We start from the raw sequence: 72,089 nt of genomic DNA, 5'->3' as shown, positions 1-72,089 counted from the left end.
AAGAGTTACTTGGTTAAAACCTAGATGATTGTTAATCCAAGGTAAAAGAAAGCACTAAAAATCTTCTTCATTGAAGGTGGAAAAGTCTCTTGCACTCTTTGAACGTTTAGGAATAAGGTAAGAAATGAATACTTGAGTTGTTGAATATTTTCTAGGTCCAGGGATCTTTTATAACCTCTAAAAAATCTTATCCAAGGCTAGAAGGTGTTTCCAACAAGGTGGAAGGCACCTCCAGCAAGGCAAGCAAAGATAAGATTTTATCTTCACTAATGGTTACATTTTGCCCAATCTAAGCCGCCTTAAAAGGGTTAAAGGTGTCTTCCATGGGTGGTTGAAGGCGCCTTCCTACATAAAGGCGCAGAGGTGGCTCTAACCACGTTGAGAGCGCCTCTAGCAACTCCGTAGCTCCCCGTTGGCTCTTCCGCTGCTCCGATCACCCGGATCCATCTTCCGGCCTTCTCCTCGAGCAAGTTTCTGTTGAATTTGGTGTTTTAATTCAAACTATTTGTTGTTTTGGCAATGCATATGTGCATGCATTTTAGTCCCACATTGCTAAGGAAAGAAGGTTGGAAGGCCTTATATATGGAGCCCTTCCATCCTTGCTAAGCAATGTGAAGGGGGCCTACACGCATGCGCGGGCCAAGCCCAAATCAAGTGGTTTCGAGGGGTTCAAACCGGAAATCCATAAACCGAGCGCGACGCACGCGATTATCGCGCACAGGGGGGGTGCAAATCCCCGGCTCGTGGGCCTCGCGCTTGCAGGCGGCCCGGTTTGTTTTTGCCAGTCTCCGGTTTGGTTTGGTTCTAGATTCTGACCCGCGCGCACTTGGGTTTGGTTTTGGTTCTGCCCGCGTGAGGAAGTGAACCGACGCGGTTCTGTCCGCGTGAGGAAGAGAAGCGACGTACGCTTTGGTGCGTGCGCTGCTTCGGGGTGTATAAATACACTTCCTCTCTTCCTTCTCAACTCACTCCGAAAAAAGCAAAGCATTCCTCTGCTTTCTCCTTCTTCTTCTTCTTCTTCTTCTTCTTCTTTTCAAGTTCTGAGGCTTGGTTCTGCGATCTAAGGTTGAGTCCGAGTGCGGCGTTCATCTTGGAGTGCACCTACGAACGGCGCGAGCGGTTGTCGGATCTTGGGAGGATTTTGCCGGAGAGCCTCTGCACCGTGGGGCGGCAATAAATTCTCTAAAGACAGTCGGCAAGCCCGACACTTCAACCGGAGATACACAAATTCTTAACCTTACTCTTATTACCGTTTATTACATGCTTGTCATTTATTGGTACAATTATAGATTACTGTGTTAGCGTAATCTTATCACAACAATTTTAGAGAATTTATTGTAGCATAAATAGACATGATGAATGATAGGGTAACGAGGTCTGATGAGGCTAGCGCCCGACCTGAAAGATTTTTCGGGCAAAACTTTAGACGTTGGCAACAACGGATGAAATTTTGGCTTACTATGCTAGGGTTATTCTCCGTTATAGAAACAGATCCTCCTTCACCTGATGAAGAGGAACCTGCCTATAGTGCTGCCTTACAGAGGTTTAAGCAAAGGGATTATCTCTGCCATGGGAGGATCCTGTCTGCCCTCTCAGACGCACTATTTGATGTGTACTGTTCAACCTCTTCAGCTAAAGAGCTGTGGAAATCTTTGGATAAAAAATACAACTCCGAAGATTCTGGTTTAGAAAAGTACACTGTGGCAAAATTCCTAAACTTCAAAATGGTTGAAGGCAAATATGTAATTGAGCAGACATATGAATTCCAAGTTCAAATTCATGGTCTTGCCAAAGGAGATATGCCATTACCCGAAAAATTTCAGGTCTTATCAATCATCGAAAAATTGCCTCCGAGTTAGGAAGATTTTGGCATGACTCTTAAACATCGGAGAGGTAAAATCTCTCTAGAAGATTTGATGATTGCCTTAAATATCGAAGAAGAACATCGGAAGCAACATAAAAATGATGATACAAGAATGCCTATGGATTTTATTCCAAAGGCAAATGTAGTAGTCTCATCTGACAAGAAGAAATTCAAAAATCAGAAAATGAAGAACAAGATGAAACCCAAACCAAAGGTTCAAAAGAAAAATGTAACCAAGCCGTGCTGGGCATGTGGACAAATTGGACATTATGTCAAATTCTGCCCTAAGCGAAAAGACAAGGAGAAAAACCAAAGCAATACGTTCAACATCAAAGCACAAGCAAATGTCGTTACTGCTAGTGACGACACCAGCAATAGGTTTGTTACCTTCAAACCTGAACTAAACTTGATCTATCAACCTAATGAATGGTTAGTTGATACAGGTGCAAATGTGCACTGTTGTGCTGATCACTTTGCCTTCATTACTTATCAGGTAATTGAAGGCACTTCCGTAACCATGGGGAACCATTCTGCAGCCAGGGTGTTTGGGATAGGACAAGTTGACCTGAGGTTCACCTCTGGAAAAGTCCTGTCACTGCATGAGGTGCATCATGTTCCAGCGGTCCGTCGGAATTTGATTAGCGGGTCAAAGTTAGTCCGTGCTGGTTATGAGTTGAACTTTAAATGTAATAAAGTTGTAATATTACATTTAGGAACCTTTATTGGAAAAGGTTACCTTAATGAAGGTTTATTTAAACTCAATATAGAAAATGCTACCTTAAATAAATCTACTGATATTGGTTGTTCATATAACATTGAGTCTTATGATATATGGCATGACATATTAGGACATGTCAATTTTAATACCGTGAAAAGGATGATGAACCTAGATATGATTCCTAAGCATGCTATAAATGATAAGAAAAAATGTGAATTTTGTGTGCAATATAAACAAACCCGAAAACCCTTCAAATCGGTTGAGAGAAATTCTGATATTTTAGAATTGATCCATACTGACTGTTGTGAGTTTAACGGTGTAATAACGAGATATCATAAAAGATATTTCATCACCTTCATTGATGATGACTTCGTTATTGTTATGTTTATTTGCTGAAAACTAAGGATGAAACTTTAGATAAATTTATGATTTTTAAATCTGAAGCTGAGAATCAAACAAATACATCTGTTAAGAGGTTAAGGTCCGATAGGGGTGGAGAGTTTACCTCAAACCTGTTTCAAAAATTTTGTCAAGATACAAGTATAATTCACGAGGTAACTGCTCCATATAGTCCTCAATCCAACGGTATAGCAGAACGAAAAAATCGAACCATTGAAGATATGATTAATTCCATGTTATGCAGTTCTGGGTTACCCAACTTCATGTGGGGGGAAGCTCTATACACTGCATGTCATGTGTTAAATAGAATCCCCATAAGGTCTAGGGATAAAAGCTCATATGAGCTTTGGAAAGACCAAAGGACAAGTTTGAAATATCTTAAAGTGTGGGGGTGCCTTGCAAAGGTACTAGTACCTGAACACAGAAGGAAAAAACTTGGTCCAAAGACCGTAGATGGTATCTTCTTGAGTTATGCTCAAAATAGTATTGCATATAGATTTCTGATTATTAAATTAGAAATTTCTGGAATAGATGCAAATACTATTGTCGAACTTCGCGATGCTACATTTTTTGAGGATATATTTCCTATGAAGACAAGAACACCTCAATCTATATCTAGTATTCCTACTAGAGATAAGTCTGCTTCCGAAGAGGCTCCATTATCCGTAGAAGGTATACCTTCCTCAAGTCACTCTAGACTAGATGAATCTAGTGAGTGTACAGAACTGAGAAGAAGCAAGAGGCAGTGTGTCTACAGATTTAGGCCAGGACTTTATCACCTATAATATAGAAGGTGACCCTGTGACATATAGAGATGCTATGGCTTCTCCTGAAGCTAAGCACTGGAAAGAGGCCATTAAAAATGAAATGGACTCTATTATCTCTAATGTCACTTGGGAGTTGGTAGATTTACCTCCTGGGTGTAACACTATAGGATGTAAATGGGTGTTTAAAAGAAAACTAAAACCTGATGGGTCAGTAGATAAATTCAAAGCCCGCCTAGTTGCTAAGGGATTTAAATAGAAAGAAGGGATTGACTATTTTGACACTTATTCTCCTATTACTAGAATTACTACAATTCGAGTGTTGATAGCATTGGCATCCATATATCATCTTGAGGTTCATCAAATGAATGTCAAAACGACATTCCTTAATGGAGATCTTGAAGAAGAAGAGATATATATGGATCAGCCTGAGGGACATGTAGTTTCTGGAAATGAGAATAAAGTTTGTAGGTTAGTTAAATCTCTTTATGGTTTGGAGCAAGCCCCAAAGCAGTGACACGAAAAATTTGATAGTGCTATGCTATCATTTGGCTTTGAAATGAATGACTCTGATAAATGTGTGTATACTAAAATGAAAGGTGATAGTTGTATTATCTTATGTTTATATGTAGATGATATTCTACTTTTTGGTTCTAACCTTTCTATTATTAATGAGACTAAGGCCCTCTTAAGTGGTAAGTTTGATATGAAGGATATGGGTTGTGCTGACATGATTTTAGGGCTAAAGTTGACTCGATCAATTGATGGAATAGCAATTTCTCAGTCACTCTATATTGAGAGAGTATTAGAGAAATATGGCTATAGCCAAGTTAAATCTGTAGTCACACCGTATGATCCTTCAAAAACTCTCCACAAGAATAAGAGTGGTGTGGGAGTGTCTCAATTAAGATACTCACAAATAATAGGTAGTCTAATGTATTTAGCAAATTGTTCTAGACCTGATATTTCTTTTGCTATATCGAAATTGAGCAGGTTTACCAGCTGTACGGACAGAACGTATTGGGATGCATTAGACAGAGTACTCAAATACCTAAAAGGCACTATATCCTTGGGCTTGTGGTATGGGAGATTCCCTGTAGTCCTGGGGGGATATAGTGATGCTAGTTGAATATCGGACACTGCTGAGTGTAAAGGCATTACTGGTTATGTCTTTACACTTGGAGGCGGTGCAGTTGCTTGGAGGTATGTTAAACAGACGATTATACCCCGTTCTACATCTGAGGCAGAATTGTGTGGTTTGGATACCACAGTAACTGAAGTTGATTGGCTGAAGGGTCTTCTTTCTGAAATTCCCTTGATGATGAAGCCAATACCTTCTATTTCAGTACACTGTGATAATCAAACAACAATAGCTCAGATTAGAAGCTCCAAGTATAACCAGAAATAGAAGAGACATGTACGAATACGATTAAAGTCTATTCGTGAGTTAGTGTCTCTTGGAGTGGTGTCATTGGACTTTGTAAGTTCAAAGGATAATATTGCTGATCCACTCACTAAAGCGCTTGATTCTGAGAAAATCAAGAGATCCAGTAAGGGAATGAGACTGAGGCCTGTCCTGGATTCATCTATAGCAGCAACCCAACCTATCTGATTGGAGATCCCAAGAAGTAGGTTCAATGTGGTATAAACAAGTTATAAGGATGAATCGTAAGCATCAAATTGATTGAGATGTAATCTCATAGTCTCTTCCCTAGATAGATGTTTGACTGCTAGTAAGGATGAGCTTAGGAGCTCTTAATGAATTCAAGGTCTTAATGACAGGATGCTTGCAGTACATCCTTGGAGAACTCACCTATGTAAGTGTAACTGTGGGGCCGCAGTGTGGGGGTTTAGGCAACTCTCCTTAGCACTTATGAAACAAGATTCGGTGGCATGACCGTAATGCACCAACCCAGAAGAATTCAACCGTCGCCCGTGATGAGTTGTTACCAATTGATTTTCACATATAAAATGTTTAAGATCAAGACTTAGTTCTCTTCAAACCTATGTGAATAAGATTGGTGTACTTAGGTGAAAATTCAAACCGGAAGGTATTTTCACTAAAAGCTCATTGCAACCAAGCCTCAGAACATATCTTTGTTTTTGACCAAAAATATTTTGAATTAGTGAGGGATTGTTGAATTTGGTGTTTTAATTCAAACTATTTGTTGTTTTGGCAATGCATATGTGCATGCATTTTAGTCCCACATTGCTAAGCAAAGAAGGTTGGAAGGCCTTATATATGGAGCCCTTCCACCCTTGCTAAACAATGTGAAGGGGGCCTACACGCATTCGCGGGCCAAGCCCAAATCAAGTGGTTTCGAGGGGTTCGAACCGGAAATCCATAAACCGGGCGCGACGCACGCGATTATCACGCGCAGGGGGGGTGCAAATCCCTGGCTCGTGGGCCTCGCGCTTGCAGGCGGCCCGATTTGTTTTTGCCAGTCTCCGGTTTGGTCTGGTTCTAGATTCTGACCCGCACGCACTTGGGTTTGGTTTTGGTTCTGCCCGCGTGAGGAAGTGAACCGACGCGATTCTGTCCGCGTGAGGAAGCAACGCGATTCGTAAGGAAGTGAACCGACGCGGTTCTGTCCGTGTGAGGAAGAGAAGCGACGTACGCTTTGGTGCGTGCACTCCTTCGGGGTGTATAAATGCACTTCCTCTGTTCCTTCTCAACTCACTCCGAAAAAAGCAAAGCATTCCTCTTCTTTCTTCTTCTTCTTCTTCTTCTTCTTTTCAAGTTCTGAGGCTTGGTTCTGCGATCTGAGGTTGAGTCCGAGTGCAGCGTTCGTCTTGGAGTGCACCTACGAACGGCGCGAACGGTTGTCAGATCTTGGGAGGATTTTGCCGGAGAGCCTCTGCACCGTGGGGCGGCAATAAATTCTCTAAAGATAGTCGGCAAGCCCGACGCTTCAACCGGAGATACACAAATTCTTAACCTTACTCTTATTACCGTTTATTGCATGCTTGTCATTTATTGGTGCAATTATAGATTACTGTGTTAGCGTAATCTTATCACAACATTTTCCTCCTCAACTTCTCGTCCCTCAAACATCGTACACGTCCTTCTCGTCCATTGGTGTACTCTTCCGCAGCATCTCGTCCCTCGGTTACACCGAGCCCGTCGGGTCTCTCCCATGCCATCCTTCTCGCTTGCTGCGTCTTCCGCTCGATTTATTGTGTTCCTAAGCTCCGCAGCTTAAACATAAGGATCAAATTCAATAGAACTTAACTGAACTTGATTGACCATATTAGAACAACCATGATCCTGTCCGAATGCTGAACCAACGGACGCTGGGCACGTGGCGCTCCCCTGCTGCTGATGTGGGTCTCCGACTAACCGCACGATGCTCCGGCGATCCTGCAACAAAACCGAGCCGGGGGGGTGTCCCGGCGACGGCCCTCCGACGCTCAAGTTAGGCGAAGGAATAAGAAAGTGGCTTAGAAAATGTAGACTTGCGTACCTCCGGTTGAAGAAGTGGAGGCCTTATATAGACCTCTCGAAGGAGTCTGGGCACACCAATCGAAGCAATCACCTGCTTTCGACCATGCCTAGGTGTGGGCATGTCAGAAGGGCATCCATAAGACCATACTGTTGATACAATCACCTGCTTTCGACCATGCCTAGGTGTGGGCCTGTCAGAAGGGCGTCCATAAGACCATACTGCTACTGTATCAACCTTTCCATGACGTGATGGTGGGGCCTTTAATAGTGCCATCTTGCGTACAGTCTAATCATCATGCCTTTGCTGACATACCATATCCCGAGCCGAGCGAATAGGCCGCTCGGCTAACCACTGTTCCCTCGCCACGATTCCGGCCGAGCGGACACCTCCGCTCGGCCATTCTATCCTCGGCCGAGCGGACACCTTCGCTCGGCCACTCGGCTTCGGTTCTCCTGCTTTGGCGTCGGAAACCCAAACCTTTGGCTGGGTAATCTCTGGTTCCGCTCGGACGGGACCCCATCTGTGGGTCCCCCATTCTTACCGCCGGATCACTTGCCTCCCCTTCAAGTCTAGTCGAAGGAGGCAGTGAGTCCGACTGACTGGACTGTGTGTCCGAGCGGGCGGTCGTCGCCTTATCGCTGCTGCTGATATCCCTTGAGCCGTTCGGCCCTCATGCCAAATTTAGCCGCTCGGCTCTTCGCTTTGTATGCCTTGGCGCCCAACGTGGATGTTTGCTTGTCTAAATCCTCTTGAAAATCGCGCAAGTCTTTTTCATTAAGCCGAAGCATGCGCGGTATGGGCGCATTAATTGCGCTCGGTGACAGAGCGCCACGTGGCTCGTCTCTAGTGGCGGTGACGCTCCGTACGATGGGACGCCCTTTGTTTTGAAATGAACGGCTAGATGACGACCTCGTCTCTTGTGCCCTGCATCCGACGGACGAGGCTGAGCGGTCTCGTTTGTATAAAGCCCTCGTTCTGGCCTTCACGCCGCACTCTCTGTTTCATCGCGCGTCCTCTGTCGAAGCTGCCTGCTGCTAGCTTACTCCGGCGACTCCCAGTGCTTGCTTTCCGGCGGTTTTCGAGTTCCTGGGGATTCTTTCCTTTGATCTTCCCTCAGTAAGCTTCTTCTCTTCTCTCGTCCCCTTGTTTCCGAGTATTGCTAGGCTTCCTTCCCTTCTTTAGTCATGGCGAGCACTTCTGCACCCGCTACCGAGGTTCACGGTCCGTGGTATATGAGTATGGAGAGTAGGTTCGATGAGGAGCGCGCCCGGCGCGTTGTTAGGACCTACGGGACCCCGAACGACCATGAAATAGTTGTAGCCGGCCCGACCGACCGGCCTCATAACCCGTCGATCGGTACTATTTATTTTTTTCTGGACCAATTCCAGGGCGGCCTTAGATTTCCTATCCATCCATTTATTTTGGAAGTTTGTAATTATTTCCGCATCACGCTCGGCCAACTTGTGCCGAATTCCTTTAGGCTACTGAGCAGGGTGGTCGTCCTCTTTAGGCTGCACAGTATCCCACTTGACCCCAAAATATTCCACTACTTCTTCTACCCCAAACAATCCGAGTTGGGTACTTTTATTTTCCAAAGTAGAATAGGCTTCAAATTTTTGAGAACATGCCCTCCAACAAGCATTGGAGGGAGTTCTTCTTCTATATCGACTTCCGTGCATTCGACAAATGGCGGACCATTGCGAGCCAGTGGAACTCGGCAAATTCGAAGCAATCCGCCTACCTTTGTGCGGCAAATTGCTTGTCCGGTCAGTGTACAAAATCGACGATTGCTTCTCAAGGGGTGTTGTACATTTTGGATTATCTCCCTTCGGGCCAATCTCCCCTACCGCATGGGTAAGGACTTTACTCCCTTCGCCTTTTTGTCTAAGCGATTTTAATTTCTTCCACTGCAGTGAAGTCATGGCGCTCTAAGGCTACCGATCATCGAAATTGAAGGACGGAAATTGAGGCGGCTACCAAAAAGAACTCGCCGAGCGGGGTCTTATCCCCGGGAGGGGGGGCGCAGTCCGCTCCTAAAACAGAATACCATCCGCTTCAGCGGAGGTTGAGGCGGATCCTATTCCTCTGCTCGGAGAGGAGTCCCAGTAGGGATTCACCATCGAAGTTCGTGAAGCGTCGAAGAGACTCCACCTTCCGCCGACCCGGAGGGCGAACCACAGGCCGATCGAGATCGCTTCCAGATCGCCGCCGTGCAGATCAGACCCCTTGGCCTCGCCCACCGCACCCTCTGGCTCTCCTCCACGGACTCGTCGTCGCTTACGACGGTTGGGCGAAACTTCAACCATAGGGAGTCCTCGGGCAGGCGATCGCGGTGAGGAATCGTCCGGCCACCCGACCATCAAGACTACCCTTCGATTCCCATCGAGAGGAATATTTATTGTGTCGATCGCCATCAAGCCCGTTCATGAAATAACCTTGGACGGGTCCGCCGCCAAACTTTTCGAGGCGCCTTGATTGGGTGGCCCTCATGGCCTAAGCACTCGGCGATAACCACATCGTGAGCCACTGTAGGTTCATTTTCTTCCCTGTGCCATGCCACTCGTTCGGTTCCTGATTTTATTATTTCCCTTACAGCATTGGGCTGAGCAAATTGCCACTAGCCATCGGCTGGCCGAGCTGGAGGGTCTCATGGAAAAACTCCAAGTCTCGGGAGGTCCATCGGCCGAGCGGGAGAAACAAGCCCGCGAGGCCGAACAGAAGAAGGCCGCCGACCTAGCTACAGAGGTGGCTCGACTTGAAGGCTTGGTGAAGAAGCACGACGAAGACGTGAAGCGCACCAGTAGCCGGAAGAAGCGAGCGATCGCTGATCTGGACAAGATGAAAGTTGAAGTCCGAGCCCTAGATCAGCGATCTAAGGAGCTGGAAGCCCAACTAACTGCCGAACGGGATGGGCGCTCAGCTGAACGCACTAAAGCGGAGGTGGACCAGAAAGTTCTCCAAGATTCACTAATTGCCTCCCGGGCGGCGCTCAGAAAGTACAAGGAAGAGGAGCCGAGTCGTCTGGCTGCTGCACATCAAGATTACCTCCGCTCGGAGAGGTTTGGCACGAAATTTGGCGGCAGCGTCTCTTCAACCTTTGCCGAGGCTGTTAAGGTCACTATGGCCTACTTGAAGAAGGGTGGCCACCTTCCTGCGGGAATGCACATTCCCGCCTCCGATCTGGCGGCCATGACAGACGACATTCCGGACGGTTTCTTCAACTTCGAAGACCCCGAGTGAAGAGTGTTCCTCGTCTCTATCTTGTTTTTGCGTTTCTTACGCCCGGCGCAACTTTTTGTACTTGCCGTCCGGCATGCTTTCCCTTTAATGCAATTATGTCTTTGCTTGCGTCTTCCTGATCATTATCCATAATATTCTTCTGTTTGCTTAACGTTTATGCTTAGAGTCAGTCATGCTCTAAGTGTTCTCCGTCACGCGGCCGATCAGCTTAACCCATTAAACAAAGTCCTCACGGGAGGGTCTACTCGCTCTGCACGTATCTAGCCTGTGTGAAGTCAACAAACGCCAAGTATCGAAGGACCAACGCCCGAGCGGGCCTAAATGTTTTAATACTTGTGGTTTCCGCGGTTTGTTATTCTCTGATATTCGTTCGTCCGCCCGGGGTATTTATAGTCGCCGGACCGACTCTCGATTTTTAACGATGGTGCTCGTCGATTTTCCGCTCGATTTTTATAGACGCCGGCTCGTCTCCCGGTTTCCCGGCCGGAGGGTTTATAGAAGCCGGATAGTCTCTCGATTTTTAACGACGGAGCTCGTCGGTCTTCCGCTCGGAGGGTTTATAGACGCCGGCTCGTCTCTCGATTTTTAACGTCGGAGCTCGACGGCGCGGATATTTATAGCCGGTCGGCGCGGCTCTCGATCTTTAACTACGGGGCTCGTCGGTCTTCCGCTCGGAGGGTTTATAGACGCCGGCTCGTCTCTTGATTTTTAACGTCAGAGCTCGACGGCGCGGATATTTATAGCCGGTCGGCGCGGCTCTCGATCTTTAACGACGGGCTCGTCTTCCGCTCGGCGGGTTTATAGACGCGGCTCGTCTCTCGATTTTTAACGTCGGGGCTCGACGGCGCGGATATTTATAGCCGGTCGGCGCGGCTCTCGATCTTTAACGACGGGGCTCGTCGGTCTTCCGCTCGGAGGGTTTATAGACGCCGGCTCGTCTCTTGATTTTTAACGTCAGAGCTCGACGGCGCGGATATTTATAGCCGGTCGGCGCGGCTCTCGATCTTTAACGACGGGGCTCGTCGGTCTTCCGCTCGGAGGGTTTATAGACGCCGGCTCGTCTCTCGATTTTTAACGTCGGAGCTCGACGGCGAGGATATATATAGCCGGTCGGCGCGGCTCTCGATCTTTAACGAAGGGGCTCGTCGGTCTTCCGCTCGGAGGGTTTATAGACGCCGGCTCGTCTCTCGATTTTTAACGTCGGAGCTCGACGGCGCGGATATTTATAGCCGGTCGGCGCGGCTCTCGATCTTTAACGACGGGGCTCGTCGGTCTTCGAGCGTTTGGCTCGACTAATTTACCACCGGTCGAACGGATCGGGGCCTTCGGTCCTCGAGCGCTTGGCTCGACCAATTTACCTCCGGTCGAACGGCTCGGGGCCTTCGTTCCTCGTTGACGATGGCTTATATTTGTTCTCTTGATTTTTCATTTCTGCATTTCAAGTATTCAGTCGAAAAAAGTACACAGGATGATTTATATTGACACACCTTTCACCCCGCCCGGTAAGGCTGGAGGTGGTTCGCGCTCCACGGCCTATCTAGCTGCCGACCGTCCTCATCCTCCAAATAATACGCGTCCGAGCGGAGCTTTTCGATGATTTTGAAGGGACCTGCCCACGGAGCTTCAAGCTTGCCGACGTCGCCGACCGGCTTGACTTTCTTCCAGACAAGATTGACTTTCTTCCAGACAAGATCGCCGACCTGGAATGATCTGGGAATGACGCGCCGGTTGTAGTTTTGCTTCATCCGTTGCCGGTACGCCATCAGCCGAACGGATGCCTTGGCTCGCTCCTCGTCAACCAAATCCAGCTCCATGTTCCTCCGCTCGGCGTTGCCTTCATCGTAACATTGGACCCGGACGGACTCGACGCCGACTTCAACCGGAATGACCGCTTCGCCACCGTACACCAGATGAAAAGGTGTGACGCCCGTTCCTTCCTTAGGAGTCGTTCGGATGGCCCATAAAACACCCGGCACTTCATCCGGCCAACTTCCTCCTAAGTGGTCGAGCCGAGCGCGCAGAATACGGAGAATTTCCCGATTGGCTACTTCGGCTTGACCGTTGCTTTGGGGGTAAGCCACGGACGTGAAGTGTTGCTCGATGCCGTAGCTTTTGCACCAATCTTCTAGCATCTTCCCTGTGAATTGCCGCCCATTGTCGGAAACCAATCGGCGAGGGATACCGAACCTACAGATGATGTGTTGCCAGATGAATTTTTTGACCATCTGTTCGGTGATCCTGGCTAGCGGCTCGGCCTCCACCCACTTGGAAAAATAATCGACCGCCACCAGCAAAAATTTCCTCTGTCCGGTCGCCATCGGAAATGGACCCACAATATCCATTCCCCATTGATCGAACGGACATGAAACGGTTGATGCCTTCATCTCCTCTGTCGGTCGGTGGGAGAAGTTGTGATACTTCTGGCACGAAAGGCACGTAGATACTGTCCGAGCGGCGTCTATTTGTAAGGTCGGCCAAAAGTATCCAGCTAGCAGGATCTTCTTAGCTAGTGATCGTCCGCCAGGATGTCCTCCGCACGATCCTTGATGTACCTCTTGGAGGATGTAAGCCGAGTCTTCCGAGCTCACGCATTTCAACAGTGGGCGAGAGAAAGCCTTCTTGTAGAGCTGATCGTCGATGAGTGTGAACCGACCGGCCCTCCTCCTGAGCAGCTGAGCTTCATCCCGATCGGCCGGTGTGGCGCCCGAGCGCAAAAACTCCGTGATGGGTGTCCTCCAGTCGTCCGGAAACATGAGGCCTTCCATCCGGTTAACGTGTGCCACCAAAGATACTTGTTCAATTGGCTTCGGGATAATGACCGGCGTTATAGAACTTGCTAGTTTGGCCAACTCATCGGCTGCCTGGTTCTCCATTCGGGGAATCTTCTGAATAAGAACCTCTCGGAAATTAGCCTTGAGTTTTTCAAAGGCCTCAGCGTAGAGTTTGAGCCGAGCGCTGTTGATTTCAAAGGTGCCAGAAAGTTGCTGAGCGGCCAACTGTGAATCCGAATAAAGTGTCACCCGACCGGCTCCCACATGCCGTGCTGCCTGCAAGCCGGCTATGAGGGCTTCATACTCTGCTTCATTGTTTGTAGCCCTATAATCCAGCCGGACGGATAAGTGCATCTTCTCTTCTTCAGGGGAGAGCAATAATATTCCAATCCCGCTTCCGAGCCGAGTGGACGATCCGTCCACAAATATCTTCCACATGGCTTCTGGCTCTGGCCTTTGCACTTCGGTGATAAAATCTGCCAAGGATTGTGCCTTGATTGCCGAACGGGGTTGGTATTGAATATCGAATTCGCTCAACTCTGTAGTCCATTTGATGAGCCGTCCGGACGCTTCTGGATTTAACAGTACTCTTCCCAGTGGACTGTTCGTCCGGACAATGATGGTATGAGCCAAGAAATATGGTCGGAGGCGCCGAGCGGCTAGAATCAGAGCAAAGGCCAACTTCTCGAGCCCGGTGTAACGAGATTCAGCATCTTTTAAAATGTGGCTCAGAAAATACACCGGCTGCTCTTCGCCGCTCGCCCTCACAAGTGCTGAGCCTACAGCATGCTCTATTGAAGACAGATAAATATAAAGTGACTCACCCCCGATCGGCTTGGCAAGTACAGGCAGAGAATTAAGATATGTCTTCAATTCTCCGAACGCTCGGTCGCATTCTTCATCCCACTGGAACTTAGTAGCCTTGCGCAGGATCTTGAAGAATGGTAGGCTCCGGTCGGCGGTTTTGGAGATGAATCTGGACAAAGCAGTTATCCGACCGGTCAACCGCTGCACTTCCCTTGTATTTCTTGGAGGCGGCATGTCTTGTAGAGCTTTCACCTTGCTGGGATTTGCTTCGATTCCCCTCTCGGTCACTATGTACCCCAAGAAACGCCCTCATTTTGCTCCGAACAGGCACTTCTGGGGATTTAGCTTGACTCCATATTTGCGTAGCGTTCGGAAGGTTTCTTCCATGTCCTTGAAGAGATCGGCCGCTCGGACGGATTTGATAAGAATGTCGTCCACATAGATTTCCAGATTCCGCTCTCTCCTCGAACACTTTGTTCATCAAGCGTTGATAGGTGGCCCCGCATTTTTCAATCCGAACGGCATCACATTATAGCAATATGTCGGGCCACGCCGTTCAGCTTACTTTTCTTGATCTTCCGGCGGCACTGATGATATCCGATGGCGTCGAGCATACATATTAATTCGCAGTAGGCCGTAGAGTCCACCAGGTGATCTATCCGGGCGGGGATAAAAATCTTTGGGCATGCTTTGTTTAAGTCCCGAAAGTCGATCGAGACTTTTCACTTGCACGGCTTGAGACTAATACTCGTTAGCCACCACATTCGGGACTGCACCTTGCGTATATGGCGGCCTCGAAGTTTCTCTACTTGGGATGATGGCATTACGCTCGCCGCAGACCGAAATCCCTTTTCTCCGCCCTTGGTAGGCGTCCGTCGGACATGTAACTCGTCTTCGCGCTATGCTAGGCGAAATTCCGGCTCGTGTGTCGACCGACGAAGACATCATGATTCCTTTGGAGGCATTGGATCAACTCTTCTTTGTTCTCCGGATCGGACGCAATAAAGGTTGTGGCCTCCGTCGGGTGGGGTGAATCTGCACTTCCTCTTTTTTCATAAATTAAAGAGGGTGGCTTTTCGATGATGGCGTTTACCTCGATCCGGCGCCTTCCGAGTGGAACAAGCTTCCGCTCGGATCATCTCTATATAGCCCCGCCGATCTCCCGTACTTCTCCCACTTTGTCCTCCACGGGAACTTGATCTTCGATGGAAGGTTGAGGCGACCGCCGGAATTGCGCCGGTCGTCCCAAAATTACGTTATAGGACGAGGAGAGTCGACCACCACGAAGTTTATTGTCCTTGTCCTCGACTCTTCTCCAAGGTAGAATAATGTCAATAAAGTTGAACTTCGTTCAGTAAACGTAGGCGGGGTCGTCATGGGCAGACTCGGCTCGATCAATTTGCAGTGATTGAGCGCCTTCTTGAATATGATGTTGACCGAGCTCCTGTGTCAACAAATACGCGGTGAATAGTGTAATTGGCTATTACCGCTTTGATGAGTAAGCATCGTGGGGTACTCGACTCCTTCCATGTCCCACAGTCGGCGATTTCGGTCCGTTCTCTTGGCCGGTATGCATGAATCGGGTTGCCGAACGCTCGCTTTCTAGCTCGGTTGGTCTCCTCGGTCGGCCCACCAAGAATAACGTTGATCTCGCCTCGGGAAGTATTGCTTCTATTTTCCTCTTCCGGCGGACGGTCGGGACCGTTCTCTGGACGCCTGGCGATTCTCCCGCTTGGAGAACGGCGCCGATCGGGAGTCTGTTGCTATCAGCTCGCGTCCGATCGGCTTCATGTGTTCTCTGTCTTTGTCGGTCGAGGGCGACCGTCGTCCGCATTCCGGGATGAGCCACGAAGGAAGACTGATAATCCTTGTGTTGTGCGTATCTGTCCGGTGGAAGGAGCAAAACATCGGGTCCATCTCTTCTTTGGCTTGGGCGAGCCTGCCTCTTGCGTGTGATCGGCGTGAGGATCGGATTGCTTGACCCCTCGGTCCTCGGGCGGTGATGAGCGGCGTCTTTATTTCCGCTCGGCATGAGTAGGTGCCCGCTGGTTGGAGTTTCCTTTTTTTGCGCTTCTTCCACGTTGATGTATTCGTTGGCCGGTGTAGCATGTGATCATAATCTCGGGCGGCTTTCGGATGAGCGAGGAAGAAGTCCCCATCCACTAGGCCTTGTGTGAAGGCATTCATCATGGTCTCCGATGGGCCGTTGGAATATCCATCGCCACTTTGTTGAATCACGGATGTAAGCTGGGCGATTCACGGGCTTCTTGCTTGATGGCGAGCAGGACTATTTGGTCTTTTGATATCGCCGATTGCAAAGTGGTGGAGGAAGGCGTTGAAATCTTTGAAGGCGGTGATAGATCCGTCCGTGACCTCAAACCACCGTTGAGCCGATCCAGAGAGTGGTAAGAAAAACTCGGCATTTTACTCCATCCGTGTATTGATGGAGTGTAGTTGTGTTATCAAACTTACCAGATGATCATGGGTCGGTTGTCCCATTATACTCGCCGATCGTCGGGGCACGTAGTGCTTCGGCAGAGGTCAGAATAGCCTCAAAGGCAATTAATCCTCTCGGGTGATGCGTCCGCTCGGGGGCTTTCCCCTTTCTATCATCTCGTCTAGGCATTTCATCAAGAAGATCCCCTATCTCTATGGTGATGCGGCTTGGGTGCGGAATAGAGCCCGATGAAATGCAACGGTGGCCTGCGGTGCTTCCGCTCGGCCACCAGACGCAGACGTTGCTTGTTGCTCCGGCCGCTCGGCTATTGCTTTCTGTTTTTGCTCCACAAGCTTGGCGGCCCTAATTTCGACCAGAGCGTCGCGTTCCTCCGTGGAAAGCGTCACCTTGTGTTGTCGTCCAGCCTCGTCCATTGTTCCCGTTCGAATGCAGGAGCGTTCCCACAGACGGCGCTAAATTGATCCTGTCCGAATGCTGAACCAACGGACGCTGGGAACGTGGCGCTCCCCTGCTGCTGATGTGGGTCTCCGACTAACCGCACGATGCTCCGGCGATCCTGCAACAAAACCGAGCCGGGGGGGTGTCCCGGCGACGGCCCTCCGACGCTCAAGTTAGGCGAAGGAATAAGAAAGTGGCTTAGAAAATGTAGACTTGCGTACCTCCGGTTGAAGAAGTGGAAGCCTTATATAGACCTCTCGAAGGAGTCTGGGCACACCAATCGAAGCAATCACCTGCTTTCGACCATGCCTAGGTGTGGGCCTGTCAGAAGGGCATCCATAAGACCATACTGTTGATACAATCACATGTTTTCGACCATGCCTAGGTGTGGGTCTGTCAGAAGGGCATCCATAAGACCATACTGCTACTGTATCAACCTTTCCATGATGTGATGGTGAGGCCTTTAATAGTACCATCTTGCGTACAGTCTAATCATCATGCATTTGCTGACATACCATATCCCGAGCCGAGCGAATAGGCCGCTCGACTAACCACTGTTCCCTCGCCACGATTCCGGCCGAGCGGACACCTCCGCTCGGCCATTCTATCCTCGGCCGAGCGGACACCTTCGCTCGGCCACTCGGCTTCGGTTCTCCTGCTTTAGCGTCGGAAACTCAAACCTTTGGCTGGGTAATCTCTGGTTCCGCTCGGACGGGACCCCATCTATGAGTCCCTCATTCTTGCCGCCGGATCAAACCATATAGTACCAACACGGCCTTCTAGACTTTAGCCCAACTTAGGATTCCACCATATTCACCGTACCATCCTTCTATTATAAACATATCTCTATTTGACAAACTTAGAGGTTGCCTGGATTCCATCAGCTTCCGACGATAACAATGGTGATGAATAAATATTTAATATTCGAAATGTTGTGCTGCTAGTCCCACCTCCAAACAAAATATCGAGCAGGTGTCAATCAAGGCTCAGAGAATCCAAACAAAGAATCAAAATTCCTACGATCCTAATCTATACTCAGTTGCTAGCGATCAAGAGGAGAGTTAAAAATTCGAGGGAGATCCGTGTCATTACGCCGATGATGGGTCCTCCACGAACTCACTGACCACGTCGTCGCCGTCGTCGGCCATGTTGAGGAGCGCTGCATCCTTTTCCTCCTCGCTGGAGAAGGCTCTCCTTCCGATCATGGACTGCGCCGTGAGAAAAGCGATCTTTTGTGCAGCCGGGGACTGCGCGTGCGTGCGCATCCACTGCATCAAAGCGGAGTTGCGTTTGAGGCCGCCGGAAGTGGCGTGCAGGAAGATGAGCCGCATGGCTACTTGCTGCAGGCATTTGAACTCGTTGAGGCAGGTTTCCCAGACGAGGAGGCGGCTCTGCGGGTTGGCGATCCTCGTCTTCCCTGTCGATGGGTCGTGGTTCTTCACCTGCACAGCCTGCGCGTAGAGCGGATCCAACCCTTCCGACCTCCACTTCATTAGCTCCATCAGCACAATGTGGACGTCCTCCGGCGACACCAGCCGCTTGATGAGCTGGTCCACGTCCTTTTCCTGCTCCGGCGACAGGCGGTTGAACTGCGGGAGGTACTTGCCGCTCGTATTCTTCACTAGAAACAGGGGATCCAACACGAACGCGGCGGACCAAGCCGCGCAGTAGTTCTTCTGGAACCTTTTCTCGATTAAGTTCTCGACCAGAGAACCGTCGAAGTTGAACTTAGCGCGCCATTCTCTGACCTTGGACCGCAGCTCGTCCCACAGAGGTAAGCATTGCCCGATCAATGGTCGCTCTGTCACGATTTCTTGAGTTATGGATTGTACCAGGATGACCAGCGAACGAACCGCCTCCAGCTCGGTCCAAAATCTGCCGTCCTGAATCAGTTCCGCCATGTCTTTGGCAATTGGCTCCTCGGCGCAGTAGATCTTGTAGTCCTCGTGGAGGACGGCCATTTGGATTGGGCGCGCAAAGTCCATGACGTCCTCCAACACGGCGAAGTAGGTTGGGAAGTCGGTGCGTTTGTTGCTGCTACCGGTGGCGGACGAGCAGCTTCGAAGGAGGCGCGTGTGACCGTGTTCTTCGTGCTGATACTTGTGGAAGATTCTTCGAACTCGAGACTGGGTGTTGAAGAAATGGCCAAGCTTCGAGCAATTGGCCGACGCTCGAGCAAAGGTTGGAAGATACCGCGTGAAGTCTACGAGCAGGCTATTGAATGCTTGGAGTTGGCAGGAGAGGTTCACCATCCTTTGGCCACGGCCCTCGAGGTTGCGAAGGGCCTTGGTGCCGAAGCGGTTGGCGACGATGCCAGCGCATCGGTCGGAGCGATCGCTACTAATTTTGGAGACAGCGTCCCAAAGGAGCTCCTCGGCGTAGTCAGAAGTGGCTCCCCCGTTGATGAGCAGCGTACGGTGGAACAATGTGGTCCCATTGGGGAGGTTCACGGTGAAGGTCACCAATGTATTCTCCGACGACGTTGCCGACGATTTCCAGCCGTCAGAGGCAAGCTGGAAGAAGGCGGCATCGCGGATTCTGGCCTCAGATTCCGACAGGACCTCGTGGTATCGAGCTTCGAGGGGAGAGAAAACGAGCTGGCGGGAGGAGATCGAGGAAAGCCCGACCTGGTTGAGAAAAGATTGGAACTTTGGATGATCAAGTGCTGAGGGGGAGACTGCACCGGCCGAATCGAAGAGCCAGTCGGAAAGCAGGGCTAGAGCAGAGTCCGCCTGGGGCTTGGGGAGGGCTGCGAGGGATGCAATCGGGCTCTTAAGCCTCTTGACGCTTTCCTCCAGCCTCTCCAGCGCGACGAGGTCCTCCTTCCCGCCGGAGAGCAACAGCCGCGGCCTGGGCTGGTGTAGCGGTCGGGTTGCGTTGCACCGCCGGGTGAGGGGGCGGTGGCGACGAAGACGGGGGGAGGCGGGGGGGAGGGATGAAATAGGGACGGGATCGACAGGGGCCGCAAGGGAAGCAGCGTGGTCAGGGGCGGCGGACGCGGAAGAGGGGGAGGAGAAGTGGGGACACGCGCGGCGCTTAAGGTGCTCGGAGGCGGTGCGCGAAGGGTTCGAGGCGGAGAACAAGGACGCGCAGAGCGTGCACCGGAGCTTCGCGGCCGAGGGGTACGCCGCCCCGGCGGCCGTGACCAGGATGGGCTCCAGGTGGACCCAATACCACGCCCCTTTCCCTTTTGTCGCTTTGCTCCGCACCGCCAGCAGCCGCTCGTACCGCTTCCTCGCCGCCCGCGCCGTCGGGTCCTCTGCCCCCACCGCCCCTTCCCCTCCCGCCGACTCCATCGCCCCCGCCTCCATCCAAATCAATCTCCCTTCCCTCCGCCAGCCACCTAAACGCATACAAAACTCAGCCTTTCTTCCCCCACCAATATTTATGAAACCCCACAATCAACTCCTCCTCCCATGCGTTGAACCAGAAACCCGATGTCACAAACTTTCCCAGTTTAAAAATGGCATGATGAGCTTTTCTGCAACTGCATCATATCTCCATTCTCCACTTCAACTTCCGCCTCTGCACATCGGAAAAAAAAAAAAAAGGGATGCATCCCAATCACTCACCCAAATAATGCATCAAGCGACTGCGAACACCTTCGCCCAAAATCAAAAAGCACCTCGTGCGGTGTCAGACAGAAGTAGATATATATCCCACATATCAGTCCGGAGGAGGAAGAAGAAGAAGAACCAGAAGAAGAAAAGGAGGGGAAGAAGAAAATAAGAAAAGTGAGGAAGGAAATTTAAGGCCATGTGGCGATCGTTTTCCGAACTGTAGAAGAGCGGAAGCCTTTGACCAGTCTGGTAAGACCAAATGCCTCAGCCAAGTGAGGGAGCGTATTGAAGACTGGTGGTGGTAGGGGTAGTAGGTGAATGAACAGCCTAGCTTCGGTACTCCATGCATCAGATGCACTGAGGCAGACGTACAATAACAAAGTTTCAAAGAGACGCAGCGAGATCAACAGCATCAAGATTTGCAGCGGACGCACACTGAATTTACACACCTGCCCCAGGCTTTTGGCACTTGGGGATAGACCCGATCACAGTTCGTAATCAACAGTTTAAAATTGTCTGTTTAATTTGATTGGTTCAAAACTAACGATACGATTCTTCAAAAGATAGTTTGACGGTTCGAAACTAACGATTTAAAATTGACAATTCAATTGAATTGATTCAAAACTAATGATTCGATAGTTTGAAGTTGATGGTTCAATGGTTTGACGGTTCAGTACTAACCGTTCGACAATTCGGAATTAACAGTTCGACGGTTTGAAATCGACGTTTCGATGATATTTTGAATTGCCAATTCGACTGACATTCGAAACAGATGGTTTGACGATTCGAAACTGATGATTCAAAATTGATAGTTTGATGATTTTTGATAAGTCGGCCCTTAATTTTGACCATATAAGATGATTTTGATTCATGGTTTTGTTCATCTTATTGTTCATGGTTCATCGTAATTTTCTACAGTTTAAAATTATTATATTGATTTTTTTATAAAATTCATAAAATCGTTTACCACTCAAGGATAATCATATAGTAAACAAAATTATTAATTAGTTATTAATAACTCACACATAATATCATTTACGAATTGTAAATTATCTAACAAATAACAAATGAATAAACACTTCTTCCTTTTCTCTAATTATTAAAAATAACAATATAACAAATGAATATTATTAATTAACATATAAAACATTAATAGTTATAGTCTATTCAGTTAGAAAATTTGGTATTCATTTTGGAGACTCAACCATAGTAATTGATGGACAAATTCTTTTAACATCTATAAAAATTATAAAGAAAAAATCTATAAAAAAATGTTAGACTAGCGTTAAACCGGTTCGACAAGTTAATAGCCCCTGAACCTTAACCAGCCCGGCAAAAGCCCAAGCCAATTACAATTTAGACTCGTAGCCTAGTAGACCCGACTAAGTTTAGAACCGTAGTTCGACGATTTTTGATAGGTCAATCATTAATCTTAACTGTCCAAGACGATTACGGTTACAGTTCGCTATGATTCAAGATTATTATTATTTTTTAAATAATTAAAATTTGATACAAATTTTTTTTAAAAAAAATAGTTTCGTACGTATTTAAGTTGTCTACGTATCACCAATAATTTTAAAGAAGTATCCTGAACCTTAGAAGTATTGTCATTAGTACTTCCTTATATCTCAGATGTCAAAATTTGCTTGGGCTTATCATTGGTAAATTGAATATTGTGATCTTCATTTGTATTTCCTTACCCCTATGAAATTGAGAGGATGAATTTCCTTCTTTCATTATAATTAGATAATTAAAGTCAAAAGCGATTGAGATTTTAGAATTGAAAGATGGAAACAGAGAATATGATGTGGAAATGATGATATTAACTCTTTATTTATAAAATTTAGAGAATAATAGCCACTAAATCATAATTGTTGATAAAAATGATCAAATAATATGAATCATTAAAAAAAAAATCCTCCCCTCTCCTCCCCAATGAACTATTGGTCTAACGGTCAAAATTATTTTTACTCATTTTCTCTAACTTTTAAATCAAACTAATATAAACAAATTGTTATAGAGTTGAAAATATTTTTTTACTTTTTATATAAAAAAAACTATTGATTAATTATTAAATAATTAACTAACAAACATGGATGTCAATATGTTATAATCTAAGTGGATAGGACCTAACTGGCCAACCCGTGGGTAGATTTAAACTCGGGTCAATGTGTAACTAGCTGAGATCCAGCCCGTGGGCAAGTACATTCATGGATTTGTCTTGCTTGGGCCATATTTGGAGTTGGAGTCGAGTCATGTCATAATTCTTTTTGGACTAACACCATGCTAATACATCCTAATTAAGGAGCGTGCAATTGGTGTGTTTAGGGTTTTTGGGTTTAGGCCTTACTAGATCACTTTGTGCAAATAGAAGCTCGTTAGGACTTGACTGAGAGACCCCTCCTATAAAGATATAGTGTTTAGGCTACTTGTTTTTTTTTTACATCATTTTTCTACAATTCTATTAGGTTAACAATTTTTTTTTTTTGCAACTCAAGATCCTTTTCTTCCGTAGCATGGACCACTGACAAATAGTCCTTGGTGTGTCAACATTCTACACTGGCATGTGATTTTATACTGAATAATGAGCTCCATGAAGTCCTTTTTGTAAAGAGTTTCATAAATGCATATTTGATATTGACATCATTTGAGATCTACTTATTTAGTGAAAGTTGGCAACAATTAGTATTACAATGTCATGATGTCCTCGGTCCCTACCATACATAGATAGCTATCGTATGCATAAGTCATAACTAAAGATAACAATATTAGATATGCCTCACTAATGTAATAGGAAAAATTATGCAGTTCTATTATATATTCACATAAAAATACTACATTATCTTGTGTTTCGTGATATATAAGAGAAGTAGCTTGACCAGAAAACTATGCTATGGCCAGTTGAAATTGAAATCAACATAATCCTATGAATATAAATATTTTATTTTAAATATAATTTATGACAAAAAAAAATGTCCCAAATTATGTAAATCATAAAAAAATAGGTCTCTTTCAAAAGAAAAAAAAATCAAATGGATGTCCATCAAATATTATATTTCAAGAATACCTCTTATTCCAATGTTATTATATCAGCTATCAGCTATCAGCTATCAGCTATCAGCTACCAATAGATATTATAATATATAGAAGCTACTCTATAATTGTTACCATATGGAATACCTAATATAATATTGTACTTAAGTTAAGTAGCTACTATATGATTGCAGAAGATAATAAGTAGTTATTACAACTATTTTATAATTATTTTGATATATTTAAAGTGATTTAGATAAAGTTTAAATAATTTTAACTAATTTGATAAAAAAAATATTTTGATATAATAGTGTTATGATTTAGAATTTTAAAGTTTTAGGATTTATAATTTATGTAACGCCCAAAAATTTTCAAAATTATTTTAGCAGTATTCTATGATTTTTCTGGAATTTTAGGATATTTTACAGAATTTTTAGAGTAGCGGAAGTAGCAAAAATAAATAGAAAACAAAAATAGCCTACGCGGGAATTGAACCCAAGACCTATGGGTCCTACGACTTATAGCGGACTCTAGTAACCAAGTGAACCCAGCAGGGCCGTGCTGAAAGGAAAGGGAATCAATTATATTTATGTTGGAGTTGGGCGAATTAATTCCTTAATATAAATAGGAATTAATAAGTGGGGAGATAGAATTTTTAATCGGCAACTTCTTCTCCTCACCCTAGCCACGCCTCCTTCTCTCGGCGCCAACCACAAGAACAAACCTAGGGTTCCTTTCCTAGGGCTTCAAGGACACCTTCCGGCAACGACTCTGGCACGAGGACGTTTCTCTCCGCGAGAAGAACGTGTGGACGCAAGAGAATCGTCGAGAAGATCGTCCCTACCGGAAATCTAGCGATTAGAATCGTAAGAAACTTCGAGCAGGAGGTAAGAAACCCCTCACCTGCAGTATAAGTAGCTCTCGTGTGAATTTTATGTATTAGTTTAGTAATATGTAGACTACCGACTCAAAGGATGCGAATTAGCGCATACCAAGTGTTCGATTTAAATAGTTTAGCACAGAAAAATGCAACTTATGCATTTTAGTGGCTTAGATAAATGCAATAGAAGCATTTCATAGCTTATTGAGTCTTGCTCCAGCTTTTACAGGACCAAATGTCCAATGGGTGGGCTCCCACAGTCGCCTCTAGGTTTAGATAACCTAGTTCTGGGTTTAGACAACCTAGTAAAAGCAAGACAAGAATTTATTAGCTTATGTTCAGTATTTTACTTTCTCAGTGGCACTGTACTGGATTAGATATCTATTGGGTTGGACTCCCATAGTCGTCCCTAGGTTCAGCTAACCTAGTAACCCTACTAAATTCGGGACTTGCAAACCCGGGTTTAGTTAGGGATGCGCGCACAGCAAAGTACAGTTGCCTGGCCCAAACAGCAGCTTGATTACTATTTTAATCTATTATGAATATAGTTTTTTCAAACATCACAAAATAGTTATGTGAATTCAGTACAGCTTTAGCATCGGATTAGTATTAGCTTAGCTCAACCATGGTATCAGTTTAGTTTTCTGTTGATACAACATGATAGTTTATAAGTAGCTTTATTGCCATGATCAGTTTTGCTTCTATGTGTTGTATGTCATGCCATGCTTAGCATATTCAGAATGTATTTCAAATAACATGTCTTAAAAATATAATTCGCATCGTATGCATGTTTTTGTGAGGTAGATGGTTTCTTACTAAGCGAAAGCTTACAGATACTCTTTCCTTATACTGCAGATAAAGGTAAAGGAACGATGGACTAGCGGAAGCTGGAGGTCAATGCAACGATGAGGATGTGTGTGGATGGAACTTGGGACAAAGATCTTAGAGAATTTCAGCGAGTTTTGTTTTGAACATTAGAATTTGTTTTAGCAATTTTATTATTCCGCACCTTAGTATGTTAAATGCCATAAACTAGTGAATCATGCACTCTATCATGCTTCGAACATTAGTTACATGATGTTAGAATGTTTCCTAACCATTTTTGAACTTGTATATGTGATTGAGGCACGAAATAGTGCTGAAATCAGACTTCTGGTACGAAATCAGAAACCCCAATCGATCGGCTGATCGATTGGAGGCTTCTCAATCGATCAGCCGATCGATTGAGAAGTTCGTACTGCGAACAGTAGGCCTCTGGATCGATCAACCGATCGATCCAGCAAATTCTGTCGCGAACAGAAGGCTCTAGGATCGATCACTGGATCGATTAGCCAGTCTGGATCGATCCGCCGATCGATCCAGAATATTGCCCGAGCACAGTAGTGTGCTGGATCGATCCAACCTAAGCCCCACATACAGTAGCCACCTGGATCGATCCACGGATCGATCCGGCCATTCCAATCGATCCGTGGATCGATTGGGTGGCCTGATGTCAGCAAGAAACTCTTAGTTAAGTTCCTTGACCATTGGGGGATGTAATATATGTCATGAATAGTTTAGATTACACCCCTTAGTACATGTAGAACCAAGAAATGATAATAGTTTAGCAAAATTTTAGTTAGTACAGCTTCCGCACCTAGATTTGATGATGGTCTTGGAATAGTTAGCACATATTAATGTAGCGATCGGCCTCACAGCCTAGTCCGTAGAAGGTGGGTTGTTACAGAGTGGTATCAGAGCAGTTTCCCATACTTCCTACACACACATCAGCATTGAACCTGCAGCTTCCAAGTAAGAACGTCTCTCACTTTCTCTATGTTTCTTGTTTCCATGTTCAGATATAACTAAAGCATGCTTGTTTATGATAGTAGTTAATATGATAACAGTAGTTACTCTATTAAGATTGTATTAGTTATGTATGTCCTCTATGTCTCTAGAATGGCACGGGGACTCCCAGCTAGAAGGGCACCAGCTACTGAGCCCCAGCATGAGGCAGGCAGTTTAGTGCCTCCCCCAGACCTTACAGCATTAGTGGCTCAATTACAGTAGCAGCTAGCTGAACAGCAACAGGAGATAGCCACCTTAAAGGCTAATCAGCAGAATACTCCCACAGTCACCCCGGAACCAAACTTAGCAACGCGAGTAGTCTTAAAGGTTCCACCAGTAGCCCCAGCAGCAGAGGCAAAGAGAGAAGCCTATCTGATCCAGTGGCAGAGAGTCAAGCCCGAGAATTTCTCAGGCACCAGCGAACCATGGGATGCTCAAGCTTGGTTCCAAACACTGGAAAGCACGGTGGAGCTTCTGGACTGGCCAGAGCATGAGAAGGTGAAGTGCGCCTCTTTCTGTCTGACGGGAGATGCACGCATGTGGTGGGAGAGAATTAGAGCGAAGCGCCCAGTAAATCAGATGACATGGGTTGACTTCGAGAAAGAATTCTTCGAGGAGTTCTTTCACATGCGGGTTACAAACCGCCACTACGACGAGTTCACTGAGTTTCGTCAGGGCAACCTATCAGTTGAGGAAGCCGTGAAGAAATTCAATAGATTGGCTCTTCTATGCCCTGAACTAGTCAGCACAGAAAAAGAACGAGTCCGGTTGATGCTCAAGATGCTGAGGCCGGAAATAGCAATGAACGTGGCTGGCGGGCGTTCGGGCCGCAAAACCAGAAGAACTAGTCGGCAAAGCACTACCAGAATAATATCAAGCAGCAGAAGCAAGTCCTCTCAGAGCCTAAAGGGCAAGGAGGCTTAGGTACTCAGAAACAACAGGGCCACAGCTCTAACTGGAAAGGGAACTCCAGCAACAAGCGCAAACCAGGGAGTTACCCAAAGGGAGGACCAGCCAGTAAACAGCCTAGTTATCCCAAATGTGCTACTTGTGGAAAATTTCACCCAGGAGTTTATCGCAAGGGCACACGAGGATGCTTTGAGTGTGGACAAGAAGGCCACATGGCCAGCGATGCCCAAACAAGGCCGACTTTCCTCTACGCGGCCGATCGATGCGAAGCCAAGCGGCGGTTGCATCATGCGGGGCGCTTTAGATGGTCCCCACATCAGCGGCGGACTAGAAGCCCCTCCAGTTCGACCAATGCGAGATCTATTCGACCCGGAGAGGGCGTAGCAAATGCCTCGGCGGTTATTCGAGTTAGATTAGTATTTTACAACAAAGTACAACTGTCTTATTCGATCTTGGGCAACCCATTCTTATATATCCGGGGCATTTGCAAAAAGTTAGCGATACCTCGAGGTACTCAGTAGTCGACGACGTTACCTTCGGGAGAAATTATGGCATCCACGCACTGGCTCAGAGCAGTGCCGGTCATTATAGCAGACAGAGAACTTTTTGTGATCCGATAGTGCTAAATATGACTTACTATGATGTCATCCTTGGAATGGACTTCTTGATCGGATATACGGTGCCTCCATCGAGTGTCGTGGCGAAAGTTGTATTCCACACAGGCGAAGCGATTCGAGTTCGTCGGAGAACGAAAGCCAAGAAATTTCTCTCTGAAGGCACAGAGATTAATGGATTCGGGATGTCAGGATTTTAGCACCGTAGTCGATTACCGGTCGGGCGAGGACCGATAACTAGCGAGGTCAGTCGTATGCTTTCTGTTGTCTTCCACGAAGAGTTACCGGCTTAGCACAGACGGGAGATTGAATTTGAGATAGAACTCATTCCGGTACAAATCCAATGCGCCTTACCGCATGGCTCCAGCAGAATCGAAGGAACTTCATGAGCAACTACAGGAGCTTCATACGCCCTAGTCACTCACCATGGGGAGCGCCTGTATTGTTCGTGAAGAAGAAGGACGGGAGCATACGCCTGTGTATAGATTACCGGGCACTGAACCAAGTCACGATTAAGAACAGGTATCCTCTTCCCAGAATAGATGACCTGTTCGATCGGCTAAAGGGAGCAGCAGTGTTCTCTAAGATATACATCAGATCAGGATATCATCAGGTGAAAGTTAAAGAAGGGGATATATCCAAGACAGCATTTAGGACCAGATACGGACATTATGAGTTCGTAGTCATGCCCTTTGGTGTGACAAATGCCCCGGCTACTTTCATGGACCTCATGAACAGAGTATTCAGAAAATACTTAGATAAGTTCGTTATCGTATTCATCGATGACATTCTTATCTATTCAGGAACTCAGGAAGAACACACAGAGCACCTGAAAATAGTACTGCAGACCCTTCAGCAGAACCAGTTGTATGCCAAGTTCACAAAATGTGAATTTTGATTAGATCAGGTGTCCTTCTTGGGTCACATCATCTCAAAGGATGGTATTATGGTAGACCCCAGTAAGATAGAAGCTGTGAGTAATTGGAAAAGACCCAAGAACGCTAGCGAGATCAGAAGCTTTTTGGGATTAGCAGGTTATTACAGAAAATTCGTAGAGGACTTCTCCAGGATAGCCTCCCCACTGACAGCTCTCACCAGGAAAAACAGGAAATATCAGTGGACAGAGGACTGCGAGAACAGCTTCAGCGAGTTAAAAAGAAGATTGACCAGTGCACCTATTCTAGCTCTACCCGAGAACACAGACAACTTTGATATTTATAGTGATGTCTCTAAGTTGGGACTAGGAGCAGTGCTGATGCAAGACGGCAAGGTAATTGTTGGTGCGGGTAGCACTAACGGTCTAACCCAGGTTTTGATGAATGACAAATAGGTTAAGTTAGTTGTGTTGTTGTCTGACACTTTGATCAAGTGTGCAGGAAAAGTCCAACTAGGTCGACGGGCTGAACGGATAGCTGGCGAGAAGTCCAAGCGGGTCGACGGGCTGACCGGACGCTTGGCAAGAAGTCCAGCTAGGTCGACGGGCTGACCGGATAGCTGGCGAGAAGTCCAAGCGGGTCGACGGGCTGACCGGACGCTTGGCGAGAAGTCCAGACGGGTCGACGGGCTGACCGGACGTCTGGCAGGTAAGTGAGGTAAGTCACTGGAGGGGAGTGACTGTGAGGACGCGTTCCCGGGAAGGGGACATTAGGCGTCGATCCGGCTTAGATCCATTTCGGATGTCTAAGTCGAGATCGTGACTAGATTCCGGTCTCGGAAAGACGGAATCTAAGTCATACTTTGCTTATCTATAAAACTGTGCTAACAATCTTTGCTGCAGGGTACATTTGCCTCGGACTAACCTTTTCTTGCAGGAGAAGGACTTTCTGGAGAAGAGGGGTCCGGGCGCCCGGAGGGGATCCGGGCGCCCGGAGGCAAGTTTTATCCCCAGGACGGCGTTGACACTTGGAGCATGCTGGTTGGGAGTGTTACGTCACATTCCAGGCGCCCGGAAGGGATCCAGGCGCCCGGAGCAGCATATAAAAGAAGCCCCAGGCAGGAGCTTCAATACATCAGTCCTCTGAGAACTCTGAGTCCAATCACTCTGCTGCTCTACGCTCCAACGACGTTCACAAAGCTCCGACGACTCACTCCGGCTCTCTTTTTAATTCATTGTTTGTCGGTTAGCTTTGTTTTCTTTCTTTTCATTAGCAATATTTTTACGTAAATTGTAATTATCCGAATTGCTAGTGAATTGTCCAACGAAAGTACTCAAGGAGTACGAGCCTTCGAGTAGGAGTCGTCACAGGCTCGAGCAGTAAAAATCAACGTGTTCATTTCTTTACCTCTTTACTTTTCCTTGCGTTTTAACTCGAGATTTTCGAATCGATATTCACCCCCTCTATCGAATTCAACGGTCTTACAAGTGGTATCGGAGCAGGTACGCCTCGATTTGGTGCAACCACCAATCAGACGGTGAAATCATTTTTTTTAACAATTCCAAACTGATATTATTATCTTTTTGGAAGTTTTTTTCTCGTTGCATTTAAAATCTAAATTGGTACAACACCAACTTAGAGTTTCTATTTCTCCCGCACTGCTAATCCAAGACGAAGTCTTGGGATTTCTTTTTTCCAGTTAATTTAGTGTGTGCAGGATAAGATGTCTCAACAAGAAGGCTTCAACACAGTACGTCCTCCCCTATTCAACGGGGATGACTTTTCGTACTGGAAGAGAAGAATGGAGGTCTACATGAAGACAGACTACGACCAATGGATGAGCGTCACAAAGGCTTACAAAATTCCAGTAGACAACTCCGGGAACATAGTAGACCCTGAAGAATGGACAAATGATATAAAGAAAAAGGCATCAATTGAAAACAAAGCCATCAATACTCTACACTGCGGACTAACACGAGAAGAACTGAACCGGGTCGGACCGCATCAAAACGCTAAGGAGCTTTGGGATAAACTGATCGAGCTGCACGAAGGAACAAGCGACGCGAAGGTAACAAAAAGAGATTTGCTGTTAAATAAAATTTTTAATATAAAAATGCAGGAAGGAGAAACGGCAAGTCAGCTCCACGCGAGGGTCAAAGATATCCTCAACGGTCTCCACGCGATAGGCCACCAAATGGAGAACCGAGACTTAATCAGGTACGCGTTAAATGCTTTTCCGCGAAACAATTTGTGGGCATCAATCGTAGATGCCTACAAAATTTCAAAAAATTTATCTAAATTAAAATTGGATGAACTCTTTTGTGAATTGGAACTTCATGAGCAAACTAACGCCATTCGAGAAAGGTGTAGCTTTATTTGCGAGTTCCTCTAAAGAAAAGAAGAACAAGCCGAATCGAAGAAGATTCCGATCAAGACTCGAAGACGAAGAACACCGTGAACTGGTAAGGAAAATGTTCACCGGGAAAAAGAAGAACTTCAGCAGATCAGTTCGCCAGCTGACTCAAGAAATGTCACATGTTTCGGATGTAACAAGGGCACTACAAGAACGAATGCCCAAGATTGAAACTTGACAAACCAAAGTCAACAAAGAAGAAAGCCCTCAAAGCAACATGGGATGATTCCTCCTCGGAGAATCGGAGGGAGAAAGGCAAAGCACCAAAGTCACCTCGCGTTGATGGCTCACGGTCGAAACGAAGGCGAATCAGAGGAATCGGAAGGCGGGTCCGAACCCGAATCGAGCCACGAGTCCGCACTAGAAGGTTCCGAAGAGGTATACCTAAACTTAAATCGTAAATTCTTTAGAATTATCTCGTGTTTAAATAAAAAATTAGTTAAATTGGAAAATAAAAATAAATCGCTTCTTGAGGAAAATCAAAACCTCAAGGAACAATTAAAAAATTCGAATCCAACTCAAGATCGAACACTTGAGGAAGAGAATTTATCATTAAAAAATGAAATTAATAAGTTAAAAGAATTGTTGGAAAAATTCACAACAAGATCTAAAAATTTAGATTTAATTCTAAATAACCAAAAGGCATGCTATAATGAAACCGGACTTTGATATAAGTCAAACTCAAACAAAACCTTTAAATCATTATTAACCCAACACAAAGCAACTAAACAAGCTTGGGTCCCGAAAGCGTGCTTAACCACGCAAGTAGGACTTAATCAACTCTATATACCTAAAGATAAAATACATTATATAAACTTGAATAAATCAGATCAAAAACGAAAATATAAATCTAAATTAAAATCAAAATTCAAAACTCAACAAAATTTAGATTATCACCAAGTTGATTATAACTATAAAAAGAATCGACACAAACCCAAAATCTAAATTAATGGCCAATAATTCAGGGGGAGGCTCCAGAATAGCTGGCACCTCCAAAACTAACCTACCCGACAGGGTAACCCAAAACAAACTAACCCGGCAGGGTAATTAGGATTAGTTAAAGAGAGACCAAGTTTAACTTGACTCATGGTACTGGTGAAGTTTTTGGATGATAGTACGTTAGGGAAGCTTGGGCATCGCATGTCTAGAAAGATATGGCTTCGATCTGGTGCATTTGGCCAAGTGGAACTGACCGAAGCTAACCAGTTAGACCAAGATTTAGTACTAAGTTCCGTGGATAGGACTATTCGGAAAACTTCGAAAGGTTGGTTACTTCTAATGATGTCCATGTGACTCACCAAGCTTAGAAATTTATCCGAAAAATGCCTATTTGTGGAAACCAAAACTAAATCTGAATCTAACACACGTTAAACCAAAACTCCATAATTAAAAATCTAATTTCATCTCACAAAATCATAGGATTCCCTGATTGATAATATAGATCGGGTGAGATGAATAATGCTTCAAAATTAATTTCAAAATTTTAATTTTAACTTAAAAATTAATTTCAAAATTTTAATTTTAACTCAAAAATTAATTTCAAAATTTTAACTTAAAAATTAATTTCAAAATTTTAATTTTAACTTAAAAATTAATTTCAAAATTTTAACTTTAACTTAAAATTAATTTCAAAATTTTAACTTTAACTTAAAATTAATTTCAAAATTTTAATTTTAACTTAAAAAATTAATTTCAAAATTTTAACTTAAAAATTAATTTCAAAATTTTAATTTTAACTTAAAATTAATTTCAAAATTTTAATTTTAACTTAAAAATTAATTTCAAAATTTTAATTTTAACTTAAAAATTAATTTCAAAATTTTAACTTAAAAATTAATTTCAAAATTTTAATTTTAACTTAAAAATTAATTTCAAAATTTTAACTTTAACTTAAAATTAATTTCAAAATTTTAACTTTAACTTAAAATTAATTTCAAAATTTTAATTTTAACTTAAAAATTAATTTCAAAATTTTAATTTTAACTTAAAAATTAATTTCAAAATTTTAATTTTAACTCAAAAATTAATTTCAAAATTTTAACTTAAAAATTAATTTCAAAATTTTAATTTTAACTTAAAAAAATTAATTTCAAAATTTTAATTTTAATTTAAAAATTAATTTCAAAATTGTTTTCAGACTTAAAACTTCAAACTTCAAACCTATTTAAAACCCGGGCACTCGGAAGGGTTCCGGGCGCCCGGAATCCCCTATAAATAAGGGGCAGCAGGCGCCCCCAACCTTTGCACCACCAACTTTTCTCTTTTGCTAAGGTTCACTCTGAACCTCCGCGCGAAAGTATTTTAACTAAAATTTTCTAGCGGCGAAGACGCTGTTGCGATTCAACCGAGGTCGTCATATCTTTATTTGTCGATGGCTCCTCGGTAAAATTTCTTTCCCTCCTAAAATGTTATTAGAATTTTAGAATATTTTCTTATATATACAGTAGGAAACGAACAAACACTGGTGCTGGACCCTCCAATGCTAGCACAGACCCTAGGTTTCCCACAGATGAACTTAGGATTAAGTTTGAGTCAACTATCTATAAGGCCATTAGAACTACCTGCATAGATAGATCATTTTTTCTAAAGTCATGCCCCTCCGCTTTAGAGGTTATAGGCCACTTTAACTTAAGGAACCTCGTCGAATGCACTAGTCCTATAAACATAAGTCTGTGTGCCGAATTTTGCAATAACCTAGTAAAAGTAGACGATCTCACATATACCACTAGGGCGGCAGGCATTGATATCACATTTTCCCCTAGCGCTATCCGAGAGTTCTTAGAGCTGCGTCCGTCTACTTGTCCCTTTTTGTGCTACCCTCCGAGGGATCTACCATATTACTCTCGATACGATTTATTCGTATTTCTTTGGAGGAGAGAGAGATCCCACTGTGACACAGTTTAGGTCAGTAGAGCTACGGGTCCAGGATTACGCTCTCTATAGGGTTGTGGTCCTTTGTATTTTACCACTGACTACCCGAGACATCGCTGTGATGAGCCCATTTCATTCGTTCTTACTTTATGCCCTGATCCATAGGTTAGAAATTGACATCAGCCTGCACATTTTTTCCACCATTATCTACTCGGCCGGATTCGTGACTGATAGACGAGTCCATATGCCATATGGTCACATTCTGACAGCCTATATGTCCTCATTGCACATTGATGTCACTAGAGGAGCCATTGCCAACATGACCGAGTTCGATGTTATCACAGCTCGAAACTTCTCCTTAGTTGGTGTCCATATAGATAGAGATGACGGGACTATGTCTTGGCGGAGGGGGGCACAGCACCAGCCCGATCCAGACGCACAGGTGGACAAGTTCATGCTCGCACTATTTCCGGAGGAAGCCGCACCGGCTCCACCACCACCCCCAGCTCGAGCACCACGACACGCTCCCCGCACCCTAGCCGACCGTATGACCGGACTAGAGAGAGCGATTTTCATCGGGACATACGGCGAGAGGTTGCCTAGTTACGAGCTGCCGGGGACACCCGCCACACTGAGCTGATGGCACTTCTTCGATCCTTGGGATCTGGACCACCCCCTTCATCATCTCAGTAGCTTTAGTGATGACCTACTTCTGTAGCTACAATATTTGTAAAATATTTTGGATTTATCTAGTGGCATTTCAAACTTACATTGAATATGTTCTATCTTAATAGACTAGGATCTTTCAAAAATACTTTCAAAAATGATTTTATCAACTTATAGGCTAAACGTGATTGTTTTCAAACTTTCCATTTTTAGACTTTCAAAAACAGTTTTGGCCTTAGACTAGTTTTGAATCCTTAGAAAGCATGTACCCATAGGTTTAGTTCTTGAGCATCTCACCAACATCTTAGGTTTACCTTGCTTGTGTTTGATAAACATAGAAAGGGGTGAGATGCATAGGCCAACTGTCTGGACTTAAGATGCTTATTTCAGTGCATCAGCATAAGTCTGGACGTTAAATACAATTCAGATATTAATCAGATTAAAGTTCATCAGTCAAGTCAAACACTGACTGATCATAATTAACTTAATCTGACTAACCAAGTGAAAGCTACTATCTTCTGATAGTTAGTTAGTACCTAATTGGTTAGACAGCTGGTAAGAGTTAAGTATCAAATTCAGGGGGAGAAATAAAACTACTTTAGTTTTTCAAATTGAATTTTAAACTTAATTTTGAAAATCAAAATTTAAAAACAACTTGTTTAAAATTGTGAAATTTTTTTTCACAAACTTTTTATCCTTTTTACCTAGTCTTTGAAAACTGAACTTTTCAAGTATTTTAAACCATGGTTTTGAATCTAGTACGTTTAAACTTTGAAAATTTGATTTTGGAAAACAAATTTTATCAAAACATTCCAAAAAAGTAAAGATTTAAATTTAATTTAACTTTACTTTGAAAATGTTCCTGAATCTAGTTCTTAAAATTTGATTTAACTTAGTTTTGACAAATTTGATTTGAAGGTTAAATTTTACAAAAATTATTTTACAAACTAAGCTTCTCAAAAACATTTTCCTTGATTTTGAAATTTGAATCTTTTACAAACTTAGTGATGACAAATTAGTTTTTAAAAATAGATTTTTCAAACTTAGTTTTGAAATTTTGGTTTTTGAAAACTTATGTTTGAAAAGCGTTTCAAAGTTGAAACTTGTTTTGAAAATTTAATCTTGAAATTTAGACCTTATACACTTATGTTTGAACTTAAAAGTTTTCAAATCTTTATACTCTCCCCAGACAACTTGATCTTTTCTTGGATTTAAAAATTGTACTTTTGTCCTTGAATCCTGAACCAAACTCAGTTAGTTTTCAAGATTAGGTGTTATTGTTTTCAATAACTCTACACTATGAGTGTTTCCCTTGTTTTTTTTTTTTTTTTTTGATGAATGCCAAAGGGGGAGGAGGGTTAGGTGGTTAAGTTAGCTAAACCAATTTGAAAACACAAACTAACTTTAAAACCACACAAATGCATGTTGTTTCGTACATATGCTTTCACTAACTTAACCAGGTTGTCATTCCATCAAAAAGGGGGAGATTGTTGGTGCGGGTACCACTAACGGTCTAACCCAGGTTTTGATGAATGACAAATAGGTTAAGTTAGTTGTGTTGTTGTCTGACACTTTGATCAAGTGTGCAGGAAAAGTCCAGCTAGGTCATGGTGGCGAGAAGTCAGCGTCGCCGGACGCTTAAGAAGTCGGCTAGGTCGACCGGATGGTGAGAAGTCAAGCGGGGGACGCTTGGCGAGAAGTCCAGGTCGGACGGCGCCGGACGTCTGGCGGTAAGTGAGGTAAGTCCGAGGGTATCTGTGATGCAGCGTTCGGGAAGGGACATTAGGCGTCGATCCGGCTTAGATCCATTTCGGATGTCTAAGTCGAGATCGTGACTAGATTCCGGTCTCGGAAAGACGGAATCTAAGTCATACTTTGCTTATCTATAAAACTGTGCTAACAATCTTTGTTGCAGGGTACATTTGCCTCGGACTAACCTTTTCTTGCAGGAGAAGGACTTCTGGAGAAGAGGGGTCCGAGCGCCCGGACCCGGGAGGCAAGTTTTATCAGGACGGCGTTGACACTTGGAGCATGCTTTGGTTGGGAGTGTTACGTCACATTCCGGCGCCGGAAGGATCCGGCGCCGGGCAGATATAAAAAAGCCCGGAGCTTTACATCATCCTCTGAACTCGAGTCCAATCACTCCTCTGCGCTCAACGGCGTTCACAAAGCTCGACGACTCACTCCGGCTCTCTTTTTAATTCATTGTTTGTCGGTTAGCTTTGTTTTCTTTCTTTTCATTAGCAATATTTGTACGTAAATTGTAATTATCCGAATTGCTAGTGAATTGCCCAACGAAAGTACTCAAGGAGTACGGGCCTTCGAGTAGGAGTCGTCACAGGCTCCGAACGAAGTAAAAATCAACAGTGTTCATTTCTTTACCTCTTTACTTTTCCGCTGCGTTTTAACTCAAGATTTTCGAATCGATATTCACCCCCCCTCTATCGAATTCAACGGTCTTACAGTAATCGCCTACACCTCCAGACAACTCAAGGATTATGAGAAGAACTATCCTACTCATGACCTTGAGCTTGCAGCAGTGGTGTTCGCTCTCAAAATTTGGAGACATTACTTGTATGGAGCTCAGTGCAGAGTGTATACAGATCATCAGAGTCTGAAGTACTTCTTCACTCAGAAGGATCTGAATATGCGACAGCGCAGATGGCTAGAACTGGTTAAAGACTACGACATAGACATCCTCTACCACCCAGGAAAGGCAAATAGGGTAGCAGATGCACTTAGCAGAAAGTCCAGTGATGCCCTATTATTTCTAGCAGCCATGTCACCGCCCCTACAGAAGGAGATCACAGACTTCGGTCTTGAACTTATAGTCGGACAGCTCTCTACTATGACATTAGAGTCTATCTTTCTTGGTGACATCCAGACAGCTCAGGAACAGGATCCTGAAATTCAGAAAATCAAGCAAGGATTAGCAGGAACAGAAAGTGGAGAATTCAGAGTGTTCGCTAGCGGGATGTTGTACTTTGGTGACAGATTATGTGTTCCAGATTAGGAGGAACTACGCAGGAAGATTTTAGATGAAGCTCACAAGACTCCCTATGCGATGCATCCAGGCTCCACCAAAATGTACCAGGACTTGAAGAAGCGCTTTTGGTGGCCTGGGATGAAGAGAGACATCACTCGATATGTCAGCATCTGCCTAACCTGTTAGAGGGTTAAGGCAGAACATCAGAGACCAGGAGGAGTCTGGCAGCCCATTCAGATACCCGAATGGAAGTGGGAAGACATTTCCATGGATTTCATAGTGGGACTACCCAGAACCACGAATGGTTTTGATACCATCTGGGTAATAGTCGACAGGTTGACTAAATCAGCCCACTTCTTAGCTATCAGGATATCCTACTCCATGGAACAGCTAGCACAGTTGTATCTTAAGGAGATCGTTAGACTACATGGTGTCACGCCCCCCGAGGAAATACCTCCCGAAAAATTTCGGCAGCATCTCCCCTGTACCGGTGACAATCGGAAACATCCGTACAAACAAAATATGTCAGCCACAGGCGGCTGGAATATTTATGCACAAAAGAAACACAACCACGCAGTTAAATATCTAGCCCACACAGATATATATCAAAAACACAGCGGAAAAACGAATAAAGAACCCACAAATGCGAAAGTCCACAAAATACCACAGGTACAAGTCCACGATACACGAATCAAACATAGTCATTTTCACAACTCTAAATCCAACAAAATCGAAGGGTGGGGAAAGAGAAAACAAAACCAAAAAGGGGCTCCGGATGTGACGTGGAAAGGGGGAACCGGCCGGCAGCACACTCCAAGCATCATCATATCATCTACCTACTACCTGAAACCATCAGCATATAAACGGGGTAGTGAGTACAGGGAACTCAGCAGGTATAGACAGGATAAAGCATGGTCTACATAAAGATATAGGAGTCAAAGGATACAGTCTCTATAAGCAAAGAATAAGAATATGCTAACATAACACAACTCATCTATCTATACCTGATAAAATGACTGTGCATGAACATACCAGACATGATAAAAGCACATAACGTAAATGTACATACCCGAAAAGAACCAACCCCCTGATACCATGATCCGTAAACCCACCGAGTCAATAACATACTCCGGACACCTGTGCAATATATATACGACTGCAAATATATGTAAAGTAAATGACATGTATGCAGCATGGCATCCATATGCAGCATACATAGCTCAGACAAATGCAACAGTACACAGTCACATGCAACTAATATCTAGTAAGCATGTATGCAAAAATATCCCCACCGATGCACCGTGCATCATATGCAAAAGTGCATGCATGCTCCATGGTCACCCCCGCCACCTCTCTAGACACCACGACCCCTGTATGGCCGAGAGGCTTGGTCGAGGCGGACAGTCCGCTAGTAGCTATCTAACTACATAGCATCAGGGTCCCTGACTGCTCACAACGCCGGATCTCACTAAACCTCGTGACCGGGTGGCACAACAGGACAAGCGGCGACTGCTCCAGCTACCACTACCCATGAGTGGTCGAAGGTGCGCGCTAAACCAAACCAACTGATGACCTTCTCAACCACATGGGAGACAACGGTCATCAGATGCAATGAATGATGAGCATGATATACATATATATAATCATCATCCATGCAACAACCTTCCCCCTCATAAACGCCTCCAATAACCACAACAGACGTAACTACACATACCACTATGCAAATGGAATGGTAAACCTGTAGGACCTATAACCCATACCAGTCACAACCTAGACAGGTATAGCCCACAAATAGCCAATACAGTCCTCCCTACAACACTCTACATGTGTATAAACAATAGAGTCACAAACAACAAGAATAGAGACTGTAACGAAGCAACCCAGATCATATCAAAGGTCAAGCAAAAGAGACAAGCAGGAAAGCAACAAATAATAAGATTTAAGGAATGCAACCTAAATATCCAAAAACCTATAACCATGCTTTAAAGTTCAAAGAACTAAATAGAAATTTAGGAAGAAATACCCGCCTCGATATATCCCGCAATCAACAGAACCACCACGTCACGCAACTCGTCCAGATCAAGGTCCTGTATCACATATTCAATACATGTAATATGTAATTAAATACGTGTACTCTACAAATAGGTGAATTACCTATAAATAAATAACCAACTCAAAAGTGACAGCTACGGTAATAACCATTCCTTTCTCTGGTAAGGCTAAATTAAATCTCAATCTAGCTCCACTCATCCCAAATCTAAACTCCCCTTTAGAACCTTAATTTTCCCCTAATCACCCAACAAGAAGCAAACCTAATCATCATGGAATCCATATCAGATTCAGGTTAGTCTATATTCACAACTTCCAATTATTCATCCTAGCAATCCGATCATACTGATAGCTAGTCTGGATCAGCACAGTCCACAGAGATCCCAGCCCACACATCACACTCCAAATCTCACACAATCGGACAGAACAGTTGACCACCCCATTGATTCCATCAATAATATAGGTCACGGAGTACACTGGGCTACTGCAAACTAAGGCTAGATCAAGAGAGTGGAACAAGAACTAATAGTGTATCAAGTTCCTACACGCAGTAACTATACAATGCACCTTCACTGATCGGATCAAAAGAAAGAACAGCAAGAACCAGAAGATTTAATCCCTACAACTATAATACTAAGAATTACTCTCCTTACCTCTTCACCCTTCAATCGTCAGAGGTAATCACAGATCTGATGAAGAGATCAGTCCAACCGAGCTGTGGTGGCCGGCATCACCATATCACCTCTGTCCACAGAAACGAAACCACCCGAATCAATACCATAGGAAGAATCGGAACCCAAATTCAAAGCAGGGAACAACCCCCTTACCTCCAATCCTTCGATTAGGGCTCGGTCCTGTTTCTTGCTAACGAACAGAGAAGAGATCGGAAGCCTTGATTCACAGCCAAAACCTATCCGAATCAAAAACAGAAGAAGATCATAGAAACGATTCTAGGACCCAAACCGACTGCCTACCTCCCGGAATCACAGCTTAGGGCTCGATCCGTGCTTGCCGATGCACAAAGAAGAGATCGGGAAGGGATAATGGTTGTTACCTCTTCCACGCAAGCGATGCTGGCCTGATCCAACCCCGGCACGCTCGATTCTCCCCCAACTGCAAGCAAGATCAACGGATTCGGGGGCCTAAACCTGCTGTTCGCCGAGATCAGGGAAGAGGAAAGGGATCGGGGAGAAGGAGGGTTTCGGTTCTACTAACCTTTCTTCCCTTCGATGCTCCAAGATCCGCTCCTCGCCGGCGACACCGAGGGAAGAAGCGATCGCCGGTCTCGGTCGCGTGGCGTCTGAGATCGCGAGGCGCAGGGGAGGAATAGAGAAGAGAGTCGGGGAAAAAGAAAGGGCTTCGGCGTTTTATAGCGCAATTAAACCCAGCCTTAGGTTAGCTTAATTAAAACCTAAGTTTAACCTTAATCGATTCCCACTTAATCTGGGTATTCCAAACCTGTCTCCATCTAACCCTATCGATATATCCCTTAAAGCGAGTTATAGGGACTCGGTTTAACTCCAGAAAAATTTCTAAAAATTTCTAAAAATTTCCCTAAGGTTAGTCCACGATAACCCTAAAAATAAATTCGCATATATTACATTCTCCCCCACTAATAAAAATTTGGCCCCCAAATTTACCACTACCAACTAAAAGCAAGAAGTAGTAGATAAACCTATTCTAGTCACTGTAATAAACTTTACTCACCTTCAGCAAAGAGGTGTGGGTAACTAGATCGCATCTTATCTTCCAACTCCCAGGTGGCTTCTTCGTCTGAGTGATGCCGCCATCCAACCTTGACCAGTCGAGTTGTCTTGTTCCGCAACCGGCGCTCTTTGCGGTCTAAAATCCGAACAGGAATCTCCTCATAAGATATATCCGGCTGAAGTGCAACTGATACACCAGTGAGAACATGCGAAGGGTGCGGTACATATCTCCTCAACATAGATACATGGAACACATCATGCACCCCAGTAAGTGATGGTGGCAGCGCCAGTCGATACGCCACCTCACCTATCCTCTCGAGAATCTGGAAGGGTCCAATGTAGCGAGGTGCCAACTTACCCTTCAACCCAAACCTTTTTACTCCCTTCGTAGGGGATACCCGTAGAAATACATGATCACCAACAGAAAACTCTAAAGGTCTCCGTCTCCGGTCTGCATAACTCTTCTGTCGATCCTGAGCCTCGGACAGTCTGCGCCTGATCGTACGAACCATCTCCGCCTCACGCTGAAGACTCTGTGGCCCCAAAATCTGTGTTTCCCCAACTTCTGTCCATAAGGTAGGAGATCTACATGCTCTGCCATACAACGCCTCATAAGGTGCCATCTGTATCGCTGAATGATAACTGTTGTTGTAGGCAAATTCTACTAAATGTAAATGATCCTCCCAACTACCCCCGAAGTCCATGACACATTATCTCAGTAGGTCCTCTAGCGTCTGTATAGTACGCTCTGACTGACCGTCTGTCTGGGGGTGGAAAGCGGTACTGAATCGTAACTCTGTACCCATAGCCTGCTGTAAACTCTGCCAGAATCGCGAAGTAAATACTGAGGGGTACACCGTGAAGCCTGATAATCTCTCTGCAATACAACTCTGCCAATCGATCTAATGAGTCCGTCCTACGGATCGGAAGGAAATGAGCAGATTTGGTTAATCGATCCACGATCACCCAAATCGTATCATGTGTTCGTCGGGTTCTGGGTAGACCCACGACGAAATCCATCGTGATATGCTCCCATTTCCACTCCGGTATCTGTATCTTCTGGAGCAAGCCAGCGGGTCTCTGGTGTTCAGCCTTCACCTGCTGACATACAAGGCATCGTGCAACGAAATCGCGATGTCCTTCTTCATGCCAGCCCACCAAACGTCTCAGATCCCTATACATACGTGTACCACCGGGATGAATCGCAAAGCTGGAGCGGTGTGCTTCCTGAAGTAGGTCCTCCCTCAAAGAAGGTAGCTCAGGAACACACAATCTCCCCCGGAAGTATAGAATCCCCTTTCCATCACAAGAAAACCCTGTCTGCTGTCCTGAGGTAATTCTGCTACACAGAAACTGCAGATGCTGATCAGTAGCCTGAGCCTCTTTAATCCTCTCTACAATGGGTGACTGGGCAACCATAGATAACAGAATACCCCGCTCAGCCTGACCCTGCTCTACTAATCCCAACTCAGAAAATTTCTGTACCAGTTCTGTAACCATCACACGGTGGCAGGCAAGAACTCCTCGGGATTTCCTACTCAACGCATCGGCTACTACGTTCGCTTTCCCTGGGTGGTAGTTGATCGTACAGTCATAGTCCTTCAAGAATTCCATCCATCTTCTCTGTCTTAAGTTCAATTCTCTCTGAGTAAATAGATCCTTAAGACTCTTATGGTCTGTGAATATCTCGAAGGTAATCCCGTATAGATGATGTCTCCAGATTTTTAGCGCATTTATAATGGCTGCCAACTCCAGGTCATGCACCGGATAATTCTTCTCATGCTCCTTCAACTGACGTGAGGCATAAGAAACTACCCGTCCGTGCTGCATGAGTACTGCGCCTAACCCCTGAAATGATGCATCTGTATAAAGTACGAAGCCATCATCTCCGGAAGGAAGCACTAATATAGGTGCAGAAATGAGTCTTCGCTTCAGTTCCTGAAAACTCGTCTCACAAGACTCTGTCCAGCAAAACTTCACCCCTTTCCTGGTCAACTGAGTCAACGGCAGAGCTATGCTAGAGAAGCCCTCAACAAATCTGCGATAATACCCTGCCAGACCAAGAAAGCTACGAATCTCCTGTACAGACTTTGGCTGCTCCCAACTGGTAACAGCCTCTATCTTTTGTGGGTCCACGGATATACCACTGCTAGAAACAATATGTCCCAAAAAACCCACAGAAGATAACCAGAATGCACATTTGCTGAATTTTGCATAGAGACGTTCTCGCTGGAGCGTCTCCAATACTATACGAAGGTGTCGCCCATGTTCTTCTTCGGATCGAGAATATATCAATATGTCATCGATGAACACAATCACGAACTGATCCAGGAACTCCAGAAATACCCTATTCATCAGATCCATGAAAACTGCTGGAGCATTGGTAAGCCCAAATGGCATTACCAAGAACTCATAGTGTCCATACTGAGCTGATGATAGCCAGAGCGCAGATCAATCTTAGAATACACACAAGTATTCTTGAGCTGATCAAACAGATCCTCTATACGTGGCAGCGGATATTTATTCTTAATAGTCACTTTGCATTCAGCTGCCGATAGTCGATGCACAATCTCATCGATCCGTCCTTTTCTTCACAAAGAGTACTGGAGCTCCCCACGGAGACACGCTAGGACGGATAAACCCTCTATCCAGTAGCTCCTGTAATTGTACTTTTAACTCCTCCAATTCTTTAGGTGCCATGCGATATGGAGCCTTTGATACCGGTGCTGTCCCCGGAATCAACTCAACCGTAAACTCCACTTGCCTTTTTGGGGGCAAGCCAGGTAATTCCTCTGGAAATACATCGGGGTACTCCCGAACTATAGGAATGTCAGAAAGCGGTGGGGTATAATCCTGATCAGTCTTAATCATAGATAACAAATACCCCTGGCATCCTTGAGACAATAATCTCTGAGCTTGCATAGCTGAGATGATAGAAATCCCCTCATCCTTAGTACCCATGAAAACCCAGGACGGTAGACCCGGAGGTCTAAACGTAACCACTCTCGCGCTGCAATCCACGGTAGCATAATATCTGGCCAACCAATCCATGCCCAAAATGATGTCAACGTCTATCATATCCAGAACCTGCAAGTCCACTGTAAGGGTCTGACCCTCGAAACCCAATGGACAATCTCTAATCTCCTGACTGATATTTAATATCTCTCCCGAGGGTAGAGATACCACTAATGTATGAGTCCGATGGACCGGTAATCTATAAATCTTACTCAGGAATATCCGAGAAATGAAGGAATGAGAACTACCAGTATCTATCAATAATTCTGCAGGAAAAGTATAAACAGTAATCATACCCCGAAAGACCGATCCCTCGGCCCGCTGTGCCTCCTCTCGAGTAATAGCATAAACCCGTCCTGCCTCCGTGCCTGCCGGCGGCATCTCAGTGCCAGTCTGAAACTGTGCTGATGGAGTAGTAGCTAACTGCTGAGACTGGATCACCGGACAAGAGCTAGGTGGCGTCGAAAAATACTGAGGTGTCGGATGCATCTGATGTGACGGGACAGCTGAGGTACCGCTGGGTACTGCTGACTCTGAATATGGTATACCTGGGCCCGAGAAGGTGGTATACTCTGCTGATGTGGAGTGCTCTGCGTCTTCTGCGGTCCCTTCGGCCGTCGAGTCTGAGTATTATGACTTTCTTGAGGAGTAACCTTAGCAGCCTGTAACTGAGCCTTCAGAGTACAATCGCGGCTCACATGCCCCGGAAGCTTGCAGTAGTAGCATATATCTTGGCTCAATGGGCAGTTAGGTTTAGCGTGACCCTCAGCACCACATCTAAAACACCTGAGTTCCCCAGAGAAATCCTTCTGAGGAGGTCTAGAAGAACCAACAGACGATCGTCCTGTCTTCGATGATCGATGGGACTCCCCTGAAGTAGCCCGGGATCCCTGCCACTTCTTCCGTTTCTTCTGACCTTGGTTCTGTTGTTTCTGAGTCGGAGTCGTACCCTGAGCATTTTGCTTATCCTTTCCTTTTTCTAGGGAAATTTGCTGTTGTGTCATCTCAATCATCAGAGCTCTATCCAACGCCTCCCGGTACGTACTAGGAGTGAAGCCAGACATCCTGATACGGATATATACTGCAAGACCCTGAGTGAACTGATCTAACCGATCGCTCTCCTGGGCAACTAAATGAGGGCAATACTCAGCCAACCGGTTAAACTCCGCATCATACTCCATCACGGACCGATCACCCTGCTTCAGATGTAAGAATTCCTGTCGACGTGCCATCCGATAAGGAGCTGGGAAATACTGTCTCTCGAATGCCTCTCGGAATAAAGTCCATGTGATGCTCTGGTCTCCAAACAGTGTCTTCTGCATCTTCCACCATGTAACAGCCTGATCTCGAAGGTGATACGCAGCTAATTCAGCTTTTTCTTCTTCGGTACACGACAAATACTCAAAAGTATCCTCCACATTTCCTAACCAAGACCGAGCAACCGTCGGGTCGGGAACCCCATGAAATAGAGTAAATCGGTCCTTCACCGACCGAGCCAATAATGGGATGCGGGCTCTATCCCTTACCCAAGGAGTAGCAACCGGAGTAGGGATAACTGGGGGAAATCTCGGAGAAACCGCCTGAGTCTGAACACCCGGATTTCTCATAGAAGTCTGAGGAGTCTGTCGGCTACTGTCAACCTCAATGCCTGCAGGATCCCCAACAGAATCCGCCTCGTGCTCCTCTGGCTCAACCTCTACTGACTCGATAGGCTGTTTCCGGGGTCGCCCCGGACCACGAAGTGATTTAACTTACATCCTATAGCTTGGAGATATCCTGCCGCTGCCTAGTCCCAACATCCGGACAGTCACATCGGAAGAAGAGAAAAAAAAGAAAAGAAAAAACGGATCCCGAGTGAAAACCCTCGTAACTTCGGAGTCCTCGTAAAACTTGTATATCTCGCAACCCTCGGAAATCCAAGACCCGAGAAATAGACATCGTAACCTCAGAACTAAAACACGAAATAACGAAAACCTCCGAAAATCCAAAACCCGAAAAGAGATAGGCCTCGTAAACCCGCTCTGATACCACTAAATTGTCACGCCCCCCGAGGAAATACCTCCCGAAAAATTTCGGCAGCATCTCCCCTGTACCGGTGACAATCGGAAACATCCGTACAAACAAAATATGTCAGCCACAGGCGGCTGGAATATTTATGCACAAAAGAAACACAACCACGCAGTTAAATATCTAGCCCACACAGATATATATCAAAAACACAGCGGAAAAACGAATAAAGAACCCACAAATGCGAAAGTCCACAAAATACCACAGGTACAAGTCCACGATACACGAATCAAACATAGTCGTTTTCACAACTCTAAATCCAACAAAATCGAAGGGTGGGGAAAGAGAAAACAAAACCAAAAAGGGGCTCCGGATGTGACGTGGAAAGGGGGAACCGGCCGGCAGCACACTCCAAGCATCATCATATCATCTACCTACTACCTGAAACCATCAGCATATAAACGGGGTAGTGAGTACAGGGAACTCAGCAGGTATAGACAGGATAAAGCATGGTCTACATAAAGATATAGGAGTCAAAGGATACAGTCTCTATAAGCAAAGAATAAGAATATGCTAACATAACACAACTCATCTATCTATACCTGATAAAATGACTGTGCATGAACATACCAGACATGATAAAAGCACATAACGTAAATGTACATACCCGAAAAGAACCAACCCCCTGATACCATGATCCGTAAACCCACCGAGTCAATAACATACTCCGGACACCTGTGCAATATATATACGTCTGCAAATATATGTAAAGTAAATGACATGTATGCAGCATGGCATCCATATGCAGCATACATAGCTCAGACAAATGCAACAAGACACAATCACATGCAACTAATATCTAGTAAGCATGTATGCAAAATATCCCCACCGATGCACGTGCATCATATGCAAAAGTGCATGCATGCTCCATGGTCACCCCGCCACCTCTCTAGACACCACGACCCCTGTATAGCCGATCTACATAGCATCAGGGTCCCTGACTGCTCACAACGCCGGATCTCACTAAACCTCGTGACCGGGTGGCACAACAGGACAAGCGGCGACTGCTCCAGCTACCACTACCCATGAGTGGTCGAAGGTGCGCGCTAAACCAAACCAACTGATGACCTTCTCAACCACATGGGAGACAACGGTCATCAGATGCAATGAATGATGAGCATGATATACATATATATAATCATCATCCATGCAACAACCTTCCCCCTCATAAACGCCTCCAATAACCACAACAGACGTAACTACACATACCACTATGCAAATGGAATGGTAAACCTGTAGGACCTATAACCCATACCAGTCACAACCTAGACAGGTATAGCCCACAAATAGCCAATACAGTCCTCCCTACAACACTCTACATGTGTATAAACAATAGAGTCACAAACAACAAGAATAGAGACTGTAACGAAGCAACCCGGATCATATCAAAGGTCAAGCAAAAGAGACAAGCAGGAAAGCAACAAATAATAAGATTTAAGGAATGCAACCTAAATATCCAAATATAACCATGCTTTAAAGTTCAAAGAACTAAATAGAAATTTAGGAAGAAATACACGCCTCGATATATCCCGCAATCAACAGAACCACCACGTCACGCAACTCGTCCAGATCAAGGTCCTGTATCACATATTCAATACATGTAATATGTAATTAAATACGTGTACTCTACAAATAGGTGAATTACCTATAAATAAATAACCAACTCAAAAGTGACAGCTACGGTAATAACCATTCCTTTCTCTGGTAAGGCTAAATTAAATCTCAATCTAGCTCCACTCATCCCAAATCTAAACTCCCCTTTAGAACCTTAATTTTCCCCTAATCACCCAACAAGAAGCAAACCTAATCATCATGGAATCCATATCAGATTCAGGTTAGTCTATATTCACAACTTCCAATTATTCATCCTAGCAATCCGATCATACTGATAGCTAGTCTGGATCAGCACAGTCCACAGAGATCCCAGCCCACACATCACACTCCAAATCTCACACAATCGGACAGAACAGTTGACCACCCCATTGATTCCATCAATAATATAGGTCACGGAGTACACTGGGCTACTGCAAACTAAGGCTAGATCAAGAGAGTGGAACAAGAACTAATAGTGTATCAAGTTCCTACACGCAGTAACTATACAATGCACCTTCACTGATCGGATCAAAAGAAAGAACAGCAAGAACCAGAAGATTTAATCCCTACAACTATAATACTAAGAATTACTCTCCTTACCTCTTCACCCTTCAATCGTCAGAGGTAATCACAGATCTGATGAAGAGATCAGTCCAACCGAGCTGTGGTGGCCGGCATCACCATATCACCTCTGTCCACAGAAACGAAACCACCCGAATCAATACCATAGGAAGAATCGGAACCCAAATTCAAAGCAGGGAACAACCCCCTTACCTCCAATCCTTCGATTAGGGCTCGGTCCTGTTTCTTGCTAACGAACAGAGAAGAGATCGGAAGCCTTGATTCACAGCCAAAACCTATCCGAATCAAAAACAGAAGAAGATCATAGAAACGATTCTAGGACCCAAACCGACTGCCTACCTCCCGGAATCACAGCTTAGGGCTCGATCCGTGCTTGCCGATGCACAAAGAAGAGATCGGGAAGGGATAATGGTTGTTACCTCTTCCACGCAAGCGATGCTGGCCTGATCCAACCCCGGCACGCTCGATTCTCCCCCAACTGCAAGCAAGATCAACGGATTCGGGGGCCTAAACCTGCTGTTCGCCGAGATCAGGGAAGAGGAAAGGGATCGGGGAGAAGGAGGGTTTCGGTTCTACTAACCTTTCTTCCCTTCGATGCTCCAAGATCCGCTCCTCGCCGGCGACACCGAGGGAAGAAGCGATCGCCGGTCTCGGTCGCGTGGCGTCTGAGATCGTGAGGCGCAGGGGAGGAATAGAGAAGAGAGTCGGGGAAAAAGAAAGGGCTTCGGCGTTTTATAGCGCAATTAAACCCAGCCTTAGGTTAGCTTAATTAAAACCTAAGTTTAACCTTAATCGATTCCCACTTAATCTGGGTATTCCAAACCTGTCTCCATCTAACCCTATCGATATATCCCTTAAAGCGAGTTATAGGGACTCGGTTTAACTCCAGAAAAATTTCTAAAAATTTCTAAAAATTTCCCTAAGGTTAGTCCACGATAACCCTAAAAATAAATTCGCATATATTACACATGGAGTCCCACAAACCATTATATTAGACAGAGACAGTAGGCTCACATCACACTTCTGGGAGTGTGTACAGTCAGCTTTGGGCACGAAGTTAAAGTTCAGCACAGCTTTCCATCCTCAGACAGATGGACAGACGCAGCGAAACTGTGCTTGAAGATATGCTCGAGCATGTGCCTAGATTTCAAAGGAAGTTGGTGTAAATATCCGAGTTTAGCAGAATTGCATATACAACAATAGCTATCAGGTCACTATTGGTATGGCACCTTACGAGGCTCTCTATGGGAGGTGTAGATCTCAATCTGCTGGGTATGAGTGGTGACAGTAAGAACTAGAACTTGAGAGATCTAGTGGCAGATACCACCAGCAGACTACACAGATCCGCCAGAGGATAGAGCAGCCTCAGTCGCAAAAAGCTATCTTGATACAGCAGACCTTTAGAGTTCTCGAGTGGAGGATCTGTTCCTCAGAGTAGCTCCCATGAAGGGAGTAATGCGTTTTGGGAAAAAGGGCAAACTAAGTCCCAGATATGTGGGACCATACCTTATCAGCAGAAGAGTGGGCAAGGTAGCATATGAGCTAAAGATACCCCAGGAAATGTCAGCTGTCTACAATGTATTTCATGTCTCTATGCTGAAGAAGCATATCCCAGATGCCACCAGTGATTGAGCCCCGGTCAAAAGTCTGAAGACCTCATGACATGAAATCGCCTACTATTCAGATAATAGACCGAGCAGTTAAGAAACTGCGGAACAAGGAAGTACCATTAGTCAAAGTTATTTGGCATAGTCACACAGCAGAAGAGGCAACTTGGGAGACAGAAGCCAGTATGAGACAGAAGTACCCAAAGTTATTCTAAGTTCGAGGACGAACTTTTTATAAGGTATGGGGGATTGTAACGCCCGAAAATTCTCAAAATTATTTTAGCAGTATTCTACGATTTTTCTGGGATTTTAGGATATTTTACTGAATTTTTAGAGTAGCGGAAGTAGTAAAAATAAATAGAAAACGAAACTAGCCTACGCGAGAATTGAACCCAAGACCTATGGGTCCTACGACTTATAGCGGACTCTAGAAACCAAGTGAACCCAACAGGGCCGTGCAGAAAGTAAAGGGAATCAATTATATTTATGTTGGAGTTAGGTGAATTAATTCCTTAATATAAATAGGAATTAATAAGTGGGGAGATAGAATTTTTAATCGGCAACTTCTTCTCCTCACCCTAGCCACGCCGCCCCCTTTCCCTCTCCTTCTCTCGGCGCCAACCACAAGAACAAACCTAGGGTTCCTTTCCTAGGGCTTCAAGGACACCTTCCGGCAACGACTCCGGCACGAGGACGTTTCTCTCCGCGAGAAGAACGCGTGGACGCAAGAGAATCGTCGAGAAGATCGTCCCCACCGGAAATCTAGCGATTAGAATCGTAAGAAACTTCGAGCAGGAGGTAAGAAACCCCTCACCTGTAGTATAAGTAGCTCTCGTGTGAATTTCATGTATTAGTTTAGTAATATGTAGACTACCGACTCAAAGGATGCGAATTAGCGCATACCAAGTGTTCGATTTAAATAGTTTAGCACAGAAAAATGCAACTTAGGCATTTTAGTGGCTTAGATAAATGCAATAGAAGCATTTCATAGCTTATTGAGTCTTGCTCCATCTTTTACAGGACCAGATGTCCAATGGGTGGGCTCCCAATGTCGCCTCTAGATTTAGATAACCTAGTTCTGGGTTTAGACAACCTAGTAAAAGCAAGACAAGAATTTATTAGCTTATGTTCAGTATTTTACTTTCTCAGTGGCACTGTACTGGATTAGATATCCATTGGGTTGGACTCCCATAGTCGTCCCTAGGTTCATCTAACCTAGTAACCCTACTAAATTCGGGACTTGTAAACCCGGGTCTAGTTAGGGATGCGTGCACAGCAAAGTACAGTTGTCGGGCCCAAACAGCAGCTTGATTACTATTTTAATCTATTATGAATATAGTTTTTTCAAACATCACAAAATAGTTATGTGAATTCAGTACAGCTTTAGCATCAGATTAGTATTAGCTTAGCTCAACCATGGTATCAGTTTAGTTTTCTGTTGATACAACATGATAGTTTATAAGTAGCTTTATTGTCATGATCAGTTTTGCTTCTATGTGTTGTATGTCATGCCATGCTTAGCATATTCAGAATGTATTTCAAATAGCATGTCTTAAAAACATAATTCACATCGTATGCATGTTTTTGTGAGGTAGATGGTTTCTTACTAAGCGAAAGCTTACAGATACTCTTTCCTTATACTGCAGATAAAGGTAAAGGAAAGATGGACTAGCGGAGCCTAGAGGTCAATGCAACGATGAGGATGTGTGTGGATGGAACTTGGGACAAAGATCTTAGAGAATTTCAGCGAGTTTTGTTTTGAACATTAGAATTTGTTTTAACATTTTATTATTCCGCACCTTAGTATGTTAAATGCCATAAACTAGTGAATCATGCACTCTATCATGCTTCGAACATTAGTTACATGATGTTAGAATGTTTCCTAACCATTTTTGAACTTGTATGTGTGATTGAGGCCGAATAGTCTGTCGTCGCCGCGAGTGCGAATCAACCCCAATCGATCGGTGTCGATCGATTGGTTTCTCAATCGATCACCGATCGATTGAGAAGTTCGCACCATGAACAGAGGAGGCGGATCGATCAGCCGATCGATCCAAAGAAATTCAATGAAGGCTCCGGGATCGATCATGGATCGATTGGCCACCGATCGATCCGCCGATCGATCCGAATACGCCCTAGCACAATAGCGTCGGATCGATCCAACCTAAGCTGGGATCTTAGATGGCTAGAGGGGTGAATAGCCTCTTTGAAAACTTAAACACAATCTTTCTTAAAGAAAACTTGTTAGCACAGTAGAAAACTAAAAAGAAAAACACACAACAGACACAAGGATATACGAGGTTCGGGATAACTTCGCTCTACTCCTCGGCGTGTCCGTAGGAGGACGACTCCTTGATCTTTTGGTAGATCACACCAACAAAATCCGGCTAAAGATGTCTCCTTCTGGAGCAACCTCTCAACGAGTCTCGATTTGATTATAGAATTAAGCAAGACTTACAGAGAGAAGAATAATCGAGCATTTAGCCGAGAAAAATGAGACGGGCGCTGCGACAACACCTTCTTAGCAAGGCCCATAGCTTCACCAACTTGCTTTCTCAAAGGATTGATCGAAAGAAAACAGAGAATTCAGCTTTTCTTCCGAACCTCTCTTCTTCCTTCTTATGTCTCTCTACTTTCTTCGCTCGAATCACCGCGCGAAAATCGCTGCCGCCAACAAGGCGTAGCCAATCACCTCTCCTCCTCATCCGGTTCTGAACCCATGCCAATGGAAATCACCGGCGTCTCTGGATACGAACCAATAAGTAGAGGTCAAATGAACGTTGATGCCTCAAATGCATCTGTTGCAGAAATCACGGTGAAAAGAGCACTTGTCTTCTTTTCTTAATGAAGCTTAATTTGAATTCAACCATGAGAGTGTGACCTGTAACCTGCAAGCTAAAAAGACTCACAGCAGATGGTTAAAAGCAGATGACAAAGAAAGAAAAAGTGCATGCAAAACAAACAATACCGTGGGCGGGTGCGACCGATCCACGCCGATTATCGCTGATCGTAGACCGATCAGAACTAATCTGATCGGTCCTAGACCGATCGATGTCGCTCCAATATAGCGACGTCTGCGGCCGATCAGCACTAATCTGATCGGTCCGAGACCGATCGATGTCGCTCTTCCCAAGCGCCATCGGTCTCCCCGATCGCAAAATCATAGTAGACTCGATCGATTGGTGTCTCGCATCGCAATGTCCTCGCCATCGATCGATTCCGACGGTCGCCGACCGATCGGTGTCCGAGAACTGACCGATCCTCTCGGTCGAGCCCTCTCGACCTAGTCCGGAGAAACGAGCTCCCCAACCCTCTCCGACTTCATCTGGTCCTAGAGAACGAGCCACCGAGCCCTCTCGACTTCGCATGCCAAGCTTCTTTCTTGGACTTTTCAACACCATGTCCGATCACCCTTGATCCATCTGGATTTTCCTTTCCACTCACCGGACTTGCACCTAGCTTCACTCACTAGTGTTTTCACCGGCTTCACTCACCGTGACTTGCACCTAGCTTCACTCACTAGGTTTTCACCGGCTTCACTCACCAGATTTCCAATCTGCTTCACTCACCAGGACTTTCCAACTGCCTAACATCCCAGTTAGGACTTTCTCAATCAGGTCAACCAAGTCAACCTAGATTAGTAATTAATCTGAGTTAAATATCTGATACAAACTTAAACCAGTGTCAACAGGAAAACAACATCCAGGTCAGACTGTATCAACAATCTCCCCCTTTTTGTTGTTTGACAACACGATTTAAGTTTAGATCAGAAATGCTCATATACCCATAATTTTTAGGGAAATCAGGATCCTCCCCCTAAGACGGATATACCTTAGTTATCTTCTCCCCCTTTTTCATATTGACTCGATGAAGTCAATTCATCACTAAACTTAACTTAGTCGAATAGGTGCGAATTAGGTAAGAGGATTCAAAAAGACTCAAAGTCATCCTCTCCCCTAAAATCTGTGAGACCGTTAGATTCGATAGAGGGGGGGTGAATATCGATTCGAAAATCTCGAGTTAAGACGCAGCGGAAAAGTAAAGAAGTAAAGAGATGAACACTGTTGATTTTTACTTCGTTCGGAGCCTGTGACGACTCCTACTCGAAGGCCCGTACTCCTTGAGTACTTTCGTTGGGCAATTCACTAGCAATTCGGATAATTACAATTTACGTACAAATATTGCTAATGAAAAGAAAGAAAACAAAGCTAACCGACAAACAATGAATTAAAAAGAGAGCCGGAGTGAGTCGTCGAAGCTTTGTGAACGTCGTTGGAGCGCAGAGCAGCAGAGTGATTGGACTCAGAGTTCTCGAAGACATGTTGAACCAACGAGCTCCACGTGTCGACGCGCATCTGGATAAAATTTGCCTCCCGGGCGCCCGATCCCTTCCGGCGCCCGGACCTCCGCGCCCGGACCTTTCTCCAGAAGTCAGCTTTCCTGCAAGAAAAGGTTAGTCCGAGGCAAATAGATAAGGTATATCCTGCAGAACAAAGTGTTAGCACAGTTTATAGATATAAAAAGTATGACTTAGATTCCGTCTTTCCGAGACCGGAATCTAGTCACGATCTCGACTTAGACATCCGAAATGGATCTAAGCCGGATCGACGCCTAATGTCCCTTCCCGGAACGCGTCCTCACCCTCCAGTGACTTACCTCACTTACCCGCCAGACGTCCGGTCACCGTCGACCTGCTCGACTTCTCGCCAAGCGTCCGGCCCGACCGCTTGACTTCTCGCCAATCCGGCCACCCGACCTAGCCGGACTTCTAAGCGTCCGGTCGCCACCCGTCGACCGCTTGGACTTCTCGCCACCTATCCGGCCAGCCCGTCGACTTCGGTCGGCCCGTCGACCTCTCTGGACTTCTCCTGCACACTTTATCAAAGTGTCAGACAACAACAGACTAACTTAACCTGATTTGTCATTCATCAAAACCTGGGTTAAATCGTTAGTGCTAAGTGCACCAACAATCTCCCCCTTTTTGATGGAATGACAACCTGGTTAAGTTAGTGAAAGCATATGTACGAAACAACATGCATTTGTGTGGTTTTAAAGTTAGTTTGTGTTTTCAAATTGGTTTAGCTAACTTAACCACCTAACCCTCCTCCCCCTTTGGCATTCATCAAAAAAAACAAAGGAAACAATCATAGTGTAGAGTTACTGAAAACAATAACACTTAATTTTAAAAAATAACTGAGTTTGGTTCAGAATTCAAGGGAAAAAAAATATAATTTTTAAATCCAAGAGAAGATCAAGTTGACTTGGGGGAGTATAAAGTTTTGAAAACTTGTATAAAGCAGTAGCTTTTAGCTTTTAGAAAAATTGCTAAGTTTTAATTTTCAAACATAAGTGTATAAGGTCTAAATTTCAAGATTAAATATTCAAAACAAGTTTCAACTTTAAAAACATTTTTCAAACATGTGTTTTCAAAATCAAAGATTCAAGACTGAGTTTGAATAAATTTACTTTTCAAGATTGAGTTTGAAAAGGATTTAATTTTCAAAACCTCAGTTTATAAAATCAAATTGAAGAATTTAGTTTAATAGAAACTAGTTTTCAAGAATAGATTTATAAGGATAAGTTTTAAGAGAAATCTACTTTTCAATACTGACTAAGTTTGTAAAAACTTTATGTTTAAGGTGGAGAAAATAATTTAGGTGCTAAGTGTTGATTTAATCCTCCCCCTAAACCTGATATCTAAAATAAAGCTTTTGAAAATATTTGCTAAGAATTTTTAATATAAGATTTTCAAAGTAATTGGAGTAGAATTTTCTAAAGAGATTTTAAAGAGAGAAAATAACACTTAAGGAGATTAAAAAAAACTTCCCTTTAATTTATTACTCTCCTTTAATTTATTAATTTTTCTAGGGGATTTAAGAAAAAAATTGAACCTCCCCCTGAATTGGTTAATATCTCCCCCTTAAGTTAATACTAAGGTTTGGTTGTGTTAAATTTCAAAGCTCTAACATATTTGTCTAATTTAGTAATTATTATCTCTGTATCTTGGTATAACTGTTTATTAATTAATTTTAGATTCAGGCGCTTAACTTTAGTTTAAGGTTACATAAGATAAGATTTTATTAATTCAATAACAGTTAAGCATTATCAATAATTTATTGATTAGTTTTTACTTGATTTAATAATTTAATACTTAGTGAATTAATTTAAATTTCATATTACTTGATTGAGTTGGTCAATGAAAGTGTTAATTATTATTATTATTTTTATTTATTTATTAATTTTTTTTTTAAAGGGATTTCTAAGACAGCATTTAAAAAGATATTAAAATGATTTTTATGTCACTTAACATACGTTTGATTTAGTTTAGATTTAAATTAATATTAGTGGTTAATTTAAGTTTAAGTTTAATTTTAAGTTTAAATTTTTTTTTAATTTTAATTGTAATTTCAATATTAAATTTTAATTTAAGATTTAATTTTCAGTTAAGTTAAAAAAAAATAATTTTAAGGTTAAAATGATCTTTAAGATTAAAAATGAGTTTAAAATCAAAATAATAATTTTTAAAGTGAAAATAATCTATAGAAATAATTGATTATTATTACTATTTTTTAAGATAACAGAATTTTATTATAGTGACAAAAATAAGAAGAATTTTTTAAAATAGTTTTAAAACGATTTTTAAAATAGTTTTTTTTTAATGATTTTTAAAAGTTTTTTTTTAAATAATTTTTGAAATAATTTTTGAAATAATTTTTAAGTTAAAATAATTTTAAAAATATTTTTAAGTTAATTAATTAAAATAATTTTAAGTTAAAATAATTTTTATGTTAAAATAATTTTTAAATAATTTTTAAGATAATTTTTTAAAAGAGTTTTTGAATAATTTTTAAATGAAAAAAAATTGTTAAAAGAATTTTAAAATAGTTTTTAAAGAATTTTTTTAAACACTTTTTAAAATAGTTTTTAAAGTAGTTTTTAAAGAATTTTTTAAAATAGTTTTTAAAGAATTTTAAAAATAGTTTTTAAAGAATTTTTAAAATAGTTTTTAAAATAGTTTTTAAAATAGTTTTTAAAGAATTTTTAAAATAGTTTTTTAAAGAATTTTTAAAATAGTTTTTAAAGAATTTTTAAAAATAGTTTTTAAAGAATTTTTAAAAGAATTTTTAAAATAAGTTTTAAAAGTTTTAAAATAAATTTTTTTTTTTAAAAATAATTTTTAAAATAAGTTTTTAAGAGTTTTTAAAATAATTTTTAAAAGAATTTTAAAATAAGTTTTAAAAGTTTTTGAAATAATTTTTTAAAATAATTTTTAAAATGAGTTTTAAAAGTTTTTTAAATAATTTTTAAAAGATTTTTTTTTTTTAAATAAGTTTTAAAAGTTTTTAAAATAATTTTTAAAATAATTTTTTAAAAGTTTTGAAAATAATTTTTAAAAGAATTTTAAAATAAGTTTTAAAAGTTTTTAAAATAAATTTTTTTTTTTTAAATAATTTTTTAAAATAAGTTTTTAAAAGTTTTTAAAATAATTTTTAAAAGAATTTTAAAATAAGTTTTAAAGGTTTTTAAAATATTTTTTTATAATAATTTTTAAAAGTTTTTAATATAATTTTTAAAAGGATTTTTAAAATAAGTTTTTAAAAGAATTTTTAAAATATGTTTTAAAAGTTTTAAAATAATTTTTAAAAGAATTTTAAAATAAGTTTTAAAAGTTTTTAAAATATTTTTTAAAAGTTTTTAATATAATTTTTAAAAGAATTTTTAAAATAAGTTTTTAAAAGAATTTTTAAAATATGTTTTAAAAGTTTTAAAATAATTTTTAAAAGAATTTTAAAATAAGTTTTAAAAGTTTTTAAAATAATTTTTAAAATAAGTTTTTAAAAGTTTTTAAAATAATTTTTAAAATGAGTTTTTAAAAGTTTTTAAAATATTTTTTTTTTAAAATAATTTTTAAAATAAGTTTTAAAAGTTTTAATATAATATTTAAAAGAATTTTTTAAGATAATTAATTAAGTTAAAATAATTATTAAAATAATTTTTAAGTTAAGATAATTTAAGTTTTAATTTTTAAAATAAATTTGTAAGTAAAAGAAAATTAAGTTTAATTTTTTAAATTAAAATTTTGAATTATAAAAAATGTTATTTTAATTTAATTGATTTAATTTTAATTTAATTTAAATTGAATTTATTTTATTTAATTTAATTAATTTAATTAATTTAATTAATTTCTTTTAGGTCCTTAGTCATCTCACCGGATCTATATTTTCAATCAGGGAATCCTACAATTTTGTGAGATGAATTAGGTTCAATTTTGGGGTTTGTTTTAACTTTATGTTAGATTCAGGTTTAGCTTTGGGCTCAACAAATAGACATTCTCTGGATAAACTTCTGGGCTATGGTGAGTCACTTGGACATCATTAAAGTAACCATGCCTTCGAGGTTTTCCAAATAGTCCTATCCACTGGACTTAGTACAAAACCTTGGTCTAACTGGTTAGGATCCATAAAGGGTAGCTTCGGTCAATTCCACTTAGCCAAATGCACCAGGTCGAAGCCATATCTTCCTAGACATGCATAGACTAAGCTTCCCTAACGTACTATCATCCAATATTTCACCAGTACCATATTTCAAGTTAAACTGAGCCCTTTTTAACTAATCCTAATTACCCTGCCGGGTAGGTTGGTTTCGGTTACCCTGTCGGGTAAATTATTTTTGGAGGTGCCAGCTATTCTGGAGCCTCCCCCTAAATTGTTGATTTTTCTTTTTAAGATTTCTTGTATAATTAGAGTTGGTTTTAGTTAAGTTTTAATGTTTAATTTGTAATTTAAATTTAAGTTTTTAATTTTGAATTAATTAAATTGGTCAAATTATCTTTCTTTAAAAGAGTATATTTAATATTTAAATTTTCTTTCAATTTCAATTTTATTGGGTTAATTGAATCATCTTTCTTTAGTAGCTTATTTTTTAATTTTATTTTTGAGTTAATTAAATTGTTTGAATTATATTTCTTTAAGGGTTTATCTTTTAACTTTTTATTAACTGTTACTTTTGAATTTTCTAGATTATTTTTATTTAATATGTTATCTTTAACATTTAATTTTAAGTTTGTTAACTTCCGTTTTGATTTTATCAAAGTGTTTGATTTTATCCTTATATTTTCTTTACCTTTTAAGTTGATATAATTAGTGGAATTTATTAAATAAGTCTTATCATTAAAATTTAATTTTTTGTTAATTAAATTATCTCGGGTTTGGATAGAATTTTCTAGATTGATATTGTCTAGATTATTAAATAATTTATTAATTGTGTCTAGATTGATATTGACCTTGTCATCCTTTTTGTTTGAATTTTCAAATTTGTTTAGGTTTAAATTCGAATTTTTAGATTTATTAATTATTTTCAGATTTTCTGTATTTTCTAAAGTAATTATATTTGTTTTATCAGAAAATATTCTAGGGGCATTTTCTGTATTTTCTGAATTAATTATATTTGTTTTATCAGAAAATATTCTAGGGGTATTTTCGCAAGTATTGTCATGTACACTATTTTCACATATACTTTCAGACATATCCAAATTAACATGCACATATTTTAGACTACTACTAGCAAGGGTGTTTTGGTAAATATTACTAACCTTGAGCGCAACCCCTAATTCAGCAGGCTTCTCCGTTGGATCTAACTCGAGTCCGGATTCGACTTTAACTTGATATTCTAGCTCCATTGGCGTCTCGTGAAGCTTGATCAACTGGGTCCACAGCTCATATGCATTCTTGTATTTTTCTAGTCTGCATATAATATTGTTAGGTAAAATATTACAAATAATTTTACTTACGTTTTTATTCAGTTCCGAGTTCTAAGAAGGTTTTTTCAATATTAGCATATAATCGATATCTACGCTTCCTAAGAAGCATTCCATTCTTCGCCTCCAGTAGTTGAAATCTTCATCGTACGGTGGTGGTTCATTGGGGTTCCATCCTTCTTGAAAAGACATTGTTCTTGCACACAATGAAACAAAGACAAAATCCCAAGACTTGGTCTTGGATTAGCAGTGCTGGAAAAAATAATATTTCACTAATTTTTTTTTAAAAAATAATAAAATATTATTAAAATATTAATAAAAAAATATTATCTCAAATTTTTGAAAATGTAATATTTTGTCAATACTAAATAATAGTGAAAAGATGATGATGTATTTTTCAAAACCAGTTTTGGAGGGAAAAAAACCGAAAGGCCGATAATAGTGAAAAGATGATGATGTATTCATTGATGATGTATTTTAAAAACGAACGATATATAATTTTTCTTTCAAAAAGTCCCCCCTTTGCCTGATTGGTGGTTGCACCAAATCAGAGCGGTACCTGCTCTGATACCACTTGTGAGACCGTTAGATTCGATAGAGGGGGGGTGAATATCGATTCGAAAATCTCGAGTTAAGACACAGCGGAAAAGTAAAGAAGTAAAGAGATGAACACTGTTGATTTTTACTTCGTTCGGAGCCTGTGACGACTCCTACTCGAAGGCCCGTACTCCTTGAGTACTTTCGTTGGGCAATTCACTACCAATTCGGATAATTACAATTTACGTACAAATATTGCTAATGAAAAGAAAGAAAACAAAGCTAACCGACAAACAATGAATTAAAAAGAGAGCCGGAGTGAGTCGTCGGAGCTTTGTGAACGTCGTTGGAGCGCAGAGCAGCAGAGTGATTGGACTCGAGTTCTCGGAAGACCGATATGTTGAAGCTCCGGGCTTCTTTTATATCGTCGGCTGGATCCCTTCCGGCGAATGTGACGTAACACTCCCAACCAACATGCTCCAAGTGTCAACGTCGTCCCGGGATAAACTTGCCAGGCGCCCGGATCCGGGCGCCCGGACCTCTTCTCCAGTAGTCCTTCTCCTGCAAGAAAAGGTTAGTCCGAGGCAAATGTACCTGCAGCAAGGATTGTTAGCACGTTTTATAGATAAGCAAGTATGACTTAGATTCCGTCTTCCGAGACCGGATTCTAGTCACGATCTCGACTTAGACATCCGAAATGGATCTAAGCCAGATCGACGCCTAATGTCCTCGCAGTCACTCCCCTCCAGTGACTTACCTCACTTACCTGCCAGACGTCCGGTCAGCCCGTCGACCCGTCTGGACTTCTCGCCAAGCGTCCGGTCAGGCCGTCGACCCACTTGGACTTCTCGCCAGCTATCCGGTCAGCCCGTCGACCTAGCTGGACTTCTTGCCAAGCGTCCGGTCAGCCCGTCGACCCGCTTGGACTTCTCGCCAGCTATCCGATCAGCCCGTCGACCTAGCTGGACTTCGTGCCAGACATCTGGTCAGCCCGTCGACCTGTCTGGACTTCTCCTGCACACTTTATCAAAGTGTCAGACAATAACAGACTAACTTAACCTGATTTGTCTTTCATCAAAACCTGGGTTAAATCGTTAGTGCTAACCGCACCAACAAAATCAACCTTTCATTCATTTCTAAACTTAGATATCCTCTCCCCCTTTGTCAAACACCGAAAAGGTGCGAATGGGGTGATAAGACTCAAAAGACTCCCCCTTAACCCATACTGTCTTTTTCTTAATGCACCTAGAATTACCTCTAAGTGTATTATGAGACAGTGATAAATGAATAAGAGGCATACAAAACAAGGCATATCAATAGCATATTAAAAACCAATAAGGAGCAAGACATAAAGAAGGAAAATAAATAGCATACATAGATGAAATGAACAAGCATCCAGGTCAGACATAAAATATCCAACAAGCAGCATCCAAAAACATAGACAGTCAAAATGAATGTATCAATCAATGTCCTCAACATGAGGAACATCATCATCATCTGCGGGAGGCACGTAATCCTGAGGCGGCATGCTGGAGCTCGAAGATGGATGGCCCGAGAATCGCTGCGGAGGTGGGTAGTTGGCCATCCAGCCCAGAAGTAGCTGCTGCGTCACCAGCTGCTGACTGGTCGATCCGAACACACAGTCCATGGAGCTCAGCAGCCAGTAGCTCATCGTGTTGATCAAAGCGACTCTCCAGCTCGGCGATCTGCCAGCGCAGATCAGGATCGGCCTCTCCATCGTCAGCAGCAGGAGGAGCAGCAACAGGAGCAACCTGTCGTGGAGGTCCCCGTGGTAACTCACCTAGTGCCCTCCCATCCTTCCACCGGACGTCCCCATTTTGTCCTATGATTCCAGACTTGGAAAATGCCCGCTTCCCAAGCCTGCAATCCTGTCTGACCATCTTGATTATTCTACCCTTAGAGACATCAACCTGAAGGGTCTCGAGCCAGTCTGTAATTATATGCCCATAAGGCATATAAACAGTGTAGCCGCTCGGCTCACTATAGGAGACGATCGAAGAGTAGATGCTAGATACGATGTCAAAGTCGAGACGCCGACGCAATCCATAAAGCATCAGGCAATGATATGGTCGGATCTCAGACAATGGTTTAGATGTGATAGGCAGAAGGCAGTTTGTGACAATTTTAAACAGAATGTAGTCTTGAGGAGATAATCTCAAGGCTGCAAAAGTAGGAAAGTCAACATCTAGCTCATCAAGGCCACCCGGTCTAGGTTGCCTGAAGAAATACTCATAGACGGAGTCAGGTGTGACATCAAAAGGTGAGGGTAGGGGGTCTGGTAGATCAGGAAATATCGAGAAGACATTACCGGAACACCTCCGACAATCGAGATACTCAAAGAAGGATACGAAATTGAAATCAAGAGTCCGCTTAGCAACTCTTGTTTTATAACCTGCTTCATTAGGAATCTTATGAAGGTTGTTATAAAACTCAGAGACCAAGTCATAGTTGATATCCCGTTCTAAGTAGACAAGTGAGTCAAGATTGTAGTAGGAAATAGTTTCAGACACAGTTGGGCAAAACTCGTCCATGAATTTACGATCTACAGATCTACACGGGAGTAATTTGAAGGTTCTTAGTCTAAAGGCTTCCTCAAAATTTTGGTTCGGGAATCTACCGGAGACAGCTGGTTGAGGACGGGAGGTTTCTTTGGACTTGGAAGTACCCTCACCTACTGGTTTCTTCCTAAGGGGTTAGGAACATGACACAGATGAAGCAAAGGAGCACAACCCGAGCACCACCCCAAATCACTGAAGCAGTGAGAAATGAAACAAATGAAGTACTAACGAGAAATAGAGCTGATTAAGTTACCTTGGAGCCATTTCTCTGGCTTTCGGAGAAAGAAAGAAGTGCTGAGGCAGGAGCTTCGGCTAGGGTTCCGGCGTGCAAAGAGAAGAGAAAGGAAGAGAAGGAGTAGGGAAGAGTCGGCTAGGGTTCCGCGTGAAAGAGAAAAAGAAAGGTTCGGGAAGATTTAAGGGTTACAGATGGGTGTACAGTGAAGAAATGATCGGACGGTTGTCCGATCAGGAGGTATCAGGAGCCTCCTGATCGGTCCATGGACCGATCCAGGAACATCCTGATTGGTCTGTCGACCGATCAGGGAACATCCTGATCGGTCGGTAGACCGATCAGAGAATGATCAGTGGTTGTCCTTGCATACTGGATCGATCTGATCGGTCTCCGGACCGATCAGGGACCTCTCTGATCGGTCTGTAGACCGATCAGAAAGTGATCAGTAGCGGGTTCTAGCATGCCAGGCTGACCTGATCGGTCCGTAGACCGATCAGTGTCTGATACTTAAACCTCTCCAGTAATTTCAGTAACTGAAATTCATAGAGATAGTTCGATAATTCGTGGGAGTTTCTCTAGGAAAACTTTCAGGTTCAGAACCTAGAACCTAGAGGATCTACAAGCATAACGATTACCTAAAGATTATGATCTGAACTTGTTTATAGCCCTAAAATTGCAGACATTTAGAAAACAAACAACTTAAGGCATGAAAGCTGAAATTTCTGATCCTTGTTATGTTCAGTTTCAAGTTTGTCAAAATATGTCAAAATTTCTTCACCAACTTGTCCTATTTTCAATCAACATCAGGAAGGTATCAATTAAGGGTATCAATCAACACATCAACAAGGTTAGATGATTCCTAGACACAGATCCAACCAAGATTCCTTGGTTGGAATATATGAGTAAGATCTAGGAGCCAAATACACATGAATTATGTAATGGCCTTCCCCATACTCAATTTATGTCTCTTCAACCTAATTATTCAAGGGATGCATGATACATTTTGAATAATTTTGTTGATCCTAGCATCTCACCCCATATTTAGCAAACAGAAACAATTTGTTAAACCTTATAGTTTGTGTGAGATGTCCCCAAGTTGCCCAAATTAATTTCCCAATTTCTCTTGTCATTTTAATGGTCCTTATTGATCATGATGTGGTCAAAATGACTTATTGAGCCAAACACATTCCCAATTCCCTCCTTAAATGACTAAATTCATTTTCCGGAAGGGGTTTTGTGAAAATGTCGGCTAAGTTTGACTTTGACTCAACATATGTGAGTGCAATGTCTCCCCTAGCTACGTGATCTCTAATGAAGTGATGACGCACTTCAATGTGTTTGGTCCTTGAATGATGGACTGGATTTTTCGTTAGGTTTATTGTGCTAATGTTGTCACACAACACTTGCACTCCCTTATACGAAAGTCCATAATCTTCTAGAGTGTGAATCATCCACAACAATTGTGATACACTCTCTCCCATGGCAATGTATTCAGCCTCGGTCGTGGAGAGAGCAACACAATGTTGCTTCCGACTTGACCAACTAACTAATGATGAACCTAAAAATTGGCAACCCCCACTGGTGCTTTTCCGATCCAATTTGCACCCAGCATAATCGGAATCGGTATAGCCTATCAAGTCAAAAGACTCTGTACGAGGGTACCATAGACCTACTCGAATTGTGCCCTTAAGGTATCTCAATATTCTCTTAACTGCAATTAAATGAGATTCCTTGGCACAGACTTGATATCTAGCGCACATGCCCACAGCAAAAAGTATGTCTGGTCGACTAGCTGTGAGATATAGAAGACTACCAATCATGCTTCTATATTGCGTTAGATCAACTGGTTTTCCACTCTCATCATTATCAAGGCGAGTGTTTGTCGCCATTGGAGTGGATACTTCCTTAGAGTCACTCATGTTGAATTTCTTGAGCATCTCTTGAGTGTATTTTGTCTTATGGACATAAATGTCATCTCGAGTTTGTTTGATTTCAAGTCCAAGGAAGAATGTCAATTCTCCTACTAGACTCATCTCAAACTCACTTTCCATGTGAGTGATAAATTTATTCAAATAGCCCTTGTTATTTGAGCCACAAATTATGTCATCGACATACACTTGGGCTACAAAAATGTTTTCACCATCTCTACGCAGAAATAGTGTTGGGTCTATTTGGCCTCTTACAAAGCCCTTTTCTAATAGGTAAGTTGACAACCTTTCGTACCATGCTCGAGGTGCTTGTTTAAGCCCATAAAGAGCTTTCTTGAGCTTGTATATGTGGTTTGGAACTTCGGTATTCACAAACCCCGGTGGTTGTTCAACATAGACCTCTTCTTTGATGAGACCGTTTAAGAAAGCCGATTTAACGTCCATTTGATAGATCTTGAAACCTCTATATGCAGCAAAAGCTAGCATCAGGCGAATGGACTCTAATCGGGCCACGGGAGCATATGTCTCATCATAATCAAGACCTTCGACTTGGCTATAGCCTTTGGCTACAAGTCTTGCCTTGTTTCTTACAACTTCACCCTTTTGATTTAATTTATTTTTGAAGACCCATTTGGTTCCAATAATGGTGGTCTTCCTAGGTCTAGGAACTAAATCCCATACTTGGCTCCTTTCAAATTGACCTAATTCGTCTTGCATAGCTATGATCCAATCAGGATCGTGCAATGCTTCATCAACTAGTCTTGGTTCAATCTCTGAGATTAAGGCAACCTCATTGGACTCATTTCTAAAGAATGATCTAGTCCTAACCCCTTGTTGGATGTCTCCCACAATCTGGTCTTGGGGATGACTAGAGGCTAACCTAGACTGCCTTGGTGTTGGTGGTGCCTCATGAGTGGTCTCACTCGGCACAGGCGAGGACTCAGTATCAGGCAACGGGTCTGCCTGAGTTCTTCGTTGCCCTTGCTCATCATCATCAGAGTCAATTTCGACTCTTTCCATGTTTGGATCATTCAAACCTAGCCTTCTAAGTTCGAATTGAATTTCTTCTACATTCCTTGATTGATTATCAGGGATTTCTTCGAAAGCTACATCCGAGAACTCTTCAATCAATTTAGTCCTCTCATTGTAGACTCGATAGGCTTTGCTGGTAAGAGAGTACCCGACCAGTATCCCTTGATCAGCCTTAGCCGTGAACTTTCCAAGATGATCCTTGGTGTTCAAGATAAACACCTTACAACCAAACACCCTAAGATGTTTAATTGTAGGCGGTTTCCCAAACCAAAGTTCATGGGGAGTCTTTCCTAAAAACCTATGTATTAAAACTCGATTTTGCACATAGCAAGCTGTATTCACAGCTTCAGCCCATAAGTAGCATGCTTCGTGCAGCCTCTTGTAGGACTCGGTTCTTTCTCTCCACAACCCTATTTTGCTGTGGGATCCTTGGAGTAGAGAACTCATGCCTATATCCCTTTTCTTGACAAAACTCTAAAAGCCTATGATTTTGAAATTCCCCACCATGATCACTTCTAATGGTTTTAATTGTTGTCGATTTTTCATTTTCAGTTCTTCTACAAAAAGAAATAAAAATATCTATAGTTTGGTCCTTATGTTTCAAGAAGAAAGTCCATGTGTATCTAGTAAAATCATCAACGATTACCAAGCAATATCTACTTCCATTCAATGATATTACACTACTGCAATCAAATAGGTCCATGTGCAATAAATCTAAAGCAGTAGATGTACTTACAGTGCTTTTACCTTTATGAACAACTTTTGTTTGCTTACCCTTTTGACATGCATCACATAGTTTGGTCTTGTGGTACTTGATGTTGGGTAAGTCTCGCACTAATCCTTGGTTGGCCAACTTCCGGATGTTCTTCATGTTTACATGTGCCAACCTTCTATGCCATAGCCAAGACTCTTCTTCTTTCGACATGAAACACTTAATCAAAGCATTAGTAGCACTTTTAAACGATACTTGATAAATATTATCAACCCTTGTGCCTACTAGTACCGTGTCAAATGTGTCAATGTGTTTAACCAAACATTGACTTGAATGAAATTCAATTGTGTAACCCGTATCACACAATTGACTGACACTTAGGAGATTAAAAGTCATCCCCTTGATTAGAAGGACATTCTTGATATGGAGACATTCGGATATATGAATGTCTCCAACTCCTACAACCTTAAGGCTACCATTATTACCAAAAGACACATTACCTCTACTTTTGTTTTGAATGGTTGTAAACAGTGATTTGTCCCCGGTCATGTGGTTGGAGCATCCATTATCAACAAACCAAGTTGATAGATGCTCCCCCTCGACCAATGCCTACAAGACACGGAAGATAGAGGTTTTAGGTACCCAAATCTTGGGACCTAATGTTTCTACAACGAAAGACCTAGGAACCCATGCCTTGGTCATACCTTTCCTAGTTCCATGAGCCCTAGAAACATGTGATCTACTATTTTGAGTTCTAGACATTAGAGAAATGAAACTCGACTCCTTGGGTTGATACCCTAGCCCGGCCTTGTTGTAGACTGCCCTTTGGGCATTTAAAATCATGTCTAGAGTCTTAGAGCTAGTTGAGAACTTCTCAAGCATTTTCTTGAGTTTCTCAACCTCACCCTTTAAAGCCTTGTTCTCATCCTCAAGGACTTCTAGATGTAGGTCATCGACCTCATCTTCCCTAAGGGTCCTTAAGGTTTTTACTTCTTCTTTTAACAATTTATTTTCTATTTTTGACTTTTTAAGCAATGTAGATAAGTGAGTGATAGTCTTATAACACTTTTCTATATGAGAAGAGGTTACCTCTTCATCATCCGACGATGATGAAGCCGCGGTTGAAGCGTCGCTCGAATCTCCCTCACTTCCGGAGTCCGAAACCTCCCTTGCCATGAGTGCTAATTGTCGTGTGCTCTTTTCCATCTTCTCTTCTTCCTCCGATGAGCTTGATGAGGACTCATCCCAAGTGGCCTTGAGAGCCTTCTTCTTCTTGACTCTTTCCTCCTTCTTTTTGGCTCGTTCCTCCTTCCTCTTTAATTTCGGACACTCACTCCGAATGTGTCCTTTCTTGCTACACTCATAACATATAACATTAGATTTATCAAAATTTTGATCATTAGTTTTACCTTTTCCTTTGTATCTTCGGCTTCTTCTCATAATCCTTCTTACGAAGTTCGCCATCTCACTTGATGATGATCCACTTTCATCATCGGATTCGGAGGAAGAGGTGGATGAGGAAATCTCCTTTTCCTTCTTCCTTCTTCCATCCTTGCTCTTTGGTCCTGCAAATAAAGCAATACCCTTCTCTTTTTGACCTTTGTTAGCAAGCTCATGAAGTTCCATCTCACAGAAAAATTCATCTAGTTTAACAATGGAAAGATCCTTGGATACCTTGTAGGCATCTACCATAGATGACCACAAGGCATTCCTAGGAAAAGATTTAAGAGCGTACCTTACTAGATCGCGATTCTCCACTCGTTCGTCCACAGAGTGTAGACCGTTGATGATCTCCTTGAATCTCCCATGAAGTTCACTTACCGTTTCATTGTCCTTCATGGTTAGATTTTGGAGCTGATTCAAGAATAGGTCCCTCTTGGCAATCCGAGAATCTCGAGTTCCCTCTTGGAGCTCGATGAGTTTGTTCCATAGGTCTCTTGCACTCGAGAACGGACCTACCTTGACGAGTTGGTCCTTGGCGATTCCACATTGCAAGGTGACCATAGCCTTGGCATCGGCTTGTGCTTTGCGGAGTTGTTCGGTAGACCACCTTGACGAATCGAGTTCCTTACCTTCTTCATCCTTTGGTGGTGTGAAACCTTCCTTGACTGAGAACCACATGGCAATGTCGGTCTTGAGGTAATACTCCATGCGGCCCTTCCAATATTGAAAATCTGCTCCTTCGAAGTAGGGTGGTCGATTTGTGCTAAAGCCTTCCTTCATAGCCATCCTTGTTTGCTCTTTTGGGTGTTAATCCGAATCAAAGAGCCCCTTGCTCTGATACCACTTGTTGGGATCTTAGATGGCTAGAGGGGGGGGGGGGGTGAATAGCCTCTTTGAAAACTTAAACACAATCTTTCTTAAAGAAAAACTTGTTAGCACAGCGGAAGTAGAAAACTAAAACGAAGGAAGAAAAACACACACAGCAGACACAAGGATATACGAGGTTCGGGGATAACTTGCCCCTACTCCTCGGCGTGTCCGTAAGGAGGACGACTCCTTGATCTTTCGGTAGATCACACCCCGGACAAAATCCGGCTAAAGATGTCTCCTTCTCGGTGGAGCAACCTCTCAACAGAGTCTCAGTTGATTATAGAATTAAGCACAAGACTTACAGTGGCTGAGAAGAATAATCAGATGAGCTTACAGCCACGCGGAGAAAAAATAGAGCAGAGAGCGCACAACGACCTTCTTAGCAAGGAGCTCATAGCTTCACCAACTTGCTTTCTCAAAGGATTGATCGAAAAGAAAACAGAGAATTCAATTTTTCTTCTGAACCTCTCTTCTTCCTTCTTATGTCTCTCTGCTTTACTGGCTCGAATCACCGCCGCCTGCAGAATCGCTGCTGCCAACAAGGCGTAGCCAATCACCTCTCCTCCTCATCTGGTTCTCTGAACCCATGCCAATGGAAATCACTGGCGTCTCTGGATACGAACCAATAAGTAGAGGTCAAACTGAGCGCAGACCAATCGCAATCAGATTCGCCAGTGAACGTTGATGCCTCAAAGGCATCTGTTGCAGCAAATCACAGTGAAAAGAGCACTTGTCTTCTTCTCTTAATGAAGCTTAATTTGAATTCAACCATGAGAGTGTGACCTGCAACCTGCAAGCTAAAAAGACTCACAGCAGATGGTTAAAAACAGATGGGTGAAAATAAATACGGCAATCAGAAAAAGTGCATGCAAAACAAACAATACCGTGGGTCGGTCTGCAGACCGATCCACGATCGATCAGGATAAGCGTAGACCGATCAGAACTATCTGATCGGTCTAGGAATCTGATCGGTCCCTAGACCGATCGATGTCGCTTCTTTCCAACGAAGATACGATCGGTCTGCGGACCGATCGGCACTAATCTGATCGGTCCCGAGACCGATCGATGTCGCTCTTCCCAAGCGCTTATAGCCTCTGATCGGTCTCCAGACCGATCAAGAAATCATAGTAGACCATCGATCGATTGATTGGTCTCGCAGATCGACAAGAATCGCCGCAGCCATCGACGATTCCCGATCGGTCGCCGACCGATCGTGTCCAGTTTCACCGATCGGTCTCGGCCGACCGATCCAGCCTGGGTCGAGCCCTCTCTGACCTAGTCCGGAGAAACGAGCTCCCTAACCCTCTCCGACTTCATCTGGTCCTAGAGAACGAGCTACCGAGCCCTCTCTGACTTCGCATGCCAAGCTTCTTTCTTGGACTTTTCAACACCAGATGTCCGATCACCCTTGATCCATCTGGATTTTCCCTTGTCTGGCTTCACTCACCAGGACTTGCACCTAGCTTCACTCACTAGTGTTTTCACCTGGCTTCACTCACCAGGACTTGCACCTAGCTTCACTCACTAGGGTTTTCACCTGGCTTCACTCACCAGGATTTCCAATCTGCCTGGCTTCACTCACCAGGACTTTCCAACTGCCTAACATCCCAGTTAGGACTTTCTCAATCAGGTCAACCAAGTCAACCTAGATTAGTAATTAATCTGAGTTAAATATCTGATACAAACTTAAATCAGTGTCAACAGCAAAACAACATCCAGGTCAGACTGTAACAACAAGCCCCACATACAGTAGCCACCTGGATCGATCCACGGATCGATCCAACCATTCCAATCGATCCGTGGATCGATTGGGAGGCCTGATGTCAGCAAGAAACTCTTAGTTAAGTTCCTTGACCATTGGGGGATGTAATATATGTCATGAATAGTTTAGATTACACCCCTTAGTACATGTAGAACCAAGAAATGATAATAGTTTAGCAAAATTGTAGTTAGTACAGTTTCCGCACCTAGATTTGATGATGGTCTTGGAATAGTTAGCACAAATTAATGTAGCGATCGGCCTCACAGCCTAGTCCGTAGAAGGTGGGTCGTTACAATTTAGGATTTAAAATTTAACTATAACTATGTAGCCGTATGTAGGGATCTAACTCGTTAAACATGCACAAAGCGCAACGAAAATTAACTAGATTCCAGAAGATCCATGCGAAGGAAAAAAACAACATATACTAAGTTTCATGATTATAGGGAGTTATACCTTTGTCGCGTGCAAACAAACTCTCGATAGCTAGGATCTTAAGATGAACAAGCGTCCGTGCCTCTTTTAGTATCCACACGAACAAGCTTCTCGTCCATCTCATGAACTCAATAAATGGAGAAGAAAGCCACCTAAGGTTGTGCTAGCAACCAAGAAAGGAGATTTCGGTGGAGGGAGAAGAAGACCAAAATGAACACCTTTGTTCACTTCAAACTATGGCTGAAAATCAATGAATCACACCTTTTGTATTCTCATGGAATACCAAAAGTCCTTGTGCCTTTTGATCTTCCTTCATGAATTGATCTTATTCATCTTTCATGAAGAATATTTTGGTCTTCCTCCTTTACTTGGTGAATTCGAGTTCACCCAATGAGTCTAACTCATTTACCCTCATCACTACGAATTGACTCCATGAGTTTAATTCAAGTTTGACTAAATCCAACAATTGGATCCAATTGAGTCTAACTTAATGAGTCTAATTAAGATTAGACTTAATCCAATGATCTATCATATGAACTCATCTTCAAATTAAATTGTTCTTTGTGTGTGACCCAATAGGTTCTCGTAACATTGGCAATGTATCCAAATCAACATTTAGATACATAAGCAATGAGTGACATCTAGCA

At 43.1% G+C, this 72,089-nt stretch overlaps 1 protein-coding gene and 1 long non-coding RNA gene across 3 annotated transcripts; both read right to left on the bottom strand.

Moving 5' to 3' along the window:
• Positions 1 to 17,993: 17,993 nt before the first annotated feature.
• Positions 17,994 to 20,201, bottom strand: LOC122033984. Its single transcript, XM_042593123.1, has one exon. It carries the CDS (start codon positions 20,199 to 20,201, stop codon positions 17,994 to 17,996), a length of 2,208 nt encoding a protein of 735 aa, XP_042449057.1.
• A 27,688-nt stretch (positions 20,202 to 47,889) lies between these two features.
• On the bottom strand, positions 47,890 to 49,511 carry LOC122033661. 2 transcript variants are annotated; one of them, XR_006126607.1, is made up of 5 exons: positions 49,132 to 49,509; positions 48,971 to 49,064; positions 48,744 to 48,826; positions 48,570 to 48,660; positions 47,890 to 47,954 (listed from the first exon to the last, which is right to left on the bottom strand). It is a non-coding gene; the product is annotated as an uncharacterized LOC122033661 (long non-coding RNA). The 2 variants fall into 2 exon arrangements; XR_006126608.1 differs by having other exon boundaries at positions 47,898 to 47,954; positions 48,971 to 49,067; positions 49,132 to 49,511.
• Between the last annotated feature and the right edge of the window lie 22,578 nt (positions 49,512 to 72,089).

Source organism: Zingiber officinale, chromosome 11B, assembly GCF_018446385.1.
Source record: "Zingiber officinale cultivar Zhangliang chromosome 11B, Zo_v1.1, whole genome shotgun sequence".
NCBI classification, from domain to species: domain Eukaryota; kingdom Viridiplantae; phylum Streptophyta; class Magnoliopsida; order Zingiberales; family Zingiberaceae; genus Zingiber; species Zingiber officinale.
This window is presented reverse-complemented; position numbering and strand designations above follow the sequence as displayed.

Bases quoted from the DNA above. Each gene is read 5' to 3' on its own strand.
- LOC122033984 (XM_042593123.1), bottom strand. From the start codon at position 20,201: ATGGAGTCGGCGGGAGGGGAAGGGGCGGTGGGGGCAGAGGACCCGACG.